Below are 72,089 nucleotides of genomic sequence, written 5' to 3'. Positions count from 1 at the left end.
CCCCGTTTGCCACTGCGCTTAAACATTTCTAATTTGGCCGTGAAGTGTGGAGGCCCCAGTCAGCCATCCAAAGTATAGGAGTAGGGAGAGCTAGGTGTGATCCGGGAGTGGAGGAAGTGAAGGATAACCTATTGATTAGATGTGAAAGTTGTTTGGGGGTCGCCACAATGAATTCCGCGAGGGATATCCTCCGTGAGGGAGGAGACCTCTCAGAAAGTGGATGCGGGCTGAGGCGGGGAGGGTGTTTGTTTATATTTGGGGGGATCATGGCGCCTTTGTGTATGTGCAGGATGGGAAACTTGTAGCGTCATTATCCATATGAGTCGAGGAACCATAGGGCTCGTGTGGGTAGATCTGGGGATGTCGGGCGCCCGAAGTAGCGCTACTCGGGGAATCAGGTTTGCCCTTTCATTATCCGGCATGTCCTCGGGTCCTGTGATCCAGACAATTTCAATAAGTACGTGTAGCTGGCGGGTAACTAGCCGACCATCATATTCACAATCGGTTAACACGCGGGAGTGTTTGATGGGCAAAAAGCACGCCGCACGCGCGTTGGCATGCGCTGACAGCGTCGTGTATCGCCGGTGTTCTTTCTTTCTTTGTGTGTGATTTGTGCGCGTCCGTGCCGCCAATCCGGATTGTCATGCTGGCACGCGGTTTGATGCTTAAGTCACACGAAAAAAAGGCCGTAGAATCGAGCTTTTTTCCCGTTTCCCAAGAGACTAGAAAGCGCCAACAAACGTGGGTGCTGGGAAATGCACCGCGACAAATGGCAGCCGTCAGACGCCGACAGAACCCTCAGACATCACTTGCGCTTTTCTCGAAAACTCGAACTAAGCGGCTGCTGCCTTAGGCAATGCCCTGCTGCTTTCATGGTGTATGATGTTAATTTAGAGCGCGAACACAGGAGGCAACCATCGGGAAAATTGCGGTCACGTTCGCGTTTACATGGCAGCTGTCTACTTGACATGTTGTATTAGATTAGTGTGAACTACGTGAACAGTGGTTTGCTATACTGTAGCTAAGAAGCATTTAAATATCTTGCCTCATTGATTGTTGTCACATGGGCTCTTTAGATCGCGGCCGAGCCAAATCCGGATAGAATGCTGCTATTAAACGGGCATTTACAATCGTGATCTTGCTCGATCAGGATCTACTCAATCATGATCGAGCAATCTTGATTGCGATCGTAGGTGTCAATCGTCTGCACCCTTAATGTTCAGTGAGCTCAACTAAATGTAAGCGCGTGACCCTCTGTATAGAAACGCCGTACTCCTAATGCGAGCGGTACGATTTCATGTGAATGGTGCATTCGTGTTCACGAGGTAAATATACTCGTATATGTCGCCAAATTGCACGTACGGCCAGCGTCTCGGATCGTTTTTCCAGCTGTTTACCAGGAAAGGATCAGGGTACTACTCACCGCAGGCGAAGAGCTTATCAACGTACCGCTGACGGGCATCTTCTGGCGGCGGACTCACGTACTCGGACAAATCCATGCCGTGACGCAAGGGAAATGCTTTGCCCACCAGCTCTTTGCACACGTCTCGCACTTCGTTTTGCGCACGTCCCGTGACGTCACGCTATTTACGAAAGGGTGAGGTCCATGACGGTGCCCAAATCCAGCGCCCAGCGACCGCTTCCGTAGAGCAACAGAAACATATTTCGAAGGCCCGATGCTTTTTCTCTTAATTTTTATTTATTCATTTACAAAATACTGCTGGCCAACGTGCGGTCCAGGCAGGAATGGATTGTTGTTTATACAGTCGTGATGCCTGATACAATGTAATTCCAAAGAGGATAAGAAAAAAATGTCACAGTTTCGCCCTAAGGGCGAAGCGATGCATTTTTTTCTTATCCTCTTTGGAATTTGGAGTAAGGTGAGCGGCTTTGGTAGCAATACGAATTGTAGCAAACATGAGCTGATTAAGTAAGCAGGTGTGCTGCGGCGTAAGTAGACCGACATGAAGAGAGACTCGATGACCACGAGAAGGCGCGTGTGAAACGGTGGTGTTGATGAGATGCGCTTCCCGTGGGCAGCGCGTGCGAAGGGACACACCTGTAGCGCTGCACTGCCGATCCGGGCAGCATTGCATGTGTAGCGTGCGTTGGAAAATGTGGCCCGACAATTACTAACTGAATGAACAAGCGTGGTGTGAGCGCGCACAAACAAACATGAATAGATCACACTGAATGACTGCAGACAACGACTGTCAAAACGCTGGCAGCAAGCGCATACGCCGCAGCGGGCGAAGGTACGTGCGGTCTATCGCTTCAACGGAAACTGAGCGGCGAATTCACAGCGCATACACAGGTCAGAGCCGTGTGGAGATAAGAGACGGTGCGGGCGAGCGACGAGCGCGGTTGTTGGCAGAGTAAAAGTGCGCCTCCGCTCCCTCCGGCGCTGGCTTCCCGCTTCCTTGCTTGCGCGTGGGAGATTGAGTGCCTTCGCTCTCCGTGATAGCGCGCGTCCCCGCACGCTTCCGGTCGGGCATACGGCGCGCGGCGAAGATTTTATCGATAGGGAACCTCACGGTGACGGCGACGGCAACGGCGACGCCGACGGCAGAAATCCGGTTGAAGTGTCCATATAATTGCTATCGCAATAAAAGAACACGCGGATTGGATCCGATGGAACCAATTTTAGAGCCGGAAGCGCGTTATAGCCACCATGTTTTGGACACCACCTACCCCATGTGGCACCTAGCTGTGTCTTCGTCGGCTGCTTTCTCCTAACCTTGGCACCCATCATATTCCTCTAATGATCAACCATGGTGGCTGAGTGGCTCGTTATGCTGCTAAGCGCGAGGTCGCAGGTTCAGCTTTCGGACGTGGCGGCCGCATTCCAATGGAGGCGGAATACATTAACGCTTTCGTATGAGCTTTGGAAGCGCCTTAAGGAATCCCTTGCGGTCAAAATTAATCCGGAGTCTTCCGTTACGGTTCACAGGCACTGCGTTACTTTAGAACGTTAAGCCCCATCCTTCAACCAATCATGCACTTTTATTGAGTAACGGCTATCTGCATTACGTGTCCTGCACTAGCTTGCTCCTTCCTCTTAATTTCAACTGGAATACCGCGAAATAGTCATGCACATACATTAAACGGGCAGTCGCGCGGATAGTTTGATTTGATCTTTCTTGATCTCCCCCGAACGGCGATCCATGGTTTCTCACTTCCGAAAGGTCCTGCTGCAACTCGATACGAGGATTGCAACGCTCTGCTCGAATTCTCAACCACGGGACTAGAGTGTTATCTGTGGTGCTCGTACTCTCGGTGTGATGTGATGGTGTCGTGCCTTCCTCTTCTTTTTACCTGCTTTTGCCTCCCTCCTCTTCTATTTCCCGCTTTTATTCCCCTCTTCTCAAGCGGGTGGGCATAGTGTCCCTTTTAGGAGACAAAAACTCCTTTTCTTCTTTTTTTTTCTTTTTCGAGGTAGTTTGTCCTAATAACGGCGGCGTAGTCATTTTTTGGAGCAGCGTGTATAAGCACAGTTTGCATGTAGTGTGACATGGAAAATGTAGACGTAGCTTTCGTGGTGAAATCATATGCGCAAACGACAAGCCTCGAGTTGCTGTTTTTGTTGCCTCAAAACATGGGATGTGCCGGTAGCACTTCGTCTTCATTTGAACGATGACCGGTGCCACCATTAGTCAGGCAAATGAGCAGTGCACAGAAGCGCATGCGAATTATGAAACGAGTCTAGCAGTCTTTTCTTTCTCTCTGGGCAGTGTTTATATTGGTTACGTCAATAATAATAATTATTCTCGTAATCGTGCGCGGAATTGGTGCATTTGTTTCACGACACGCTGCGCAATGTCTATGTCAAGTCAATGTTTCACGGCACGCGCACAATGTAAAGATTACTGCTACAAAACTGAAGCGTTTAGAAATTAATCTTTTCTCTGAACCATTAGGGAATAGAATGTACTTCCTGCTGCGGTGGTTGCCTGCGGCACCTTTGATTCATTATTAAAACTGCTTAAAGAAATTGCAGAATTGCGCGGGGTACAATGACTGACCTCCCCCCTTTTCTTTTTTTTTTTTTTTTTTTCAGCCTGCCCTTCCACGTAATTGCAGGCATGTGTTTTCTGATGCGTCTGCCACTGCTAAGCATTTTTACTCACCCCATTTCATTGCGTTTTTCTGATAGGATGTGTGTTGTGGAACCGTTTGCCACGCGTTGTATACATATATTCTTCTGGTTTTCTGTTTTTCTGTCTCTGAATGTTGGTCAACTTAATGCTAGGAGCAGTTTGCATTTTCTTTTTTTCTTTTTTTACGGTTTCACATTGTTAGCGCTAAATGATACGTTTTCGCAAATGACACGCTGTTCATATTTTCTTCAATTGAGTGCTATTTCATTTTGCTCAAGCTTCGCACCTTATACTCAATGTATTGTTCCTCATGTACTCTTGAAATAATAATAATAATAATAATAATAATAATAATAATAATAATAATAATAATAATAATAATAATAATAATAATAATAATAATAATAATAATAATAATAATAATAATAATGTCTACGCTGTGAGCACGATTAAATTTAAGTCCGTGATGGTGGTTGCTTGTTGACATGTTTATTTCTAACTTGGATACGATCATCCATTGAATTTGGCCACATGGATAAAAGGGAAATGGGGTGGGTTGTAAGGGTTCTATAACATTACAGTTCACAAGGAAGCATGCATGCAGCAAGAGGCATGCTAACTTCCCTTTGATGATCCGGGATAGGTGGAGGGTGCAGCCGCGAGCGAAGCTCCGTGAGTCGAACTGTATCAAATGCACTCACTGTACACGAAACATCTGCACCGACTTTATTGTCCTGGTCTTCAACAGAACTAACGCAACGTACTGAGTATGCTGCTAGCGACACTGAGTGCGTGATGTTGTCACTTTAAGCGCCGACCGTACAGAAGTGGTGATCACTTTGTTAGAATCGGGCTCCGCGATATGGCCTACGTTAAAAGCAGGGACACGGTAAACGTTTCTGCCTCTAAAAAGCCGAAGCACGCGCAGCATTTCTTTACACGCCGCCAACCGGATGCCACGTTTCTCGGTGTCACTGTACATTGATCAGCCAGACCTCCTGTAGTCAATCTTTCCACGTTGTTTTATTTCACTAAACAGTAGCAACAATCACTTGTTTTTGAATCGTTTTACTATAGAGTTTAAAAATATACGCAGACTACAACCTCCCGCATATTTAGCTATATCGCGCGAGTGTCCATCACGCGTCATTTTAGCGCCTTTAAGCGGCGATGATCAGTGAGACCGGCAGAAGTACTCTCGAGTGCACTAAGCACTCTCCTGTGCAAGAGTCGTCTAATGCGATGTTCCCTTCAGGACGACTTATGGCCATGTTATAGTGTTCTCGCGCGATATAGCTAAAAATGCGGGAGGCTCTAGATTGACTCCATTTACGAGTATTGACAGTCGAATGAACGGACCATGCTTGCAAGTCATTGTCGACAACGTGCATATGGCAAGCCGCGTTGTCCGCACCGACTCTTGCAATAGAAAACGAGTAAGCTGGATGCCAAACTGTACTTTCCAAGCTGTATTTGATTGAACTGGATATCGAGACGCTTATTTCCGCCCTGCATAACACTGATTGTGAGCTATACTTGCCACGTACATATTACCAAAGAAATCTCGCCTGATAAAACTGTTTTAGCTGAGCCATAACACCACCGCTATGAATTTCGTTATTTCAAGTGAGCGTGGTATTTTGTTAAAATGATATACAAAATCTACTTGACGGGGCGCCTGAATAAAGCTTAGGTGGTCACGGAACCCTTGTCGGCGAGATTTCCAGCATCACTGTTCTTGACAATAAGCCAGGGTCAGCATTCCCCAAAACTCCTCTCATACACAAGGACAGTTCACGACTGGCCTTCGGTACACCCTTCTCGTTATGACGCCGATCGTTATCTAGGGTGGCGCGTGTCCGAACGCCAGCTAATGAGCAAACCTTCCTACGGAAGAGAGGTTTTGCGAACCGAAGTACCGTTGCCCTAATTTAACGACGGCTGGCGATGGCGCGTCGACTCGACGCCCCACGCGACCTCGTCTTACTCTGTCTACGTTACGAACTTTGCCAGATCAGAGATCAACTCGTAGCTATGAGCTCAGCGGAGCTGCAGAAAACTATAAACTCTTTAAATGAGTAGACTAATTGAAAAAAAAAATCATTAGTCTCTGAAGGCACAAGAGCAACGTTCTTTCTTTTTCGTTTTTTTTAATTGTTATTATTATTGGAAAGGCGGCAATATTTGCATTCCCATTCCATCAGAGTTCAGCAGTCACATCGGAGCAGCGGTGCTTCACTGGGAGTCGATCGTTTTCGGGGATCGATCACAACGCGCGCTGTGACCCGTTGTCCGCCCCGCTCTGCCTCCCACTATAATGACGAGACGCTGTGCCGATATTCTTAAAGAATTCACTCGGAAGCTTAGCAGCAGGAAAGCGCGTCTCACGGCTCTCCTAGCGCGTCGACTGCCCTGCATATAAGAAAGAAGCATTTATGCAAACATCGCAAACACACTGAGAATAAACACCGACATGGGAATAATTCTACAGCGCTGGAATTTATAGTTTGCTAAGGAGCAGCATATATTTATATGGCAGCACACAACCATTCCGAGATGTCTCAATTACCCTGAACGAATCAATAAGACAATGATTCGTTTGTGCAACGGCAATTCGATCCAATGCCGCGCCGGTACAATTATCTTCTTCCAATCAGACAAAATAGGCCTATAAGATTTCTGGTCTTCGTTTATCGTACGCTCGTTTCAAGAAATTCTTTTGCGGAACACATTCTAACGCTTATTGTTGAACTTCGGTTGGTTTGACTCTTCAAAAATAACTCCATGACATCAGCCTGAACTATAAATCAGAAGCAAAAACCTCGTCAATTAACGATTAGTTGTCTCTGCAGTGTACTACTCTGTTCTGTCCCGTTTTATCTTTCCTGCTGTGAAGAAGTTGAAGTCTTGCATGCATCGGGCGTTTAGCGAACGCCATCTTTATTGGTTTCGTAACGAGTGAGAGGAGCAGGAAGGAGAAAAAATATATAGGACTACTTAATTGATTTGTGAACCAAAGTAGGTGTGACGCCTGCTGTGTGTTACTGGGCTCCAAGAGCCCCAAAAGTGAGCAGAAAGTGCAAAGGTCAACAAGGCTCGCCTCGGAAATACCCTCTGTACCTTACGTGGTTTTATGCCCTTTACGTGCCCCGCATGCATGGACAGACTTAGCATGATGATGATGATGATGATTGTGATGTTGATGATGATTATGTTTATTGGCACACATTTTGAAATGGGGCGGCAAGAAATAGTCACCTAGCCTGTGTGATCTCATCAGGTTTTACTCATCTATCGCAGTCTAGCTTTTTTGCCTATGACAGTGACAGTGACAAGAACTTTTATTGGTCCTGAGAAACTGGCCAGGGGGAGCCGTAGGCTCCCTCAGGTCAAGTCGGTGGCTCCGCCCACGATGGCATCGGGAGGCGAAATCCCGTTGCGATGTCGTGGGCCCTCTGGACTGCCTGGAGTTGGATGTGGTGGTGGTCGCTTCTTAGGAACTCCCTCCACTGTTCCTTTGTGGCAAGCATAGAGTTTTCTATGGCTGGGCACAGCCCGAGCATGTGATCGAAAGAGCATGAGTCGGCTCCGCATTTGGGGCACGACTGCGGGAAGTGCGGGTCTATCCTGCTAAGGGACCACGGAGTGGAGTACGTGCGGGTTTGTAACATTCTGAGCGTGCTAGCTTGTGGTTTATTTAGTTTTGGGTGAGGAGGAGAGAACCACCTTTTTTCCAAGCGGTAGTGTGAGACGATCTCGTGAAAGGTGCACAATGGGTCTTTCTGGATGCTAGCCTCGTTACGAGGAGGGCCGTTGACGGCTGCGCGGGTCGTGAAATCGCGCGCCAGCCGGTGAGCCCTTTCGTTGGGGTTGCAGCCGTGTGGTTGGATTGAGTCTCCCAGGTGGGCCGGGAACCATGAAATGTGGAAATATGCTTCTGTGCCAATTTGACTGAAATTAGTGAGCTTGTTGGTCGCAATTTTATTCGCCCGTTTCGATTCGCGCGCCGCCAAAAAGGACCTAACGGCTGTACGGGAGGCTTTTTTGCCTCTGTATAATTTTTTTTCTTTCTTCAATAAAACTGATATCTATATTGTGCAGAAAGAGGGGGAGAGAAAAGTTTAATGCTACGAAATGCAGAGAAGTCGGCCTGAGGTGCATTCCTCTAGCCAGCTGCACTGCGCTTAGGGATGGGAAAGAAAGAAGAGTGTGATGGGTGACGATGAGGACAGGAAAAAAAGATGCAAAACATATATAACATGTAAGTCTGCTCACACTCTGGAGTCCAATTCCGTACTTCCGTGCTGAAGTCAAGTAAGGCCTGGATGGCTTGAAAACTAGATTTACAGTCACGCCCAATGTGACGTCCTCTGACAACGGTTGGCCTGTCGAGATGCGCAAGATCATCAGTCAACTTCTGTCGCTCTTCCACGTACTGAGGGCAGTCACGTAGCACATGTCATATAGTCTCGTCAAGAAACAATCCCAAGAAGACCGCCGATTAACGCCCGAACGTTGCAGTTGAGGTGAGATAAAGCGCAGCCAAAGTCTACAACACGATTGACTTCCCTCGAAAGGAGCGAACGGGTTAGAAATGGTTTAGAAATAGAAATGACCATCCTACGTTTCTATTCGCATCCTGTCTTTGTCGTGCAGTTCAAAATTTTGCTGAGTCCATGAACCGACTAGCCTAACAACATGGCTTACTTTAGAAATGGCTACCCGTTGGTCAGCGGGCAGGCTTAGGCAGGCCACGTGCCGCTATGTCAGGCGATGTCGTAATATTTTTCGTTGTACCCGTGCAACGGAAGTCTGCGGAAGACCTATACAGAACCGCTTCTACGGTAGGAGAAAATAATAAGGAAAAAAAAACGTCACTCATCAATGTAATACTCATTATCTCGTTCTCTCTCTTGCTACTCGCGTATGCTCACGAAACTGCTATCTTCAGGGTTGTCCTTCGCATTCGCATTCGCACTCGCTTCGACTTTCTTCGTAAGTTCCTATTGTTCTGATCGAAATTTCATGCATGCCCAATACCAAATGAAAGAAAAAATAGTTGACAGTCACTTTAGCATACGCTGAAGAGGATGAAGGTGAAAAGCTGCACGCTCACGAGACATTCATTAAATTACTTGACATTTTCATTCGAATGCGTTGTTACTTCCTGTTTTCTCCCACCAAAGTACGTGGGTTCGAGTGCCTTAATTAACTGCGCCTTAATTAACACCAAATGACGTGAGTTCGACTCCCACCAAAAGTCGTTGGTTCGAGTGCCTTAATTAACTCTATCTTGATTAACTGTGCCTTAATTACCTGTGCCACACACCAAAAGTCGTGTAACACCAAAGGTCGTGGGTTTGACTCCCACCAGTGGTCGAGGGTTCAAGTGCCTCAAATAACTGTATTTTAATTAAGGTAGAGTTAATTAAGGCACTCAGGCCCACGACCTTTTTTAGTGGCACCATGTGGCACCATGAATTTAGGTGCCATAACGTTGGACATCGGATTTTTCGACCTACTGAGCCATCTAAGGCTTTCTCCTTAAAAAAATACTCAGCGGCGCTCAGTAACATTCAGATTAACGTCCACTTATTTTCACCGTTATTTACTCTCAAGCGTGATCCGACTCTCGATAATGCGCTAGAGTCTGAGCAAACGACGTGGAGGCACACGCGGCACAGAAACGCATGATCGCATTGCTGTCAGACTGACTCCAGCTATGATATTTGCATTCCAGTACACCACTACTCAGAAATAGTGCACGTCGAGACAAACCCAGACACGAGCGTGTTTCGGTTGCACTGATGCATAATCAACACAGTATGATTCAAGACGTTCAACAGTAGACGCAGACAAAAGTCAGAAGAGAGGACACAACGACAGACAGAGACGAGCACTGTCTTGTCTACAGTTGTGCACTCTCTTCTTCATTTTGTGTGCGTCGGGTACCTTTGTCGAACATCGACCAACAAGTCGGCTCGTCGTCTTGCTGGTAGGGTAAGGCGGAGTAAAATGAGACAGAACTTACGAATTCATGTATGCTAATGTTTTGTATTTAATGATAAATCTGAAAAAAAGCAATAACAACGTTCCCTGGGCACTTGCCTTCTTGGTCTCAGAAAATAATTGCACCGAAATTATTACAAGTGATAAAGAACAGTTAGTTTTAAAAAGTATGAAATGTCTCATTTTGTTCTGACCCCGGGGAAAAAAATAGGGGCAGCTTCACACTAGTGCTGCGAAGACTGGGCACACAGCGAAGCTGGCGACTCCACCTAGCTTTATCTCGGTTCGGGCAAGTTTTTGCGAAATTATACTTCGAGACTCAGCCACGTTTTGCGCAAGATCACCCCGGAATCATCGACTTCCCAAGCAGCAACGAACACTCGGTCATTAAAGTATCGGGACGCTTCTGGACGCTCAGATACTTTTGCTCGGTTTCGCGGGCTCGTAACTCCGGATCTTCTGCGAATCGCCGACGTTTCGTCGCCGCTTCGGCGGCGCGATACTCGGGATACTCCGCACGGCGTGGTGACGTAATGGCTTGGCAAAGCTAAGGCGAAGCGATGCGGTGCGCGTGATGACGTCACGGCTCACGCAGCTGTGGCGAGGCTCGGCGCGGTCGGCGCAGCTGGTGCGAAGCGTTGCTAGGCGACGCATGATGACATCATCGCCAGGCGGAGGTTTTGTGGCGTACACTCGACGGACCATCCTCGAGCTTAAACACCTTCACTAGTTCACAGGGGTATGTGCCATTGCGCTTGGACCCTTTCTGCACTACCGCCAGGATCGGCCCACATTTTCTGTCGGCACGAAACGGACTTCGAAAAGCTTAACAGCTCCGTTAAAAACAAAAACAGCAACTTTTGTTGATAGGGGACAGTACCAGAACTGCGGTGTACACGCCCGATAAAACAGGTGAGCTGATTTCCGCCTCTATTTGTCGGGCCGCCATCTGGGCCACTCAGCCCACACTTCTTTTTTTTTAAACTGTACTTCGCTCTATCATGACAATTTTTTTTAGTCAAGGAAAGTTGGCAAGTAGTCTCATATATCGGCAAAATATCACGCCACTCAGATTGCGAAGTTTGAAAATTGGGAGCAGTAAGCTCAAAATGACCCGTTTTGTCCCGTGTCTCCATTTTGCCCCATCTTACCCTAGTTTCAACATTAGGATGACCTATAGGTTCAATCATGGCACATGTGCATTTGTTTATTCATTCGTAACTGTCCTTCCCGTTGTCATGATAAGGTTATCAAAATAATGTTGCGTAGGGGCTAGTTGATTTTAGCATGCAAAGCGCTCTATAGTTCTACCATGACTCGCAGCTTTGTAAGACGATCGCAGGCACAAGAGGAGCAAACTAAAAACTGCTTGATCACTTTTAAGACAAGGAATACGTAGGTTACAGGTCAACTAATAGTGCAGCTGTATTACTGGGTTAGCTTTTTTTTTCTTCCAGTGTTTGTTAGCTTTTCTTAGCTTTACTGCACCTGTTGCTTACATGTCCACTCTCTTCAATGTGAATACAAAAAATTCCGACATAACCCATCTCACAATGACGGTTGACGTTGATGCGATTAGCATACAAGCAATCTGGCGACACACCGTATTGCTGAAAACATCTTTATTTGCAATATGTAGTGGTCATTCTAAAATTTATGTTGCTTCGGGTCCGTTCTTCTAACTCGGCAGCTGGTAGCATCCTCTTATATTTGGCACGTCCTAACTGCAAGGGAGACTCTGTAATTACCGGTTTTCTAAAGAACTGTAATTGACGTCATAGCGGGGGCAATGTGCAGCTCTTGTGTTATTGTATTGGGTGACCTTGCGCACATTCGGACACAACAAAAAAAGCTTACCTGACTTTGAATGAAGTACACGATCCAGAGGGTTCTTTTTCAGGCGTAAAACTTTAATTTTCGCTGTCAGCTGGAAGAGCGCGCGTTATCCCTTTTTGTCATTAATGTCATGCGACGTGACTCGCGTGTAAAGCGTCTCAAAGCGCTGGCTTGCAGAATTGAAGCGGGGAGGGGCGTTATGTGGTTTTAGACGTGACGTCCGTAGTTTAATGGACCGAGCATCGGGCTGCTGAGGGAACCGTGCTTAGAACCAGTCGTTATATATTCGATTTCCTTCTTTGTTTCTCGAACAAATGCGGTATAGCGCGCGGTTCTGCAATAGCACACCAGAGTGGTATTAATAGGCTAAAAATGATTATCGCATTAATATTCGTTGGTTGGTGCACCATTTTGTGTGTGTGCACCAACTGTGCGCCACAACTTGTCTTCTACGGCATTGTTTCTCGGGTAAAACAATTACTTATAAGGGTTCCAGAAATGTGAAAAACCACGTGAAACAGTAAAGCGGTCTTCTCCCTAAAAGCTCGCACGTAGTGGTGAAACCAACTTTTAGGGATGCTGTTTAGGAGGCGATCATCCTAAAACGCTAGTTGACGTTGGTACAAGAGAAGTATACGTGCGATAATAGCATGACTTTTTATTATGTTATTAATACCTTAAAGTGGCGACAGAGGAAAGTTACGGTGTGTGTAATGATATAGACTCATAACGCTGACGAATGTAGACTACAGTAATATGTATGCACAAGTCTTGTTTAATCGACTCCAGTATGCAATGATACTACTCATTGGACCTCGCCAAATGTGCGAATTAAAAGGCCGTTCCATACAAACCAACTTACACCTAGTCTGGACCGCTTTTCAGTATTTCTCATTCCACTGTGACCACTTTGCACTGCTTCAGATCGATTTAGCAAAATCATTTGATCGAGTGAGCCACGCCTTTCTTTTCAAACGTTTCGAATACGTTAATGTTGGCTCCATTGTTTACAAAGGAGTTCATACGTGCTACGCAAATTGTTCTACCTGTGTCATTGTTAATGGTAACCTGTACGAGCCGGTGCATAGTCTTTCCTTTGTAAAACAGGGGTGCCCGTTATCGCCACGTCTATTTGCCCTCTATTTAGAGCCATTGTGTATAAGCATGCGAAAGTGCTGTGACATTCGGGGTTTCAACATTTTGGGCAACGAACTCAAACTATTGGCGTACGCAGATGATCTTGCCTTTTTATACTCAGACAAACCGAGCATTGACAAAGTTCTATCATTGACTGTCACATTTGGTATGGCTTCTGGTGTCCAGATAAATTGATGAAACAGCTTAGGTCTTTGGTTTGGTTTATGTGAATTTACACCGGACTCACTGTGCTGGTATAGAATGCACAAGAAGTACCATCTAAGTACATTGGTGTTCTTTTTGATGCATATAACCTTATTACACATTTCTGGCGAGAACGTGTACCGGCACTCCAACGCCGTGCGGATACTTTTCCTCCACACCGCCTTTCAATATTTGGTAGGGCGGCGGCTTGTAACTTGTTCCTGGCTACAAAATATTTTATGAACTGCAGATACTTCAATCGATAAAGAATATTCGCTACTTTTGTGTGGTATCCTACCTATGAGCCTATCAGGCGAGATAATATCTTTAGACCCGCAAGTGCGGGCGGACTTGGGCTGGTGCATCTATTTGTGTGACAGATTGTTTCTTTTTTTTTTTCGTGATATTTCACACCCAATACTACGATCATTCATGCAAGTTAATTTAGTCAATGCTTTACCTAGCCTGGTAGTTTCATTCCAATAATCTGAGCTTCCTTTTTTTTTTGGTGTGTTATGTATGAAATATATTTAGCTGTGCAATTCCTCTTGGTTTGGTTTTGTACTAAATATCTCTACACAGTTTCGAGAAAACAACTGTATAAATATTTAATATCAAGGATTTTCTCATATTCATTTTATCGTTCTACATTCTCTCATCTGCCAGGGCGTGACGTACTTCGGTAAGCCCGGAAGATGCATTTATCTCCATGTACAAAAAACATTTTTATTTAACATGCACAGCTAGTGAAACGCTACCTGTGAAAACTTGGTTGCATAAAAAAAGGCATTTTTGTATCTACTGTGAATTGTCGCCTTTGTGAGGTGCCCAAAACTATAGAGCATTGATTCATAAGTTGTAAGGATGCAATAGTGTTTTGGGATGCGCTTCAAAGGACTTTTAAGAAAGACTTCATTTTGAATCAGCATACCAGTAACCATCGGATACTTGATTGCACCCCACAAAGAAGACGTGCCATATGATACGTTTTTTCCTAATTAGATACTACATAACTTATGGGCAGCACGCATGCTGGACCAAAACGCGGAACCAACTGTTTCGTCGAAATTTCAGTATGCTCAAATGATTAGTCACATGAAGGGCATGTATGACCTAACCGACTTTTAACCGGACTGGTGCCACCTCTTGCCACAACGACAGTTGCCTGTCGTCGCCACTTTCCGGAGCAGCAAGATGGAAGAAAGAGAGGGCCGGGGGGACTTCCGGTGATACCTGACTGAACGCCGCCGCATCACATAGCAACAAAGCATCAAGGTGAGCAAGAGCAAAAAGCCAGACAAAGGATGTTGGGCTACGAAAGGAACCACTACAGTGGTCATCACTTGGAACACACTCCTATCGGGCACCAAGTTTTCAGCTCTATATAATAAAGACGCTGCCACTGTTTGCCTCTAGACTCAAAATAAGAACTGAAGATGCCGTTGATCAAATCCAAACGTTACCGCTTCGCCATCATCGACCGCCTAGAAGGCCGAGCCGACAAAAGGGGCGCTGAAAGAAGCTGCATAGCGAGACCGGAAACCGGCCGATGCCCGCAATCGTTCCGACGTCTTCGGTGCTATCATTTCTGGGCGCTCCGAGTTAGATTGTAGCAATGTGAAAAAGATCGACCAAATGTAGTCGGAGCGCCCTTTTCGACCATCCAAACAAGATGACTGCCTCTGGAGTGCTCCGAAACGACCACCCGAAGAAGCCATCGGAACCTGAAGAGGCACTTAAGGAACCGAAAAACACTGCAGCCCAAAAATAAACAAATAAATAAAAGAAGGAGCGTGCAAAATCATTTCTCGCTCGAAACACAATGAAGTGAAACATTGAAAAGAGAGCTAGAGAAGGCGATGAAAAATGAAAGCAGTAAATAAGTGCTGAAAGACAATGAACCGCATACAAAACAAGCGATATGACGAATGAAGGTAACCGAGGGCCACTAAAAGTTGAGCTGCGTTAGTAAATCACCCTTCCACAATACTAAACAGCTACTGTTGCCGCGAGAAGACGCTTGGTAAGTCAGGATCCTGACTTATCAAGTATCTTACCGGCGACTTACCAAGCGATAAGACAGTTGGTGACAGTTAAATTTTTATCAGTAAAAATGAACTACGTAGTATTCTAAAGGAGCCAAGGGCTGAAATTAGAAAGCTTCAAAATCTTTTAAATATTAAAATTAAACTGCGGGATTTGACGAGCCAAATTAAGTTCTTTTACTGAACGACAACGGCCACAATGCGAAAAAGTACTTTGCAAGCCGTGACGTCGCGCTGAAGTACCGGCCCTCAGGTCATCATCATCATCAGCCTATATTATGTCCACTGCAGGACGATCGCCTTCAGGTATCGGTGCGAAATTCAAGAACGAGATTTTGACTATAATTTTCTCTTCTAATAATCAACCTATTAGCGGGAAATAAACCAGAGTACAGTTTTCGGAGAATATTTTATCAGTCAAATCTGATTGACTGTTTTGTGTCCGTTTAATGTTTAGTCGAGCAACAGCCACATGAAGCCACCAGACAATGAAGCCAAGTTTCGCACGGGGGAAATGAAGTACACTACATTAGACGTACTGTCGCAATATTTAATTGTACTTTTTAATAATAGCACTGTCACATTTATTTGTGCTGTGGACAGTACAATTAAGATGTGTATTTCATTTCTCATGTCTGTGGTGTTGCGCTGCTAAGCACAAGGTCGCGGGATCAAATCATGGCCACGGCGGCCGCATTTAAAACTCTTAAAGGCGAAGCTTAAGCGTCCTCCAACTTTTTCTTTTAACGCGATAGCGTTAAGGGCCCCGTGTCGCAGAAAATCTGGCTTCGGCATTGGCGTTAAAGGGGCACTAAAGGCAAATACTAAGTCAAGCTAAAGTGATGGATTAGAGCTCGAGTATCGCTAAAGCGTCAGTATTATCGCGAACAGAGCCTTAGTAATCGAGAAATTGAGGTAAATGCAGGACACCATTAGAGACTCCCCCGGGACATTCAAGTACTTGGCCGATGACGAGGGCACTCCTCATTTAAATTCTGTCACTAGTATTCAAACAGTCCTTATAAAAACATAACTGTATTGTATTATATGACGAAAGAAAATGCTACTTGACCAGTTCTATTTCATTTTTACAAAAAATAAAAAAAATAAAACATTGATGTTACACCGTTGACGATGCGGGTGGTCGAAAGGTTTCGTTCTCACTCGACACTGCGCCGCCCGCGCTTTTGCGTTTCAGTAGTTCCGTTGTCGCGCAGTGCTGCACTGATTTTGCGGGCTCGCCAAACTCGCACAAGCTGCAAGTAGCACAGAATTCCACTTCCATGTGATGTCGCGGGATGCCCGAACGGGCCACGCCACTTGACCAAACGCACCTGTCGCCGTCTGTCGGGCGCCGTTTCTACCGACGGCAGCAAAGGGCGGTGATGGCGTATGCAACGTCACCACTCGCCGGTTGGCGTGGCGGAAGATTTGAATTGCCATAAACGTATTCGGACCCTTCAGATGCAATTTTCTCGTAAACGAAGTATTTTCCTTGCACGAAACAAGCGTTGCGAGGTTTCTGGAATGATATTTAAACAGTGTCTCTTTAAGCATCGGCTTCTGGAGGAAATAATCATGCCAAACCACATCATTCCGAAGCACCCCGACCACACAGGCCCTCCGCGTGGCGCAAGGCGTTAGTGAACAAAAATTTAATTTCTCAAAGTAAAATGCGTCAGAAAAATCGTAAAGTACGACTTAACCACAACCTACAAGCGTGATAGCGTCGGACTGTAATTTGAATATACGAGAAAAAAGCCTGATAAGCAGCCAGGGATCCTTGAATGCTATCGCGTTCCACTCTTAAAGGCGAAGCTTAAGCGTCCTCCATTTCTGATGGTGTTTCGCTGTACTTTGGTTCTAGGCAGCATTGAGGGGAATGTTGAAAACCGAGCATTTCTTAATTTTGGAAACGCGCGCGCCTCGGGGCAACAGCAAACAATTAATAAAATAATAAAAAAGTCCTAGGGCCTTCACATTTTGATATAAGACGGCTTAAATTGCTCCTGTAAAAATGTCTTCCCAGCAATGCATTTGTGTTTAAAAGTGAACGCGACTTTAAGGGGATCAGTGCAAGTAAGCTTGGTCTTTGTAAACTGGCTTTCCCACGTTGTGTGTTGCAGTGAAGCCTATTTATAAAGAAAAATGTGATGCGAACGGAGCCCGATAACGCTATCGCGTTCCACTCTTAAAGGCGAAGCTTAAGCGCCCTACAATTTTTTTTTTTTTTTCCAGTTGCGATATAAGCCGGGCACACGACCATAGAATGCAACAGCTATGGTATTCGTATTCTCGTCAAAAGTGACGGACAATATCATCAGCCACCGGCGAAGTACAATTTGGCATCCCGGCCAGGTACCTACACGAGCTTCAATATTCTCCACGTGCATAATCCATGAAGACCCACCGCGGTGATTCTATAGTGGATATATGGCGTTGTGCTGTTGAGCTTGGGGTCGCGGGTTCTATTCCGGCCATAGCGGCTGCATTTCGCTGGAGGCGTGAAACGAAAAAGCGCCCGTGTACTTTGATTTAGGTTCGCGTTAAAGAACCCCAGCTGATCAAAATTAATCCGGAGTCACCCAGTACGGTGTGCACTACAATCAGATTTTATTTCGCCACGTTCTAGAATCTCAGAGTTCTTTCTTTTTTATACAATTGGAGCTATTTGCACTCGCCAGAAGAGCCGAGCTCACTTTTTCTCAATCGATGTCACTAGCATTCTGAAACTGAAATTATGGCGTTAGCGTTCCGAGGCGACACACGGATCGCGAGAGACGCCGAAGTATGCACGCTCTGTTTCAGTTACGACAACCTTGTTCCTTAACACTGTGCACCCAAAGTACCCAAAGCACGGTGCACGAGCGTTTTTGCATTCCGCCCCCATCCAAGTATGGTCTGGAGTCGAATCCGCTGCTTCGTATTCACCAACACGACGCCACAGTCGTTCATTTGCGGAAAGTCACAATGTTATATTCATTAAATTCAGTGTGCCACTTCAATCTAAGATAAATTTACCCACCTATGTGAGAACAAAGGTCACCAAGTGCAAGTTGACATCCTCACACAGTGAAATAAAATTGGGTGACGATGATATAAAAAATGCGGCCAGCTTGACACTAGCGGTGGTCGACGTCCCTTAGCAACTAGTTGATGTAGGCTTAACGTGGCTTAACTTGGCTTTTTTTAGGCAAGGCTAGGCTATCATTGCAAGGCTGGGCGTTAAAGCTTGGCTTGATTCTCGCGTTCTCGGTATTCCGGATCGGCGATGTCGCATATCGGCGGCTTTGTTGGCGAGGTAGGCTGGATCGGCACGAAGACGGCGATTCCTTTCCCGCGTGGCTTGAAGGCGCTTCTCTCGTCAGGCAGCCTCTTCTTTCGGCGTCAAAGTGCGCTTAGGTCGAGCCATATCTCGGTAAAGCGGAGAAATGCCCGGGCGCCGCGAGGTTGAGCGAGGCGCGCGCTCCTCATCGCTCAACCAGTTTTAGCGTTGCACAACGGAATTTTGCCAAGCTTAAATAGCTTGTAATTCTGCATGGTCTTTCTGTTTCAATTCTTTGCATCCAATTCACTGTCTCCATTTCTCTCATTTTCTTTCTGATGACACCTGGTACTCTATTTTACTTGGTTGCCAACTTTCTTGACCTCTTCCTCCATTCAGTGTCCACGATTTTCAGTTACGGATAAGCTTGTGCACCTTATCCGCCCATTTATTTTCATCCATGTTCCTGAGTCTTTCTTCAAAACTAATTTTGCTCTGCGCTTCCCCGACTTCAAAAAAAGGCCCAACGGCCCCAACCCATGTCACCCTGCATTGTCTCATTTGTGGTTTTATCGTGGGCTCCCAAAGCCAACCGGCCTACTGATCTTTGGTTAACTTCCAACCCCGTCAAGATATCCGATTTTAAGCATAGAATGACATTTGCGAACGTTAGCGCTGCTGCCATTACTCCTTTCCAGATTCCACGCATCACCTCATACTTATTGTGGCCCCACAGTGCTCTGTGTTTCATTATTGCTGCATTCCGCTTCCCCTTTATTTACAGATTATCTTAGTGGTTGCTTGAGTAATTCTTTCCTTCACTTATGTGTACGCCGAGGTACTTATATTGCTTGACTATGGGTATGACTTGCTGTTGAATTGACACCACATAATTACTCGTCTCTTCATTAAAGATCATAATTCGCGATTTCTCTGTGCTAAACTTAAGGCCTAGATTTGTCGCTGCGTTGCCACAGATATTCACAAGTATCTGTAAATCTTTTTTTATTGTCCGCTAGTAGTACAATGTCATCTGCGTACATCAGTCCAGGGACCTTCTGTTGCACCATTTGCCCATTGCACATGTAGGATAAATCAAACCCTAATTCGCTGTTTTCCAGTTGTCTTTCTATACCTTTATGATGATGATGATTTATTGGCATCCCCTTTGAAAGAGGGCGGAGACAAATAGTCACCTAGCCTGCTTGATTTAATCAGGTGTACTATACTATATGTTCTTTATCTAGCATTTTTGTATACCTCTCATTATTCTTTTTCAAAAATTTACCTTGTACTACTACCTATGATTTTAAGAGATCAGGTCGTATCCATCTTTTCCCTGCTTTTTTCCCACCAGTACTCTAATCGTCTCTTGCTTATCTCTACGGCTGATCTGTTGATGTTTCCTTTCACTTTAAACCCAAGAGCTTCTGGGAGTTGCACGTTCAACTGCACGTGTTACCTACGGTTATCGCTGGGTGAATCCCGTCGCATTGCATTAGGATGTGCTGATAGGTCTCTGGATCTTTACTGCAGCATACACATGCCTCATCTAGTTCCGAATATTTGCTCCGGTATGTTTTGGTCCTTAGGCAACCGGCTTGAGCCTCAAATAGCAAGGCACTGCCCAGTGGCGCACCGACAGGGGGGGGTTTCGGGGGTTGTAACTCCCCCCCCCTGAGGCCGAGTTAACCCGCCCCCTTTTGTTTAACCCCTTTTCTTTCCTTGCGCCTTTGAGTACTGCAACTAAGTTGTAAGACGCGCAATCGTCTGCACACTCACAAACTTGCGCACAAAGCGCATTTTCTGACAATTTCCTGTGAAGAAATGGAAATTGGTGCTGTTTAGATGGTATTGGCAAACTGTCACCCCCCCTGGCAGAGATCCTGGGTGCGCTACTGGCACTGCCCTTTGTGTTATCATACAGATTTTCCCTTCTAATTTCTTTCTTCTCATTCTTGTAAATCTCCATTGTCCTTTTTGTTTCCATTCTTTGCATCCAATTCATTGTCTGGATTTCTCTCACTTTCTTTCTGATGACTCCTGGTTGTCTATTTACAGTTTCGATTATCCTGTACTTGGTTGCCAACTTCCTTGACCTCTTCCTCCATTCTGTGTCCACGCTTTTCATCTAGAGATACTTGTGCACTTTAGCCGCCCATTTATTTTCATCCATGTTCCTGAGCCTTTCTTCAAAACTAATCTTGCTCTGTACTTCTCTGACTTCAAAAGAGGCCCAACCCATGTCACCCTGCACTGCCTCATTTGTGGTATTACCGTGGGCTCCCACAGTTAACTCGCATTGGCGAGCGCCATCTTGTGGTGGTGCAAGGCATCCAGCGGCGCACGCCTTCCGCTGTGACTGGTTGGCCTATTCGGCTAGAGAACAGCCATGCCGCAGCACCCACCGTCACGAAATCCGGCGAGGTTAGCAAAGCATCGCTTTTAAAAATTGCCCTATAACCTCCTTGTTGCAATCCTACGGAAAAACATTCCGCCATTGTGTGGTGACAATGGCGGTGACGCTGGCTCTGACGGTAGGTCTTTGGTAACGCCGTAAAGTGGTTTTGATTATAATGCTCAGCAATTGAATGACCAGTTTTAATGGAAAAAAAGGCATGAATTAGAACTGCATAAATATGTCATTGTTCATTGTGAACTGTCGTTTTCACTTCGAAATGAGCAGCTGGTAGGTCGAAAATTGGCGTTTTCAGAGGGATATAACATATTTTCAACGCATTCACTGTCCTCTAAACAAACGCTGCATCCTTTGGGGTCACGATAAGGGTCATTTTTGGGGCCAGACGCGTGCTTGCTGACCAGTCTTAATTATCCGGCGAAGTTAAATTTCAGGATCGGAATAACAGAAGTTCTGGCTCAGAAGTGCACGGCTGCAGCCGTGCAGCTTTGAAATTTACCAAAACAGCAACTACGTCCGAAGTGACATAAAAGAACAATCTTTGTCATTTATCACTTCCAGGAATATAAAAAAAAAAAAATGTTTGTTTTAGATGTTTATTTGCCCTTTCTTCTGTGTGACATTTTCCGTATATACAATACTTTGAAGTCGTAGTTTATTATTTTTCTTGGAGAATAATAAACTTACATTTCTAAGAGTGAACATTTACTTTTCGTGAGTGCAGTACATGGTAGGGGAGATGCTGATATCACATCTATTAAAATGTAGTAAATGTTATAAGCAATATTACCGTTTAGTGACATTTGCTTTGTTGCTGCTGGCTGTCCTCTTTATTATGACAGTGGGAGACAGGTCAGGCACACCTTTAGCTCCACAACGACAATTAGACTATGCCATGTGTAATATAACAGCTAATAAAAATCTTGCTGCAACTTTTAATTATGTTTTTATTTTCTTCTGTACAATTTTAAGAATGTAATGGAGCAAACACAGCAGTGGTGGAGATCACACTGCTATTGCTGATGCAATCTGAAGTCCCTGTAAAGGAAGAAGAGGAGCAATTGGTTTGAAAAAATATCATGCTTGAATTGGCAACAACTCGATGAAATCAGTTTAAACAAGGTACACTATGTTCAGTCCAAGGCTTCACTTTAATTTGGTTTCATTTCTTTACAGCAAACTTCGTAAATTCAGACAAATCTGCATTACTCTCACAGGCCATCTACATAAAGTAGTGTGTGATATCCTCAACGAAATACCCTGCATCACAAAAATCTGGACACAGGGACACGAAGTCGTCAGTGGAAACCATTGTGCATACACGATAGCACAAGGTCACTGCAACCAGGCACTGAAAGAGATGCCAGAAGACCTCAGTCCACAAGCACTACACACTTACTATGAAATACTTCAGCACTACTGCCTTTCGAGAAGAACGGTGCCGCCACCGCAACCATTCCTCATCAGATCTGACGCCACAGCCTGGAGGCAACTCCAGACCAACACCTATCCTTACCTCACGCTGCTCCACGCGATGTACCCCACTTTTTATCAACACCTTTATCCTTTCTGTACAGAGTGAGCTACCCTATACGATACCACATGGGCCTGCCGAAAAATCACTAATAAGTCCCCCAACCGAAATGCAACGCAAGAGCAGTGGGAGATGGTGCTGACGAGCTCTGCATTGGAGGATCCAATGTCACCAGAGCTGGAAGTGCTGCTATCGCAGCTAGGGCCCTGGACTGAAGGCTCCACCCACGACGGGGTTCCACCCCTCTGCGTGCCCCTTCAAAATAAAGTTTTTTTTCTCTCTCTCTCTCTCTCCATTGCAGCTCTGTGGTTCCACGGTTTGTCAGGCACAACTGTGCTATGAAATTGAAAAAGATGCCACTTGGCAAAAACCCATTACAGTAGACTGGTGCAAGAGGACATGTGCACACCATCACTTCGCCTTTTCAAATGGCTTCTCTCTTTTGTACAGTTGAGGCACTATTCAATAGCAGACTACAAAATTCTTCTCTCACACATTACCTAGTCACAAGAATTTAGACTGGTTAAGCACCAACCGACTATATTTACGGCCAACAGAAACCAGTTGAGTGCTTCATGTGCACCCCCATCATAATGTGGATAATCCACTTTACAATTACTATACTGGTCCTACACTTGGCCTTCTTTATGTGTCTTTGGCTTGACGCCAAACCTAACAAAATAAAAGAAAAATCAATACTGCATTACACCAGTATGCAAGTTCCATACATAATGTAGAGCACATTGCTAGGTTCAAAGCCATGCGACGTTACTCGACAAGGAATCATGACAATTGCATCATATCTGTGGAGGTGTAGTGCTTTAAATTTAAACATGCGCATACTTCAGCAATGAAAGCCACTCACCAGAGCTTGTCTGCTCAGAAATGGGGCATGCAGACCTTGCCAGCAAAGAGCTCGGAGATGACTGTGATCCAGAGTGCGAGCACAAAGAATATGTAGGAGAGGCCCACTTGGTGGCTGCTTGGCAGCTGGTATGGTTCGCCCCCGATTTCATCCATGCTGAAGCCCACCGGGAAGATTACAGCGGCCAGGCAGAACAGAAGCACTGCACCAGCGATGTTTGGTCACTAAAGGGCAATGCTGCAGCTTACTGCCAGTACTACTACAAAGCAGCAGGCACGAACGTGCCTGCATCTTTGAAGATATCTCTTCAAAAGTAAAGTTACAGCTGATTGAGAGCTTTATGATGCTTCCAGAGCGAATCACTTGAATGTTAAAAGCTACATTATCTATATTATTGATGAATAAATTTTAGTAATACTTTCACTTGAGCTCAATCATGTGTAGGACTATGTCTCATGTCTCAAAATGGCAACAGGGATATGACACTTCTGCATCCCATCCCTTCAACTGACTTGAACAAGTATCCCCACCTTGCCTCAATGCGAGACTGATAAGAACTGTCATTATCATCAATTCCATTCACATTGCACAGTGAAGGTCTCTCCTATGATTTCCAATTACCCCTATCCTCTACCAACCGAATTCATTCTAGATTTGCAAATTTTTTGTATCATTACTCAATCTAATCATGTGCCAACCCAAAATGTGTTTTACTACTTTTGGTACCCATTCTATTAATCTAATAGGTCAATAGTTATATGAATTGTGCATTGCATAAACTGCCCAATCTCCATTCGTTCTAAACCTTAACTACAATATCAGCTATTCGCATTTGACCCTATAATCCATACTTCTATTTCTCAATCTCTTAGTGTGTGTTGCATAATGGCAGCATTCACTGCAGCTTCAAGGCTCGCATATGACATTAAAAGCAGTTCAAGCAGTGCAGACAATCCTGAAGTGACTTTTCGTGCTATGGTAGCTGTAAAAAAAAGTACTCTATGAGAGATGTTACAGCTTACAACTCAACAGCTTACAAGTCAGACACTGTTTCTTGGAATTAAATGTCAGTGACAACTTCAACTAAGATCAGACCCAAGGAATGTTTTTGTTGGCTGGCAGATTTGGCTTTCAAAAGTCAAAGGCACATGTCGAGAACTAAGACAGCCTCTCTAGGCTCACCAAAGGAATTCACTATTGAATGACGAGAGAGGACGCTTACTAGCAGAGAAACCCATCCATCGTGCATATGGAACAACACGGCCATTCCAGCGTGACAATCCAAGTAGCACTGTGGTGGCTGTGATGCACACACAGCCCAGCACAATGCAAACAAGAGCCAGCAGCCACTCCGGCTGCAGACGTGGAGGAAAGCAGGTGGTTGGCCGACCCTGCAGTGTGGTGCATGTCTGTAGTAGTCCAAGCCGTGTGTCACCTGCACAGAGAAGACTTTCACTGAAGCACACACTAGAAAGCCACAAGACATAACAGTTGTCCACCTTTTTTTTTTTTTCTATTTCTGAAGGTAAGTGGTATCCGTGCACAACATCACCACAGCCTCCTACATACACTTTATGCTTGCCAGATCATAAAGCTGCCGCTGACTATGGAGGCACCATTTACAAAGGGTGATAGTCATGATATTTTGGGTAGGGTAATGAGAAACCTTGACAGCATTCAGTCACGTACCACTGGTACTCTCAAGGGGCAGAGGACAAATGTTGTGCGTGCTCTAGAAACAACGGTGATTATGCGCAGATATTTCTGACAGATATAGTCGATTCATATTCTACTGAAAAGCCACCAAAATCAAAACATTTATATTTCACACGTTGCTACCATTTCTTTATTGATGACCATACTATTTTTTGGCAAAAAAAGCATCTAAAATGTGAGAAGTGTGCCAGTAACACCCTATGTAAGTGACGCCACAACCATAGCTCCAACAATGGCCGCTGCCCCTTGCTTTTCAGATGGTCCAACAGGCACAAAATACAAGGAGGCTATGACATCACTAAATGTAACAAATGTTTTTCACACTCGACTGCACATATGGTAGCTTTGGTGTGAAAATGCAGCAGAGCACAATGTTGGGCTAAAATTGGTGTTGCATGACTTCTGAAATGCAAGACGGCACAGCAAGGTGAAGACAGATAGGAAGGAAGTCTGCTTCCTATCTTTGTCTTGCTGTGCTGTCTTGCACTTCGAAAGCAACGTTAAAATACCACTGGGTGTTTAGGGGTTCAGTTGCCTCCAGCCAATACTTTGATGCTGCCTAACAACCTCTCCTTTTTTGATGTGTTTCAGTTGGTGAACAAGATGGTTTGCTTCTCTGAGGGCAAGCAGTGCTGACTGTAGTTCAACAAAACCATGATTCCCGAAATTATGTGCCATCATGCATTGTGTAAACACTGCAGACAAAAGCATTTCCTTATCACTGAGGCAATGCAGTGCTGCTGCACTTGCAGTACTACACTGGAGTGTTACAAAGTTGGAAATGGTAAAAACGGAATACATGTGTATCGTTTCCAAGCCATTATTTATTGCTTGGACGCTACCTATGTGAGCGGTCTCAGAGGGAGAATCCACAATACAGTGCAAGCCATATTAATGTCAGTAAGAGACAATAGGATCCAATGGGAATCCAGTGCATGATGGCTACTCAACACACGTCAAAGTGAAACAAAATTAGGTCAGCTGGCAAGAGTGGGAGCTAAGCTTGGACAGTGGGGCTCAGGAGTAGCTGGTCTCTTGCGAAAACATTACAGTAGCCTTCCTATGACCCCTGCAGGGATGTTGGAAATGCTTGGGAATGGGACTAAGGGTGGCATCTACTCGATGGCGACTTCACAGGATAGGCTGCAGAGATAACCATGTCAGGCATGCAAGATTCCAGAAACAGTCGACTGCCCTAATCAGGGCTCAACTCTAAACACTTAATTCCATATTGTCTTGTTTGGAGAACAGACCTCTCTTTCCAAAAATTATCTTAACTTTATTGGATTCATTTCTCTCCATTGTGCTTTAAACAGATAGTTCAAATTAACAAAACGTTTATGCTCCTTGCATCACAAGTGATTTTTATTGCATACAAGCTTGCTGTCATTGTGGTAAAAGGAACCTGTACACTTCCTAGTTAAGCAGTGCAGCAAGAGCATACATAGCACATTTCAGGTGAGACTGATGTTTGTGGATGTAAAAGCACATCTGTTAAACGTGTTTCTCAAGTGACACTAGGAACCTTATTCCAAAAGTATAGACAAGTTAGCTTTCTCAGTAAGTACGACACAATTACTTTCATTCATTTCATTTTCTCTTTTACCTTTATTGCTAAATCTGCAATAAAGGTGATTATCTAATTGAAGGTCCTCATCTCCATGTCCTTAAATGTTGTTTGGCTTGAGGCTACCTGCGAAAGGAGGCCAGCACCATGCCTTGAATGAAGTCTCTACATTTCATTAATGGTCATCTGCAATTCCTTTCCCTTTGTACGCAAAGGTGTGACAGTGGAGAAGTGTTCCTTAAAGAATTCCTCATTGTAGGGTGATGTCATCAGTGACGTCACACTTAAACCAGGGGTACTTGCTCATTACTAATTAAAATAAAAACAAGCTAATTAGAGCTACACACCCCCTGACACAGAGTGAACGCCTGCCTAACACAGTGGAGGGTTATGTCACTCCCTCCTCTCTCACTTTTTCCTCCCCCGGCACGCACCAGCTCCGTCATTCGCTCGCGCGCGCCCGGAAGGTGCACTTCGTAGCCCCCTAGCGGAGGTGCACTTCGTGCACCGTCCCCTAGGGGGCTACGTGGTGCGCCCTCCTTAGCTCCCTCGCCCACACATCTGTGCATGGCTGTTGCTCGCCATACCCGTTCGCTTGCTTCTCCGAGTTCGGCTTCCAGCCCTACACCAGGGTACACCAACACTGAGCTGCGAGTGCCACTAGCAGACACGTAAGTCAAGGATGAGGGTTGTTTTTAGTTTTTTTTTCATGTTTGGTTCGTTGTAGCTCATAAAAAGCTTTTGGCACTTGCTAAGGTCAGTCTTTGACTCACTTAGTATACAATATGGCACAACTTTACCAATAAAAAATTAACTGGGCTCAAACAGATGCTATCAAAATTCACAAAGTTATAGGTGAGCTGATTTGGAAAGTTCAAGGCTGCGGTGCAACCCGTCTTTCGTTATAGTGTCTCTTATGGCTTATCTTCTCATGGTAAGAGTGGCTTTTTCAGCATTGTAAAAGATTGATTTACTAATAAAGCTCAAATCATTTTTCTGTTTAGTGCCCCTTTGATACTGATTCCTGACATAGAATGAGCACTTACTGACAAATCACTGGCCTAAGGGGTGCTTCCCTGATAAATATAACAAGTAATGAGAGTTGGCTTTGTGTTGCTTTGTTCATTTTTTTTCTCATTATGTTTGTTACATGCATCTGAATTAGCTTCCAGTAAATTTGAGTTATGAGTATGAGTTATGAGGAAGGAAGTGCTTGCGTTTTAACATCTCAACCTGAGTCTCTCACCCTTCACCCTTTTAGTTTAGCAGTTCATTTTCAGCCTACATTGCAACCATGTGCCCCACAAGATTTTCTCTTGGTGTGTATTGCCTCTATTAAAGTATAGCCACCAAGGTAATGCAACTACATGTAGTGCCCTTGCCCTTCACTCTTTTTGTCCCTACAAAGTGGCATGCCATTAAGTTCAGAAGCTTATGTCTCTGTAGTAAAATTCTTACTGTTAGGTTCGTAGTGCCCAGCTAAAGGGTTTTCAAGGAAAATGTTCAGCTTCTATTAAACATATGGGCAATTGCTACAGCACTCTCGTGCAACGTTTTATTTTTAATGGTCATGACACTGCTAACACGACACATGCGATTCTAGGTTCGCGTTTTCTGATAAGTTCAAACAGAGAAAACAAATAACTGTTCCAGAGACTACGCTTTTTGGTTTTGCTGTACAGCTTGTGATCGTCCAGTCCCTGTAACCTCTGATCTGATTCATATGTAGATTGCCACTCGTTCTTTTTTTCTACCAACGAACTTTTGGTTGATATGTCATGACCGCAGGAGTCGCTTTTCAGCCTGCAGTGCACCCAGGCTAATCCCGATACCCACCACCAACGTCGGAGACGATCCAGTCGGGAAGCACAAGACTCAGGATGGCAAATATGTTGGCAAGGAAAAACAATGTGCCAGAGATCACTGTCAATTTGTCCATAGTCACGTACTGTGGCACAACAGTGACACTTCGAATATGTCACTCGTGCTTTCCGCACCTACCACTTCGCCATCGACTGTCACAGCGTTCCGTATTTTGGATGCTCATGGGCGAAAGCATACCCCGAATTCGGCAGCAAGGCGGTGTACCGTAACACAAGGTATTCGCCCTGTCTTCATTGGGTGTGTACAGCGGGCTGATCTTATCCATGCCAGCAGCGACTGTACGGAAGTAGATGCCGGAGCCGTGACGTTATGTAGCAGGCTGAAGCGACACAGCACTGGGAGCACCGCACGACATGACACAACTGTCTTAAAAACCACCGGCTACCTATGAGCTAGAACACCACAACTACATGAACACATATTCACTATACCAACAGTACAATGGATAAACCAAAATAAACACAACGGACACAACATGCTTTTAGCGATGTCAGCGCCGTCTTCAGTGGTGTTTGTAAACAACCTGTCATCAGGTCGTGCATTAGACTAACGTTTCAGTAATTTTAAATTATAAAATAACATTGACATATTTTAAAAGTAAATATGTAATGCAAATGAAGTAAAAATATTAATAATTACTTTTTAAAAGTATTTTTACTTGTGTCTCTGCAGCGGCCATTTGAAAACATTTCAGCAACCCTGTTACACGTGCTTTTTTTTTTTGTTATTATTGTGTGTGTGCGCGCTGAGCGCGTTTGTGCGTATGCAGCATTGGACATGGCGTAAAGCGGGTTGTGGTGCGCTGTTCGGTAGGATTGTCTTGTTTCAAACTCGTTGTGGTCGTCGGTGCGTCAAGATAATCATCTCGGATGCGCATCGGCCTTCTCCTACAGTAACACTCCAGAACGCTTCTTGAAACATCATGAGCATGAGTGTCGACGCGTACGGACCCAGCTCGCAGACGCTTACATTCCTCGACACGGAGGAAGCCAGCGACTTGCTGGGAGCCGACACGCAGGGATCAGAGTTCGATTTCACCGACTTTACGTTGCCTTCTCAAACTCAAGCATCTCAGGCAGATGGCGGACAGACACAGGGAAGCCGTGGTGGCCAGGTAGGTTGTGTTGTCGCGTGTGTTGGTGCCACTTGCGTTGTCGTACCACTTGCGTTGCCGCGATTCCAAATGCGCTAGGCCTACTTCGCAGGCGAGTGTGATAAGCCTCTTGCTTATTTCATTCGTCACCGGAGCTTGCAATTTTGCACGTGCAACCATTCTGTCGTCCGTGCGTTTGATGCTGTTTTCGCACAGTTGACACCAGTCTATGCCATCGCGCCTAGACCACTGAGTAGCGTTTACTGTAACGCCGTTTGAGTGAACCCGGCGATTTGTTCGCCTGTGCGAAACCTTGACCGAAGCTTCGACCATACATACGTTTGGCGCTTTGCTTAAACAAACATCTCGTTTTGCTAAAATATGCTTGAAAGCTTTGCAGTAACATTTCCCAGGAGGTTGAGTTCATTTCTTAATCTGAATGTGCCAACGTGCCGCGCATGCGTTCCGTAATGAGTCCATGAATGAGCCGCTGTCGCGCCAAAGCAGATCCATGTCTTCGTGTACTGGAAAAATATGTCTACCAAGTGATTGCGTCACGCCTTGAGAAAATGTGTGTGGCTGCTTAGCTCTTGAACATATTCCTACTGTAGAGGAATACGATCCGGCAGATTAGGGTCCTGTAGAGATCCGCTCCTGCCCGAGCAAGAGCGGGAACGGCGCAGTAATCTTGTGCTGGCATGTCCACAGACTTGATAGAAGCGTTCTTTCGCGCCTTTAGGACCGGTGTCGTTCCCTGCAGCGTAACGGTCTAGAGCAGTTGTCGGGTTGGATATTTTATCCGCTGTTTATGGCCCAACTGAACGACAGCTACTACATTGTCCGAACGAGGTCGGCGTAAACACGTGTTCAAGTGTTGAACTAATCGATGCAGAGCTTTGTTCGATGTCAGCCGTGTTCCCTTTAGAGCATTTCTTTTGTTAACTGAGTTGTGTCAGAGCACAAATGTATGGCGAAACACGTCATTCTGTCGACCAACTGGCGACAGGGGCTAGTAAAGATTTTACCGCCTTCTAAGGTTTCGGTATCGTCACGCAGCAGGATCACTTACCCGTTCTTTAGTGGCTGTGGAGTGAAAAAGATGATGTCGAAATTGTGTATTGTTATCATTCGGTTTCATTTTCGTTTATCGAGGAAACTGCGTTGTGTTCACCGTGAAGCGATAGTTTCTGCTTGGTTTGCATGGGGCCAGTTCGAACTTCGCTGCTTATGCCCTTTCTCACCACATTGCCGTTCTTGTCAACTAGCAGTATATCTTGACTCCAGAAATGCCAATGCATAAGCTGGCTCCGACCTTTCTTGATGTCTGTTGGCTTCAAATGACAGTTGAGCTGCGCTCAAGTGTTGGGGCATTGACTGTGAACATGGCCTGCTGAAACTTAAAAGGAACATTGTTGTGCTATCATGTTAAATCCTCGGTTTCAATGCTACTTTGTGAATGACCCGATTTAACATTATTTCCTTGTCAGTAGTTCTCATGTTCCTATTAGACTGATCTTTTCCCTCGTTTTAGTGTTTAGCCGAGCTTGATGCTGGAGTGATAGCAATCATAATGTCCTAGATGTACTAATGAGTTCCTCAAATGTTGTCTTGCCTTGAAGGACATCATGGTGCCATTACAGGCATATTTTACTATAAAAGTTAATGCAATGAAATCACGTTGAATGTGTGCTGCTAATGCTTGCATTTCAAAGTACTATTGCTGATTTTATGTTCGGATACATCCAGGTGCATATATATATATATATATATATATATATATATATATATTGAAGATAAAAGTGCACTTGGCTGCGCTCGCACAGCGAGCGCTAGGAGAGACGATGAAGGTAGAGTGAGGACTCGGGGACAGCCTCTTGTCATGCGTCTCTCCTTTACAATATATATGTATGTATGTATGCAAAATTAGCAATAAACAAAAGAACAAACAAGAAAGATGACTGGATATGTACTCGTATCAAAAACTGGAACTGAGGCAATTCAAGATTGATGGCTCAGTTTTGTCGCTTCGTTTAATAAAGCAGTAATTTGATTATGATGGCGATGGCTGGCAAAAAATTTGTGTTCTTTTTCTGAAAAATATTCGACACCCTCGTGGCCATAACAAAGAAGGCTTTGATTGCATTGGTGTGGTTGAAATGGGGTCGGCAAAGACGTCGTATAGTCTTAAATCCTGTTACACTTTTCAGCAGTCCATTCTGTTTGCTTAAACCTGCAATGGGGTTTCTGCCGTTAGTGCTGCTTCAGCAGCACATGTATGCTTTGGTATGTGCTGTAGGCTGGTTGTTTATGTGGTGAACGGACGCTGTGCCGAGAGGTATAAATAAAGTATCTAGTCAATAAAATGAACACCAGACTTTCCTCTGAGCCCATTAGTCGTGGTCTTCTCAGCGAGTTATCTCGAGAGAAAGTATGACCTCTTTTGCCAAGTGTCTTTCTCCGTTGGCTTCGAACGTGTACTGGCTGTTGCTCTTTTTGGCTGTGTTCCTTGCTGCCTAAACAAGGTACTAATGAGCATTGCCTATCTTTGAGTCCTTGGATTTTTCTTTTTTTCTTTGCATTGCTTCTATAACCTGTGCAGAAAGCTTCCTTAAGAAATAAGATCGACTATTTCTTGGCTTACCTTCATGGTACAAATAAAATCCAGATTATGTCCATGTGAGATCGAAGATCTTGATTACAGTTCAAACCTTGCAATGAGGGAGTCGTTGGCACTGATAAGCCAACTTGCACACTTGCATGCAAAGGTTCTTTTATTTCAAGACACTTTATGTGATGTCAAAATTTTGATGTCAAATTTTTAAAGTCTTTCCAACTCGATGGGGCCCTCCACTTCTCTGTCTATCTTATTTAATTGTTGGATTTGAGCAGCAAGCCTTTTTGGAATGCAGTGAGCTTAGCGAGCGACAGCACCTCCTGTGACATATGTCGCTTAGTTTTCGGTATGAGTGCATGACTTCATTCCAAAGAAGGCTCAGCCTTTCAATGAGGGCCGGCATGACTTGGCCTGGTGTCCTCGAAGCCTTTAAAAAATGGCGCCGAGTTGCTCACTGGTAGCTAAAAGGGGTTCATAGCCTGTAGTGAAAGGTAGCTTCTTCATAATCAAGGTTCGCAGTCTAAATGGTCCCACTCTGTGAGAGCTTTATATCTACACAATGTTCAAGTCAGCAAGATCCCTTCCTCTCTGTTAACTGTGTCCTCTAGTTCCTGGACCACGAGGTGAACAAATGCGGTCGAGACACTGGAAACAAACAGGATTCAGACATGGGATCGACGACACGTGCCTGTGATACTGTGGCAGCATGGCGGTGGTGCCATTGGCTTGAATGCACTTCATGTTTCCATATAACTGCTGTCACAATAAAAACAAGCAGGATGCTGTTGTGGAAAATGTGACAGCAGAAAGAAATGGGCATTTATCACAAATATCTTCTGCATAGGGCAAGGTTGCTGGTTAATTCCTCGCTCCAGTGGCCACATTTCGATGGCAGCAAAATCCGAAAGCACTGGCGTCCTTAGATTTAGGTGCAATTTAAAGAACACCAGTTGGTCAGAATTGATCTGAAGTCCTCCACTATGGTGTCCCTCATAACCCACTCTGAAATTCTAGATATTAAACACCACAATACAATCTTTGATTTGCTACAAGGAAGCTTTACCTAATGCCCAACTTGCAGTTTCTTTAGTCAAGTACAGATCTGTTTGTCAAAGTCTGTGCTGCCAGACTGCATTTCACATCTTTAGTTAAAACATTCTTTTTGTCTTCCGTGGCATGATCTTGGGGGCAATTTAAACAAACAGAGGGGACCAGGTTACCTTTACTTAATTCTATAGCTTCTTTAATGATCACAAGCTAGGAGCTGTGATGATATAAGTTAGTGTAAATAATTGCAAGTGCAGAATTGGTGTCGGTCTCAAAGGGTGTTTTCTAGCCGTGGATCCAGCGATGATGGTAACTTCTATAGTGCTATGGTAGCTTAGAATATCCACCACCTGTTTGCTGACTTATTTTTTCCAAAGACTATTGCAGAATGTAACAAGCTGCCTGAAGTGCAAGTGTGTTCTGAAAATGTAGACTTGTTTATCTCCATGAAGTTATCCCCCTACTGCAATGCCTACAGGCAATGCAGGGTAATTATTGAATAAAAATATATATCCTCCTTTACTGGGGTGTCACTGGCATGTTCGGCATCTGTATGCTGTGCCATGAAGACGGGCATTCAACATCCATAACAAAGCACTGGCAATTGAACTAATGTTTCGTGTTCAGCAAGTTGATAGAATTGCAATGCTGGAACATGTAAAGATGAGAAAAAAATCGGGCTGCATTGATGGGGGAAAAAAGTCGGACATTGCAACATATTGCAAACATGTATTGCAACATATGTGAAACTCCATGTATGTGGTAAATAAATGAACTTGAACTTGAAGTGCCATGGAGGTGCAGCTTCAGAATTGCACTCCGATAGATAGTTGATAAAGTTATATAGTGTATTTGTTTTTTTCAATGGAGCAAGAAAAATCTTCTGGATCTTTTGTTCCTTGTTTGTGTCCGAAGGCTATGTTCTCGTAAGTTTCGGGGTACCTGTCTTGTGCCGTTGGTGCATGTTGCTGGTTACATTATTTTGTGCTTGCTTTTTGATGCTACATATTGCTTCTTATAGGGTGACGTGGTTTCTAAAACGTTCATTGACCCTGTCTGTTTTATCTTTGCAAATATATCAATTTCGATATCTCGTTCATAATATCATAATCTACCGATTCTATGCCAGTTATATTTCGTCTCACACTTCGTGTAATGTTATATTGTAGTCTTATTTTCTAATGGATTCATTTCACTTTCCATTATCACCCTTCATCATTAACTTGGATCCCATTGCACCACCGTTATAGCCACGTTTAGCCACTCATTGGAATAGATGAGGTGTATTTCCCTTCGTATTTGCTACTTGCTTACAGAGTCTTGCTTGTAAAAGGACTGTAATCATTGCACCCTTTCTCTTGCTGGTGCAGCTTCCTGGGGAGGTGCGCAGCAATGGCCTGGAGGTGGCCGCAGCTGGACAGGCTCTGGGCGAGCTTACCTTTGAGGAAGATGAAGAAGACCAGTACTACGCCAAGGATCTACCTGAGCATGCCTGCAAGTAAGTTGCATTTCAGTGCCTGGTAGGCGCTGTGCTTAAGTCATACTGGCAGGCTTTTACGATTTTATCGTAAAATGACAGATTTCTTGTTTATGATTGTCATATTTGCACGCATAATTTTACAATTTTTTCTCTGCATACAGTTTAGTACAAGGTGATTTTAAAAAGTACAAAACACAGCTGCTGACCAATTGGCGTGATTTTTTGTACCTACTGGACTTTTAGCACCTACCCACAAGAGCACCATCCACTCATTGAACCAGTGCATAGAGAAAATCTAATTTCTAGCTGCCGTTCGAGAATGTTTCAGGAATAAAATTGATGAACATTTTTGTTTGTGGTGCAGATCAGTGGCGCACCGACGGGGGGGGGGGGGGGGGGGTTGTGACCCCCCCCTGAGGCCGACTTAACCCCCCCTTTTGTTTAACCCATTTTCTTTCCTTACGCATTTGAGTGCTGCAACTAAGATGTAAGACGCGCAATCATCTGCACACTCGCAAAAAGCACATTTTTTTGACAATTTCCCGTGAAGAAATCGAAATTAGGGCTGTTTAGATGGTATTGGCAAACTGTCAACCCCCCCCCTGGCAGAGATCCTGGGTGCGCTACTGGTGCAGATCATTCTTACTGCGATTATAAGAGTAGAGCACCTTATTACAGCATCCTGAGAGAACACTCTTTCTAGATCTTTTAATAAACAGGGAACATCTTAAATAATAAAATAACATTTTTTTTTTACCAGATCTTAGTATATTTCTGGCTTTGGCCATAATATTTTCAATAAATCTGTAATGTGATGCTTAGAAGGAAAACCAAAGGATAAAATAACGTCAAACTGGCTTGGTTACCTATCTGTAGTAGCAAAAGAGCACAAGTTTACAATTCAGGCAGTAACACTATTGTTCTTATTCTTCTTTCTGGCGTTTTACGTGCCAAAACCAAGTCTGATTATGAGGCATGCCGTAGTGGAGGGCTCTGGATTAATTTTGACCACGTGGGGTTCTTTAAGTGCACTACAACGCAAGTACACAGGCGTTTTTGCATTTCGCCTCCATCGAAATGCGGCCGCCGTGGCCGAGATTCGATCCCGCGATCTCGTGCTCAGCAGCGCAACGCTTTAGCTGACTGAGCCACTGCGGCGGGTAGTAACACTATTGAAAGGGTGAGGACAATGTCACCTAATTATTGCAACATCTCTCTTGGATGTCGCAACTTTGGCAACAACAGGCTGAGGCTTAGAGAGCATTTACTAAAAGAAAAAACTGATATTTCATTCATATAGGATGTAAGTTCAGTCCAGCAATTCTGCAAGTCACCCTGTTTAGAGAATAATGCAATGTTTGTTTGCCTTATTTGAGTTCCTTAGAGCTTTCTTTGTATGTCTGAGGCATTACCTTGAGGAAGTTCCAGCCTTAATAGAAGCTGCTCCTTGCAAATCATCTAGATGGAGTGATCATGGAAGTCACTGTAGCAATGTGCACATTGCAAACAGGCAAAATGATCATAACTTTACTGAAAGGGGGTTGCAATATTGAATACAGCCTACAAGCTTTGCACGCCTTGTGTCTGATCCTGCTTTGCACTGATGCAGGTACTGTGGCATTCATGATCCCGGGTGCGTTGTTCAGTGCAACGTGTGCAAGCGCTGGTTCTGCAATGGTCGAGGCAACACATCAGGCAGCCACATGGTGAACCACTTGGTGCGTGCCAAGCACAAGGAGGTGACCCTGCACCGAGATGGCCCTCTTGGCGAGACAGTGCTTGAGTGCTATTCGTGCGCCTGCCGCAACGTTTTCGTCCTCGGCTTCATTCCGGCCAAGGCCGACTCGGTGGTGGTGCTGCTTTGCCGACACCCATGCGCCGCCCAGTCCTCCCTCAAGGACATGAACTGGGACCCGGACCAGTGGAAGCCGCTCATCCACGATCGCTGCTTCTTGCCATGGCTAGTGCGTGCACCTCTCGAGAGAGACCAGCTACGTGCCCGCCAGGTGACTGCACAGCAGATCTCGAGGCTTGAAGAGCTGTGGAAGGACAACGTGGACGCCAGCTTTCAGGATCTGGAGAAACCTGGGGTGGACGAGGAACCCCAGCAGGTTCTGCTGAGGTGAGCATTCGTCGGGAAATGAAAGGGGCACATATATATGAAGCCGGTGCCCAAATTAGGTTCTTTCTCCCCCAAAAATGCTTCAAAGTTTCTTAATCACAATGCTAACTGTTCTGATTGTAAGGCTTTTCACTTCAGTGTGCCAAAGCACCACATCGCAAATGGTTTGTTATCTTATATGTGCCCATGAAATGTTCGATGGCTCATAGCACTGAGCAGAGAAGGTGCATGAAATTGGGGTTCTTTTTTTTTTTTTTTGGCTTGTTCCTCACTTTGTTTCTGGATTTATCTTTTTGCAAAAGCCTCAACAATAACGATTTTCAGCTTTTATGTGCCGACAAATAACTCTGCACCATTTTCTGACCTGTTAGTGCCTGTGAAAAACATAGTTTTGTGAAATAGTGAATTCTGGAGTTTTATGCGCCAAAACCAAGATTTGATTATGAGGCACGCCGTGGTGGGGGTCTCCGGGTGAATTTTGACTACCAGGGGATCTTAACGTTCTCTGAATGCACAGGACACGGGCAGTTTTGCATTTTGATGGGTTCGAAATGCGGCCGTTTTGTGAACTAATCCACAGGTATTAACTCACTTGACCTCCATTAAAACATCAGATCTTTTCACATTCTGTACATAGGTTTTCAACAAAGGTTTATTTTGAGTCGACATTTCGCTTTCGTTCATCTATCCAAAGGTGTTCATAGCATGTTAAACGGAATGCAGAATTCTTCTCTAGCTTTGCCTATGCATATCAACTACCTCAACTTAGGCTTAGTGTTGATAGCAAAACATTGTTTCAAAACATTGACCATGATGTCCGAGACCTTTGCAGAATGGCGGCGTGCTGCAGTAGTTTCCGAAATTTATGTTTTCGGCTTACTAATAATGCTTCGCTCTCTTCTGCAGAATACCATCATGTCCCGCCGATAGTAAAATATATCACAAGTTCTCGAATAAAAAATGGCGGCGGCTCTTGCAGTTTCGAGATGACAGGTGATTGTAACCGTGCGCTGTTTTGAAAGAGCTATACGGGGCCGCATTTCGTTCTTTAGATAGTTTCTAATGGACGTTTGCAGCTAGGTGCGTCAGAGCTAGGTGCGTTCCCTGACGCACCGAGAACAAAAATTGACACTGAGAATCTGGTTTTCTGACCTGCATTTAGTTTTCTGAATTGTAACTGCTGATGTGGCTTTAATGCAGTTAATTTTTTAGCGCTTTTAAGAGCGAGTCCATATATAACGAACTACTAATATAATGTCGTCTTGTCGGAGAACTATCAAGTTCATTATAGAAGGGTTCGACTGTAGATTTCCATAAGTTGCAAATGTGCACAATATTTCGGTTTACAATTTCGTTATTTTAAAATAATGAGTGTTTTGAAACTCACAGTACTGAAAATTTTTTACATTACAGCAATAGGTATCGGCTGATGATGTTTAAAATGTTTGTTAATCTGAAAAAAATCTTTCATCTGAGGTTCATACACTGATAATGAAGGTTTGTCTCATCAGTTGAGCATGGTTAAAGGTGTTACATCATACAGTCAATCTAGGAAATAGCTTCTGGATAGCCAGCCACTCAGCAACCCTTGTGCATTTGTTACACTGGTTACAGGTATGAGGATGGCTACCAGTACCAGAACATCTTTGGCCCTTTGGTCAAAATGGAAGCAGACTATGACAAGAAGCTCAAGGAGTCGCAGACACAGGACAACATAGAGGTCCGCTGGGACATTGGGCTCAACAAAAAGATGATTGCCTATTTCACAGTGGCCAAGTCTGATACAGGTAAGCAAAAGATATCTTTCAGAGAATTTGTGTCTTTTGCACCTTGTCATCATTGCAATGAAGCTGCTACTGTTTGACTGTTTGCGTAAATTATGCACTAGGAGTAAAAATATGTTTGAGTGGAAGTTGGGATAGGCTAAGTTGTGGCTGCTCTTGGAACCCTAAAAACACTGTTCACAGAAACCCCTGGTTTACAAGAAGAGAAACCCTGAAGTGCAGACATCAGTTCAGCATCCCGTGTTCAGAGCCACTCAGCAAAGAAATAGAGTATTATCCACACGCTCTTGTAGAATGCATATCGGAATGGGGTGCCTTTTGCATTATTGAAGCGGTGCGGTGATCAGCTCTTGTTGATAATAAACAGCCGCTGTTTGCATTAGCCATTCATATTTGCAGTGAGTAAAACTGAGACATGCAACTTGCTCATTTTTCCTCCATGGTATGTACTGCCGTTCAGGTGCAATGCTTGTCAGGTGCAATGCCATCTGCCAAAATAGTGCTGTTTCGTTGGCATTGAATATTTGACTGCATGAGAAGTGATCGTGGCCCCTTTAGAAGTGCACTTGCAGGGGCTGGGTGTCTGACATAATGAATGTGGCAGTGAATGGCGATGGTCAAGTTCGAATTATCTGGCGAAGTCCAATTTTAGGATCTAAATAATGAAAGTTTGGGTCCATAGAAACGCATGGGCGCTGGCTGGGGCCTTCAGTGGGGATCAAATTAACCAGAGTCAAATTAATGGAAGTTTACTGTAAATATTTGTTCTTTTCCTGTGTGCACCCGCCCATAGAGTCCACGCAAAATTGCTAGATTGAGCTCTGGCCCTGCGATCATTCAGCTACCATTGGAATGATGGTTATTATTTGGAAATGCTTCTGGCATCAAAATTATGTGACATAATTTATTAAGCTTTCTTCTTTTTAAAAATTTCCAAGCACGCAGTTTTGTAAACATTGCAAGTCTCTGAGCACATGCAGAATCATTGCAAATTGTGGCACGTCACAATATTCTGTTGAAGATGATAAATTCGAAGTTGCAGAGCCTGTTTCAAGCCAGAAGGGTTTATGTTTAGGCAAATTCAAATAATGCCTGTCATTCCTAAGCTGGATAAACAAGGCATTTTTACAGCTCCCGTAGACATTAGCATCAGGCTTTCCTCAGGTAATCTTTCTAGGAAACACTGTGCACCTGCCCTCGTTGCACAGTCATCACAATGACAGTACAGTGGACGTTACAATACAGCACACATAGCTGTCTGTGAATAGTTTTGGTGCACTAATGCTCTTCTGGTTACTTCTGCTGCTCCCAACACTCGCCAGTTGAATATGACAAATCAGTTACCGTATAAACTGGAATATAAGTCGAGATTTTTTTCATGAAACAAGCAAGCTCAAGTCACCCCTCGTCTTGTATAGCGGTTTTAGCCGAATGCGAGTCACCATCTGGCAACCTGTGGCAACCTTGCCGAAGCAAACAAGTGGCAACTCGTTTCGGAAAAAAGCATGCTGATTGGAGAGCGTAGAAAGGAAAGGAAATGACCTGCAAAACGTCATCTCGTGGGCCTAGTGCAGTTCATCCGCACTCGCGGTCTTTGTGCGGGAACTTCGGACGCGCTCGGTGCCGGTGACCGTGCGTACAATTCACTAGAAAGCTGTGGAGCTTGTGCGAGAGGCTGTACTCGAACCGGTCACCAACAAACAAACGGTCGTCTTCTGAGGACAGTGCTGCTACTAGGGACGAATGAGACTACATCTCCAATAGTGGGTGAGCGGTGCCGTTTCGAAAATACATACGTTTTGACGGTTTTTGGTTGTTTTCTTTTTTTTTTTTTTCCTCTTTTTTTTTCTACACCTAAACCTAGGGGTCGACCTATATTCCCACTCGACCTATAATCCGGTCTTTACGGTACGTGGAAGCCCACTAGGTGGACTTCCACATACCGACACATTCATAAAGGGAAAGTTGCCATCCGCCTGACAATAGGACGAAGCTACAAAGGAAACTCCTGTGGGTTCTTATGAAAAATAGAAGCCCGTACGGTCTCTCAGAACATCTTTTGTCTGATGAATGCTCTCGTTACTGTGCTCTAATCTGTGCAGATATGCGGCTGATGCATGGTGATGAGCTACGGCTGCGCTATCTTGGAGAACTGCACAAGCCGTGGTCTGGCGTGGGCCACGTCATCAAGATCCCTGACAGTATCCTTTAAAACTGCAAATAGTGTTGACCTTTTTGACAGCTTTGACTCAGAGTACAGGGGGAGGGGGTGTCTTTTCTTTTATGTGGTAGAATTACAGTCAAACCCAGATCTATCGAACCCACATATAACGAATTATTGTGTATAATGAACAGCAGCAAAATCCCCTTGAAAATTTTATTATCAAATTTTTCTTCTATATATCGAATTACTTATATATCGAACATTTTTGTGATCCCCTTCGATATATCCGGGTTCCACTGTATATGCCCCATTACGCGAAAAGATGGTACCAAAAATGGCCGACGCAACAAAAAAGTAAAACCACGTAACAAAATGCTTGGATTGAGGTCACATTTCTCGAGGAGGTTTCTGTTATAAAATTTGTGGCTTTGAAAAAAGAAAAAAAAATTGCTACTTTGCGCTCTGGGTGGGAAGCAAACCCGGGCCTCCGGGGTGCGAGACGATCACGCTTCCCCGACGCCACGGTGGCTTTACGGTTCTGGTTTACTAAAGTTGGTCCTAGTGCGTGCGTGATTGCACATGTCACGTTGCAGCCATATGGCTGATTAAAGGTGTAGCCTAGTGCGTGCGTCATTGGGCACATGGCGGCGCAGGCAGTGGAGAGGAAGTGGCACCACTTTACGAGTGTATAAAATGAGCGCATTCATGATGTTCCGAGGTCTGCAATGGTATACAGTAGCCGACCGATTTTTCGGACTTCGCGGGGACTGAAAAATATTTTTAAAAATCGAGCAGTCCGAAAAACCGAACAGTCCGAAAAACTCCCCCCCCCCCCCCCCCCCCCAAAGAAAAAAATTCAGGCAAAATGTCGCAGTTTCGCTCAAAAGGCGGAGCATCGATTGCGATACCAAATTAATAGACAGCGATATGAAGTAAGGATGTTAGTTTTATTGGCCGTATAAAGTTGTAAATATGCGCTTACTAACTAAATAAGCACGGTGTCACGTGCGCACAGGTTACATGAGCACATCTCGCTCGATGACCCCGGGTAAATTGACCTTCGCGAACGTCGAAAAAAAAAAAAAACATCGCATACGAAGCTACTGGCACTCGGCGCACGCTCTTTCTACCCATCGCAGATCGCTTTCAAGATAGCGGTGCCTGCGCGGCAGCTCCGTCGGCAGCTGCCGCAAGAGCTGAACACAACTCCCCACTGTCTCTGTCGCCTTCTCCCCGTGCCCCGCGAGCGAAGTCCGCGCGCCTCCGGACGCCTTCCTCTCTCGCGTGCGCGAGGTTGTCGGCTGACCCTCGCAAGCTTTCACCCGCACACAGCGTACGGCGCAACTAGAGTGTACTAGAATTGTCTAGTACACTCTAGGCGCAACCTAAACTTAAAAAAAAAAAGAAAAAAACCCGAATTCCGCTTAAGTGATCATGATGATGGTGCTGAGCTAACCGAAAAAAAAAAAAAGCAAGTGCCGCTTTTTGGAATCTTTTGACGGCCAAGGAAGAGCGGGCATGGCCTCGGAGACGAGAGGATAGCGTGCATGTACTAATCTTGAAGGCTATACAGGGGGGCACTGAAAGCCAAGGCCCTGCCAAGCCAGCGGAAAATCCAACATGGCGGCCCCCAAGATCGGGTAGCGGGGCTCGGAGCGAGCGATTAAGTCCGGAAAATCGAACATTGGCACCTAGATTCGTCCGAAAAATCGGTCGCGAAAATGCATTAGCTCTATGGGAATCCTGATGGTGCATCTATGAAGTCCGGAATATCCAACAAGTCCGAATTTTTGGAGTCCGAAAAATCCGTCGGCTACTATAATGCTTTCGCATTCCCACACATAAACAGTCTTAAGTGTCTCTGTCGAATTTTCCTTGTCACTTGCTGCGGTGGCTCAATGACTGTGGCAAGGTGCTGCTGAGCAGGAGGTTGCGGGTTCAATGGCCGATTTTAGAAAAATCAGCGCCGCCTGTGGAGGCAAGGGCAGTATGGGAACCTTGAAGGTCAGTTTTGGTTTTGGAGACCATGCCCTGCCTGGCTAGATACCGCGGCTGCCGTAGGGTGCCATGACGAGCCCACTTGCCATAGTGTGCTCGACATGGCACACTATGGCCAAGCTCACTATCGAAACACTAAAAAAACTGCGTGCTCTGATTGGTCTCTGTGGGTGGACGTGGCGACACAAGCCAGCCCAGGCTTGCACCGCTCGCACATTATAGCACATGAAATGTCTCGCACTGTATGTGCTCTTCGCGTAACGCACGTAAATATGTGGGATCAGCAGCTCATGCTTTTTCTCGTGGGTTCTCCGGCTACACTTGTTAACGCAACCTCCGTTCATTGAGAAATGTGTAAGAAGTGATCTGCCCGCAAAACGTGCGAAAGGCTGGCAAAATGTTGTCGGATGGCTGCTGTAATCAATGAGGGTTGTGCAGCGTTTTGCGAAACAGTGTGCTCTCGCATAAAAACACTCACGGGAATCTCATAGATGTTTCCAGTATACACCAAGGCGTATTTTTCAGCATGTCATGTATGACTATTTTGTGGCCACTTGGGTTGCGCTTATCGTTGTTTTGCTATGTAATTTGTTGTGCTATAGTTAGCTAAGACGGCAGAAGAAATCTTATTCTGGTGGCTGCAAGTGAAGCAGAAAACGGAGCGCCTTCCCTCAAGATTCCCATAATGCCCTACTGGTGGCCACTTGAGGGCGCGCACCATTTTCTAAAGTCGTCCATGCTTGGCTGCCATGGCAGCATTCCGATGAGGCAGGATTGCAAAAAAACATTTGCGTACTTTAATTTCGGTGCTTGTTAGAGAACTTGAGGTGGTCAAAATTAACGTGGAGCCCTTATAACCAACAGTGTAGTATTTGGGGCTTGAAACCCCAAATTTCGTTAACTTTAAAAAATTTTTGCTGTTTTGGCATACTCATGTTTATAACTTCTAGAGATAGACTTTGCTATTGGTGTTTGCTGTCTGCCTGTTGGCTTGTTTTTCTTGACTGCTTTACACAGACTACAGTGAGGAAGTAGGCATTGAAATGAAGACAAACTTGGGTGTCCCATCAGAGTGCACCTCCAACTTTGTGGTTGACTTTGTGTGGAAGTCCACCTCCTTTGACAGGTGTGTGTGTGTGTTGCCTTGTAGGGTCTCATAATTAGCTTGTCATGTTATAAGGATGACTTCAGCTTTCTTTGTTCGCATGATTCTTAATTTCAATTGGGATCACACGCTTCAGTTGTAGGCACATGTCTGAATGTCATGCTCATCCTAACTTTTAGAAGAAGCCCTTTAACTGCACATATTTGGAGAGCTTTAGTGCAATGAAATGCAGGGTGCTGTGTCCAGTCAGTTGAAGGCAGGGCTGATAATGCAGGAAGCTGACCCTAATAATCATAGTATGGAGTAAGATGACTGCAAAAAGATGCCTTGTGTGTGCACTACAGTCTTTTCCAAGTATAGCTGTTACAAAAAGAGGCCTCGTTGGCACTAGACATTGTTGCTGAGAGTGTGAGGAGGGTGCATTATTTGCTTGCCAAAGAGATTCAGACCCTGTGAGAAAAAATGGGAGCTACCTGTCTTGTCTGTGCTGTGATTTGTGCTTGGGGGTCACCATTGCAGGATGCAGGCCGCACTCCGCAAGTTTGCCGTCGATGAGTGCTCGGTATCGGCGTACATCTACCATCGGCTGCTAGGCCATGAGGTGGAAGAAGTGGTGATGCGCTGCCCATTGCCCAAGCACTTTTCAGCGCCCCAGTTGCCAGAGCTGAACCGCTCACAGGTGTATGCAGTGAAGCACGCACTGCAGCGACCACTGTCGCTCATCCAAGGCCCGCCAGGCACGGGCAAGACGGTGACGTCGGCGACAGTTGTGTACCACTTGGCCAAACAGAGCACAGGGCCTGTCCTTGTGTGTGCACCCAGCAACATTGCTGTGGACCAGCTAACGGAAAAAGTGCACCAGACGGGCCTGCGGGTGGTGCGGTTGTGTGCCAAGAGTAGAGAGGCCCTGAACTCGCCTGTCTCCTTCTTGGCTCTGCACAACCAGATCCGCAGCATGGACGGACACTCTGAGCTGCACAAGCTGCAACAGCTCAAGGACGAGACTGGCGAGCTGTCATCAGCTGATGAGAAGCGCTACCGCATGCTCAAAAAAGCCTGCGAGCGTGAGCTCTTAGAGGTGGGTGCAAGTGTCACTGTGCTGCTCGAGTGTGTCATGGTGTAACGTGAAGAAGTTCACAAGCTGGGCTTGTGGATTTTGCTAAAAGCAAATGCCTTGGCTGGTGGTCAGGTGTGACCTCATTTTAGGGCGACTAGGAGTACACAATGCTGTAACGTCTTATTATTTTTTGTCGTTAGTATTGTCTCTCTTTTGCATGTATTAATAGTCCAGTATTATGGCTGCTTATTAAGAGTAAATTTTACTGATACTGGCCGTCCTTACAGTTTTATGATCACAAAAAAAAATGCAAATTACAAGGAATCTATGGAGGAAACGTTTATTGAGTGGAAGCATTATCCCAAAGTGTCAAGATGTGCCAATGAAATGTCAAAATGCTCAGATTTGACCACTGCTGTACTGATCTAAGCAAAATTTGTTGCATATAAAAAGAAGTAATAAATTCTAATTCCTGCTTAAAGCAGACTTCCTAGCTTTTCGCTTAATGCTTATGCAAAAATTTTCAAAGGCAACAATGTTTAATATGAAGCTTTATGCTCACAACTATGTAGTCTCTAATGACATGTTTATCATCACTCGGTAAATGAAACTGTTAATTCATATGAAGTTGACATAATTGGTACATTATATTGCTTTGGAATATGCAAATTTTTTAATGCGACACGCACATTGACAAAAATGTGGTTTAACACAAACTGTAAATGAATATGCAAGATTTATGCTGTAGCCCATTTTGGTGCATGGTTGCACAATTTTAATCTTGGTGCTTCATTCTTTATCAAAAAATTGTTGGTTGCTTGCAACTTTACCTATCTATTAGCTGGTCTCTTGAACATTTGGTCCATAGAGCCACTGGAATTTAACTATGTCTTTTAATTTCAACAAGGTTCATTCAACCTAGTTCAGCAATTGCGTCACAAGAACATATCTTCATTTCACAAGTGGTACATGTATTTGTGTTTGGTATCTTGTAAGCCCTGAGCTAAAGCTAAGTGTGTTCATGCTTAAAGGTGACCTAAAACACTTTTAAAACTAATCATAGAATGACATCACTATTGAATTACATTGCCTGACGAATCTTCTGCTGCAAAAATCTTTCGAATCTTTCAATCACAATTGAAGTTAGACGTAGTTATCAGACTGATCAGCAGCTTTCTGTCGCCTTTCATTTCCACTAGTGTGCTGGAAGCTACACAGGGGAGACGGCAAGGGGCTGCAAGGGAGCAATGCCCTTCAGGCCTCGCCCAAAGGTTGAACACGAAACGGCTTGTGGCGGCCACTATCTACGCCACGCTTTTCATCTCAGAGGCCAAGTGCAGCAGACGCAGCTATGGGAAACTTGTGTTTAGACCAGCAGTGAAAAGATTAAATGGTCTTTCTGTCTTTTTGAGATTGCAGACATATATATTTTTCATTTATTTAACTCAAATGAGCAATAATTGTATTATTGAGAATGTTCTGACGATCACAAAATCAACCAGTAGCTGTTGTGGGTCCAGCTGCTTGCGATGACGCTTCATGATGACATTGCGGAAGCGGGAGCAAACAGTGTTTCACTGCTTTTGACATGAGATGGTAAATTCTCTGTTGCATGCAGTGCAATAATATTTGGCTAACATGTTCACAGGAGCCCAATTAACAGATCATCTACGTTTTCTTACTATGGGCCAAAAGTGTTTCAGGGCCCCTTTAAGAGTACACCTGCCTTGTAATAAAGCCACTGTATAACTGTTACAGCTCTTTTTTATTGAGAGAAAAAAAAAAAGATGGCTTCTAGGCTGTGTTAGGCTTATGTCTATGCATAAAACAATAATCAGCATACAATAATTCCATAATTATGCTGTAATTTGTAGCTTACTAGTACTAATAGGGCATTCTCTATAAAGTGTCCTTCACCAGGTTTGGGCACAGTGAGCAAGCTTGCTGCATAGTTCATGTGCTGTCAACTGTCTGCAATGTATTGACATATGCCACAAAAGCAGCTGAAAATTCCAACAGCAACCTGAGTGCTTTTACTTTTGAGTGGGCCTTGCTTCCCAGCAGAGCAACCATCTCATACCAAAGGCATGTCCACGTATACCTGCAATGTTGTCGATCATGGCACGTGACTTTGATAAATCATTTAACGCAGAATGTGCTAAACCTACAACAGATGTGCGCCATGCAGTAGTAGAGTAAGAGAAAAAAGAAGGATACGGGGACCACGTGATGTATACATGACGTGGCCCTTTATCTCCGATATGGTAGAGGACAGGCAATGATTGTCACCTGTGGACATTAGTTCAGGCAAAGAAATAGTGTGTATGTTGAACTTTCAAGCTTGCCTGTAAATCTTACCTTCTGACTGCATATTTTTGGGACATTTCAATTTCTTCCATCTCTTCTATTAATGAAACAATTTGAGATTATTGTGGTAGAACGCTCCTTAGATGGTGCTCTGCAGCTTCCAGTGTATACATACAACCAAACTTTCCAATGTGGCCTGGTGAGGTAACTGTGGACCCCGCTGTGCATTCTTGTATCAGTGCAGGATTACTGCTACAAAAATTATACTGGTGTTTTCGTGCAGAGTAGTCAACTGAAGGGCTACCAGTGTTTTAATCATTAAGCCCAAGAATGGTGACTTTGCAGGCTGCCGATGTCATCTGCTGCACGTGTGTTGGGGCAGGAGACCCTCGGCTAGCGCGCTTCAAGTTCCACTCTATCCTCATCGACGAGAGCATGCAGGCCACTGAGCCAGAGTGCATGGTGCCCGTTGTGCTTGGGGCCAAGCAGGTGAGAATGTTTCGCAGTGCCATACAATGAGAGCACTTGTGCATGCTGTACAGAATGTATTGGAGGGCATTAAAGAAGAAATCACCTTCCTACATTAGTACCATAAAGGCCATCGCGATGAGAGGCTTTGTAAGCCCGAAAAAATGCAAAAGTGAAAGACTGGTGGTGGCCCTGCCTTGAAGCTCCCGCACCAGCTCGCTTTGACGTCATGGGCTTTGACAGCACCTGCTCAGGCTTTATTTTTTTTTAATTTTTTTGTAGTTAAGATCCACTGCATTGTATTATAAATGTGCCACCTAACTTGCAAGTTTCAAGCACTTTTACTTCGTCACAGTGGCTCAAATACAAATGAAGTACAGCGCGGTAAAACCTTGTTAATTCAACCCCCCGTTAATTTGGAAAGTCGGATAATTCATTCTCGTCTTTTGGTTCTGGCAGTCATACTGGCAGGCCCGTCAGTGGTTATACTCTTTGCTGATGCTGCCATTTCCAGTGCTTATCCATATAGTAATTTAAGCGTTGCAGGATTCGCGCATAAGTGTGAATCATTGGTCGACCGGTGTCTCTACTTTCTGAAAGAGCAGAAGATCTTTTGCGGCACAGTGTGGCGTTGGCCAGACTTTGAGTTGAGACGGTGGGGTTAACCTTTGTGACAAAAAAGTAATCGCGGTACTCACTAACGGTAGTCGTTAGAGACACTATGGTTTAAGCGGTCGGTCAGTGCATTAGGCTCTATGGAAACTTAGTTGGGGATTTGTCACATTTACATTTTAAGTGGGTGCATATTAACGAGCTTTTATTATTCTTTCGCTCATGCAAAGTTGGGTGTTAGTGCACTATCACGATGGGTACATCTGAACATTGAGGATGACAAAAATGGTGAGGGTTCAATTGCTAGTTTTTAAATGCGGAGCATTTCTTGGTGAACATCTGCCACCTTGACATTATCTATCTAGCGGCCTACGTCTTTGTACTCTCATGATCGTTTCGTTCACTTGGTACGTACCAAAATTTGCATAGTATGACAAGAGTGTATGACGAATGTAAATGATAGGTCATGAGATGAATGTCATGACATGCATGTCATGTAGGTCATGAAACAGCCGCCTACGTCTTGGGGCTCTCATGGTCATTTCATTAACTTGGTAGGCTCGCACAGTGCTTTGCATAACGATTCTCACAGGGCGTGGGATCTGCCGGCTGTTTCTGTTCCTTTTTTTTTTTTGTTAAAAAGCATATGAAGAAACTGCAATCTTAATTCTTTTTTTTAGTACTTCAAGTAGCTGCATTTCATTGCACTGCATTTCACTGAGAGAGTTTGATACAAAAAAAAATTTTTAAAGGCAATGAACTTCACACATTTTTTTGGGGGAGGATTCATTCCAATTTTTTTATATTTTAGTGTATGGGTCACAAATGATCCATGCATACCGCAGTTTAGGGCTGATTAGTGACTACCTTAATGCAGCTGATCCTGGTGGGTGACCACTGCCAACTGGGCCCCGTGGTGATGTGCAAGAAGGCAGCACGGGCTGGGCTGTCGCAGTCGCTATTTGAGCGGCTCGTGGTACTGGGCATTCGGCCCTTGCGCCTGGAGGTGCAGTACCGCATGCACCCTCAGCTGGCCCAGTTCCCATCCAACTTCTTCTACGAGGGCTCCCTGCAGAACGGCGTAGTTTGCCGACGAGCGCCGCATGCGTGGCCTGGACTTCCCGTGGCCGCAGCCAGAGCGACCAATGCTCTTCTATGCCTGTCAGGGCCAGGAGGAGATGGCGGGCAGCGGCACCTCGTACCTGAACCGCACCGAGGCCGCACTCGTGGAAAAGATCTGCACGCGCTTCCTGCGCAGCGGTGTCAAGCCCCAGCAGGTGGGCGTCATCACGCCTTACGAGGGTCAGCGTGCCTACCTGGTGCAGCACATGCAGTTTCAGGGGGCTCTGCATGCCAAGCTGTACCAGGAAATTGAGGTGGCCAGCGTGGACGCCTTCCAGGTTGGTTGTCACATGAGTGGAGGAACATCCTTGCCCATTTACTGACTTGCATTGTCGTACATACACGTGGGTCAGTAAAATGAGAACTATAAACTATTATTCGAACTTCGTTATTATTTGTACTAGCGGTTTGAAAATTCGCCAATTATAGAGTTTTCTATGCAGTTTTTAAATACGTTGTTAGATTTTGTGTAGCTGTTATAGTTTGTGAGTTATGCGATGCACAATGGCAAAATATAGTAATCTTTGCGGGCACTTTTTTATGTACTAAAATTTCACAGAGTATCGTGCTGGAGCTTATTTAGTTCTTTGTAGATCGCAAAGTGCCGATATCTAGCCAAACAGCATGTACAATTACTGGAACTATGCAAAAAAAAAAAATATATATATTAGGACATTTCAACTAACCTTTTTTCTCAATTCCCTGAAATCTAACCTTGTACTTTTGCAACAACTGCTGAAAGATATTGCAATTTGAAGTATATATCAGCATTGTATATATCTTCAAAGTATGTATGTCAAAGCTTGTTAGTGTGGGACAATTATAAGTTAGTGTGGGACAATTATGTCTACCAGGTTACTATCATGGGATTGTGAAAAAAATTTGCTGAAGTGGTGACTTTTTTTTTCTTTCTTTCTTTCATAGTTCCAGTGAATACTGTTTAGATAGATATTGGCACCTTGCAGTCTACAAATAGGTAAATAAGCCACACCTGAATGCTTCTTGTGAAAATTTAATGCACAATAAAGTGCCTGCAAAATCACTATATTTTGCCATTGCGTAGAACGTAACTTAAAAACTGTAGCAGCTACACAATAACTTATGACATATTAGAAATCTGCTTGAGAAAATCTAACTGGGTGAATTTTTAAATCTCTCGTACAAATATGAGAAGAAGTGTTTCAAAGAGTGTCTCCCCTAAAAAATAATTTTAAACTAATCAGAAATGTTTCTGCATAGCAAAAGAAAAAAGGCAGGAATATGAACTCAACGTTGAGGGGATGTTTAAAGCCAACAAAAGAGCAGGGGTTCATCTAAAACTTTGAAGGCCTGCTAGTAAACTTACTGGGTGTCTTGGTGCTTGTACTGAGACCAGGGACAGTGCATGTGCGTTTGTAAATTAAGGAACACGTGCATTGGCATTGAAGACATTGGCGTCTACAGGAAACTGGATGCTTGGCACAGAGTCATCACGCTTGATTCTAATTAATACTATTTGAAGCCAGTCATCAGAGCATACCCTCTTTTAGACATTCCAAAGCTGATGCTGCAACTTACTGCATCGTAATGAATTCCAGACAATTTCACTTCGGAGACTGAAACTTAATGGTGCAAGGAGCGCAATTTTTGCACCTTTGGCAGACATCCACGAGTGACATGGCATTTACGGCTCACGGTCGCACAAGCATGATGCAAGTGTCCTTATCAAGCTGCGATCTCGCTAAAACACTGTGGGCTCACATGCTGGCTTTTATCCGCAAAACATGGGTTGATCATTCCTGCTCAAAAGTGCCAATCATCTTGCTCAAGGTCACGATTAATACGCCTTGACCACCTTGATGCGTCACTGACAGCCTCCTAAATGAGAGGAGGAAAAAAAAGTACTTCGACTCCCAGACCAACCGCAACAAAGTGGCAGCGAGCGGCCAAGCTAGTGCACACGAGCGATAATAGACAGAACAGGGAAAGATGAGCAGGGAGCGTGGCCTGCTGCGGCATCTGTATTGGCTAGCGAACTTTTGCAGAATGAAAAGCGAGTGCAAGTGACACTGCCAATGCTGCCCTGTTGCCTTCTCCCTGGTGTTTTCGAAGTCAACATTTCGAGATATCCGGAGTTAGGCATGAACACTTTCTGATAAGGGGTGCAAACACCTGGGTTGACACCAAGGTGGAAAAAAAAAATTACTTGATCGATATTTCGAGATAAAGTAGAACCCCGCTGATACGGTTTTCATGGGACCTTAAAAAAAATGCAAGAGCCGAGAAACGGGAAAAATTGAGAAATGGAGAGTAGTGGTGAACTGCACACAATTTTATTTTAGTTGTTACGTTTGAAAAAAAGTTGTAGTTTCGCCTGAAAGGCGAAGTATCGATTGCGATAGCAAATTAGTAGACAGCTATAGAAAGTAAGAATAGTAGTTTTATCGTCCGTATAAACTTGTAAACATTCACTTGTTAACTAAGTTAACAAGCGTGGTGCCAGCGTGTACCGGCAAACATAAACACATGCCACTCGATGAGCGTGGGCACTCGCTGTCATGAAGAAGCGCGGCATCAGCAGCGAGCGATGTGACCTGTGTGCTATCGCTTCAACGCAAATGGAGCGCCGAGAACACAGCACGCACAAAGCTACGAGCCGCCGATGCACCTACACTGCCTAGACTCTGCCCCCAATGCAGATCGCTTTCAAGATACGGCCCGTGCGACTGCGCACGCCCGTATAGTACGCAGTTGATGCCAGAGTACAATGCCACCGTAAATACCGTAACAGCCAGGAAAATGCAGCACCAATGTATCCGAGTTTGAGTTAACAAGGGTTTACTGTTGTAGATATTCTATTTGCAAATTGAATTTATTTGAACATTCACTATTCGATTTGTATTTATATATTCAATTACTTGCACACCCCTAGTTTTGAGAGATTAAGAGTGAAGAGCCATTCCATCCTTCCTATCTCTGTTTCAAGAGTGTTCTAGTGGACCCATGTTTTACTCTCAGTGATGAGTCTGTTGAGGATCATCACCTTCTTATTCAATAGTTAAAAGGAAGGGATCGAGACACCGACCAAAAATGGTTTAAATATATTTAAAAATACATTAACGTTTCGGCTCTCCCACGGGAGCTTTGTTCACAATCTGCAGGGAGTACTTGTAAGTTTCAGATTGTAACAAACTTGTAAGTTTCAGATTGTGAACAAGGCTCCCGTGGGGGAGCCGAAACGTTAATGTGTTTTTAAATATATTTCAACCATTTTTGGTCGGTGTCTCGATCCCTTCCTTTTAACTATGCATCATCCCGACCAGACGGGCTTCCGTCATACTCTCGACTTCTTATTCAATGTGCTTCACAAGTTGTTTACAGATGTTTATCATGAGCAGTGTGATTGCTGAGCCATCACATTCTGCTGAGCCATCACATGTTGAGCCACCACAGTCGGTCCGCTATTGTTCCTTCTATTGCTTTCACAGCTGCAACACTCTGGCGTCACTTGATGTGCTTATACTGTGCGAGGAGCATCTTTTACAAATGTGGCTCCATTTGTAAATTTACTACTGCCTTCGTACACCTCCTGGTGTGACAAGCACACATTAAGATACTTGGCTTTCATTATGTGATCAACTTCAATAGGTTTTACTTTCACTTGTCAGTAGGGATGGGCGAATACATAGTGAATTTGAGGTCGAATCGAATAGTGATTTGGTCGAATAATTTTTAATCAAATAGTTCGAATATTATATATCATATATTACAGTAAAACTTAGTTAATTCGAATTTCATGGGGCCAGAAAAAAATGTCCAAATAACCGAATTATCACGGTATCCAGAAAACAATAAGCAAATGCTTACTACGTCAACAAGCTTTTATTAGTAGAATGGATGACCAAATCTTTTTGCTATTTTGCACAAAAGCAGTGCGGAAGCTGCAATACCCGTCATCTCATGACTGAGTGGATCTCGCAGCGGCGATCGACGCCTTGCGACTTCCTTCGCAGCATGGCCGTGGCGCGCGCCATCGTTTGCACCACACTTTGCACTACCACGTGCGCATCTCGGTTATTTTTGCGCCAGTAAGCTGATCGCCAAAAAATCGCACGTCCTAGCCAGCGCTCTTCATCCTCACCAGCTTTGCACCGAGTCAAACTGAAACGACCGATTGTTGCAACCGCTGCAGAGGAAACCGCAGCCGCTATCGACGTGATTATGAACGGTAACTTTGCGGTGCTTAAACGCGGCCGACACATGCATCGAGTCAGAACGAAACTACTGTTCGCTGCAACAACTGCAGACGAAATCATGATCGCTATCTATGCGATCATGGATGGTGACTACGCAGCTCTTTAGGTTCACGGCCAACGTGCCTATTCAGTCGGAACGAAACTACTTTTTGCCGCAATCGCTGCGGAAGAAACTGCGGCCGCTGTCGACGTGGTCATGAATGGCAACTATGAAATCCCGTGGCCAACGCGTTGTTATGCACACCGGTAAACACAATAAAGGCACAAATAGGCACGAAGCGTTCCGTCGGTGCTGTCATTCACGTACGATTTCCGCTGATGACTCTGGCGATGCAGACTCCGCAGCTTCGTTTCGGCTGAACGCTAGTGCCGTTTCTGCTTTCTTGCGTTGCACATTTCCGGCTCTTTAATGCAAAAGCGTATAGCCTTCGAGATTGTTGGTTGATGTATGGCAGCCATGACGTAAAGCATAGCCTCCGAGATGTGTTTTTGTACCGGCCGTCCCTGGCTTCTGGCTGCCTATTCGGGAGCGCCGAATAATTCGAAAATATCGAATGCCTGAATTCGAATTGAAGCGAATAACGAATAGAGAATAATTCGAACGAATATTTGACTATACCGAATATTCGCCCATCCCTACTTGTCAGAAATGTTATAACAGAATGTTATTGTTCTTTGGGGGTGCTTGTCTCAAGTGGGGCAGCCATTTTTACACTGAGACAATGACTATGGTTGTTCAACCGTACTCATCTGCCACCTACTGAAACTTACAGCAAAACAGTTGTCTAAACTTGTAAGTTTCATGAAAGGGAAAGATTGGCATACTTTTGAAAGGAGCACAAAGCTACAAAGAAAGCCCATACGGGTATCTCTAAAAGAAAACTTCACAATCCTCAGATTGCAATCTGCTAGCCTCCTGATTAGCTGAGATGGTAGAGCGACTTTCCTGGAGATGCGTTGATCTCAGCTTTGATTTTCGTACCAGAAAAGAAAAATTATTTGACTGCGAAGCTGCCTTTGAAAGACCCATATGTGTTTCCTTCATAGCCTCCTCATCCCAATCTTTCCCTTTTTACTTAAACTGTTTACCCTACTAGCAATAATGTTGCCAACTTACAGGTCAATCATGGTGAATTTCAATATTTTATTAACAAATTTATGGTTTTCATTTCACTGCACCTCATACTTGGAGTTTCTTAAGCTGCACACAGTTTCATGTGTTCATTGACAAGGCAAAAAACAGTTAATCTTCTGCTTCTATTTTAAAAGGGCATTGTGCCACTGTAGTGTTGATAGAAATAGTTGAGCAGATGAGCACTGCTGCCACATTTTCTTCAGGGCCTCGAACTGCAGCATGTGTGCTCTTTCCTGAGTCCCTTGAGTCTTCTTTTGTGACTCTGACAAAGCTGCTTTTGCAACATGGACCTTCCTTATAGATCTGACTATGCTTTCAGGCTTGCTTTGGTTGTTATCAGCATTGGACATTAGTAGCAAGTTTAGGTTTAAGCTTTTCAGCTGCTTTCCAATGCTCATTTTGTCTTTACACCTGCAGGGCCGAGAGAAGGACCTGATCGTGATGTCCTGTGTGCGGTCCAATGAGCACCAAGGCATTGGATTTCTCAACGACCCCCGACGGCTGAATGTGGCACTGACACGTGCTCGCTATGGGCTTATTATTGTGGGCAACCCCAAGGTGCTGTCAAAGCAGCCCCTGTGGAACCACTTGCTGAGCTTTTACAAGGAGAACCGAGTGCTGGTCGAGGGTCCCCTAAACAACCTCAAGGAAAGTCTAATCCAGTTCAGCAAGCCACGCAAGCTGGTCAACACAGTGAACCCAGGTGGTCACTTCATGAGCACCACTGTGTTTGACGCCCGGGAGGCCATGGTGCCCGGTAGTGTGTATGACCGCTCATCTCAGCTGAATGGTGGACCAGACTGGCGGAACACTAACCGTGGAGCCTGGGCACCCCTCAAGGAGAACTTCCCTGAGACAGCTTTTGGCCGGCACCACGACCCACTGGCATACATCGGTCCTGCGGAGCGGGCTGCAGCCAATCCAGGCCTTCCTGTGCCTGTGGGGCTATTTATGAACATGGCACATGTTCCACCGCGGTTCTATAATCAGCACCAGCAAGCACTGCAGGCACGACGAGGGGCTGCTGGCCCAGCAAAGGGTCCCCCACCCCGTCGCACAGCCCGCCAGCAGCAGCAGCCTCCACCAGGGCGACGTGCCCCTCCAGGCTCGCAGTTCAACAGTCAAGCTAGCCAGGTACGGGTGCTTCATTGTTGCGATCCCCCCCCCCCTTCTCCAGCCTTCTGGTGTTGTGTCCACGGGATCAAGCGAGTAACTTTCTTTGAATCTTTTGCCCATTTTCGTGAAGTTTGTGGCTGGATTTTCTCCATAATTGCAAAGGGCATGTGCTGTTGCGAAACCAAGCTGCAGCAAACATTTGTCGATGAGCGCCAACATTTCATATTCTCATGTAAGGGCTACACAATTTCTCATAAATTTGTGACCATATTTCATGAGTGCATCAGCAAGAAGTAAAATTTGTATCTGCTTTGAAAAACTAACATGCTTACTGCTTTGTGTGATGACCTTTATTTTATGCTTGTTACCTCTTCGTGGTTGCTGGCACATAACTGTGAAGCTGGAGCAACTGAAATCTGGTTCATCACAGCGTGCGTTACAAGATGAAGCTGCCCTCGGACACGGGCTCAGGCATCATGTTACATCTATGGTTGCGCGATGAAAAAACTATGGGAGTTCTCACATAAAGCAATATTGCCGGTGTATGTTTCGGCTGGTGCAGGAGCAACGAAAGCTCACTGCACAAACGTGTAGTACAATGTAACCTTGTTAATAAGTTCCTGTTACATTTTCGCAGCTCTTATGCTCTGAAATGTCAGTCCCGGTTATGTATCTCACCTGCAAAATTGTTATCAGGTGTTAAGTTTTCTTGGATCATGCATTCTTTTTGCGTGGTTCCCTAAGAAATGTAACAATGGGGTTCTACTGTACTTCCGTCTGTGAACACCATGCGCGATGTGTGGCGTACATACATATGCTGAATGAACGCGTATGCCCAGCGCTACAGGACAAGCCACAGGGCACCTGGATAAGTATTTCACCGGTGCTTAGTCTTCGATTACGGACACAAGCAAAGAGGAGACTGATACGCCTCTGTGGATACAATATGCTTCATCATATTCGTCGTCATTCCATTGTCATCACAGTGTCAATGCACAACTGCCATCATCATTGTCACGCTGTCACACCATCTACTGAAACATGTCTACAATAATTTGTGCCACCATCATGAAAAACAGCTATCAAAGTCAGCAGTACACTTCAGAAGTATTGCTTATGTGTCCGTGTGATTACTGCAGTCCACATCAGTTATTAGCTTGCTTTGACAATCTTTGACAGTTGCTGCAAAAATTCTTACTAAATTTAAATTCACAAGTTGGCAGGTATGCTAGTGAATGGCCCCTTCCTTCTTTGTTCTGCAACTGCACTTGTAAATCTCTTGGTGTGTCCCATTTGAGCTCACGGATATGCTTCCAAATGCTTAGCAGCCAGTCAATACAGGTAAACACAAACTGGAAGTGAGCCTTGGCGATGATGAAAGGAATTCTCATTGTCGTGTCATTGAGCTGTGTCGTCATGGTGAATACAGTAGACTTGCGTTAATGAACTCTTTCGTTACCACGCCTATTCAGATCGATCACCGATGATTGATGCTTTAAATCGCTTATTTTGACATGTTGGAGCTATTTCTCATGCACTTAAGGTCACCCAGTACAGCGGAGTCTCGTTGATACGATTCTGCGTAATACGTTTTTCGGGATAATACTTTTTTTTTTTTCTTGTATATGATTATCTTCGGATAATACCATATTTATTCGAATCTAGGCCTGTAGTCTTTTTCAAATAATCATATACGAAACTCTAGGGTCAGCTTAGATTCGAGGATTTTTAAAAACGCGCCAGTTTTTAACTGAAACTGATAAATATTGTGCACAGTTAGCGCCATCTAGAAAAGTCGGTATCGCAGCTGCTACTAGCCGTGCCAGCCGTGCCAGTAGCCAACTTACTAACTAAAGTCCACACCTGTTACAACAGATCTTTATTCAGCATACTTTCATATATAAAGACTTCGTATATAAATACGACAACAAAGAATACTCACACGCAGGACCAGTGCTGGTACTGTAAGTCTGTTGTCGTCTTTTCACGCTGTTTAAACTTGCCATGTCTGTCGTGCTTTGAAGGTAAACCATTGATTCATCTTGATTTGATTTCGTCATGTATAGCCTCTCTAGTAGTTTATTCCATCTTCGTGTGCCTCGGCTGTCCATGAAAGGCCATATTTGATGAGACTCTGTGCACATCGTGTGTGCAGGGAGTGCTGTCCCAGCCGGGTGGCAGTGGGCCACTGTCGCAGCCAGGAGTGGGTGCCCTGTCGCAGCTGTCGCAGGAGAGCTGCTTCCTGGGGGAGGAGCTTCGCTCGCAGGCCGAGGGCATGCTCTCCCAGGACTCATCCTACCAGGGGGACAGGCACTGTTTTGGGCAGCCACCCTCCTCCTCCACAGCCCACTTCGCAGCACAGCAGCCCTACTGAGGAGCCAGGCAGCGGCAGCAGCAGCATCAGGCAGGTGAGGAGGCTTCCACCTGCTCCAAAGCTTCATGTGCACATCAGAATAGCTTATCTGGTTTGCTAATTGTGCAATGCCATTAGTAGTGACCATCATTGTGTAAACAGAAATGATAGATGCTGCTGCAGTTTCCATGATTTTGATACTGATTATGTGCATTCCTGCACAATTGAGGGAACCCTCATAGAGACTGGCACTGGGGTCACGATAACATGAAGCTATTTTACTGTCTTTATTGCAAATCTGCCATTCGACCTCGGTGATTGGTCAAAATTTTGACCAATCATGGAGGACTAATGGCAAATTTGGAATAAAAACAGTGTGTAATTGTTTACGTTACCGTGACCTATATTTACTGTATCTTTTTTGGTAACTGTTCATGACATCATCAGTGTAGCCAGAGCTGTGGTTAGGACCTGCACATGTTGAACCATGTGCAGTGTACCTATAGCTAGAGCCCCTAACTTTATGTGGTGGAAAATTTGAAATTCTGCAAATGAAGATAGAGGAATCTGCAAAATTCTACGGCAACATTGAACAGACATAAGGTACATGTACAGTAGCCGACGGATTATTCGGACTCCAAAAATTCGGACTTGTTGGATATTCCGGACTTCATAGATGTACCGTCAGGATTCCTATAGAGCTAATGCATTTTCGCGACCGATTTTTCGGACGAATCTAGGTGCCACTGTTCGATTTTCCGGACTAAATCGTTCGCTCCGAGCCACGCTACCCGATAATGGAGGCCGCCATGTTGGATTTTCCGCTGGCTTGGCCGGGCTTGGCTTCCAGTGCCTTCTGTATAGCCTTCAAGATTAGTAGACGCACGCTATCCTCTTGTCTCCGAGGCCATGCCCGTTATTCCTTGGCCGACAAAACATTCCAAAAAGCGGCACTTGCCCTTTTTTTTTTTTAGGTAAGCTTGGCACTATCGTTACATCACTTAAGCGGAATCCGTGTTTTTTTTTTTTTCTTTCTTTTTTTCTTTTTTTTTAAGTTTTGGTTGCGCCGTACGCTGTGTGCGGGGTGAAAGCTGGCGAGGGTTAGCCGGCAACCGCAATTTAATCTCACGCACGCAAGAGAGGAAGGCGGCCGGAGGTCGTGGGGCATGGGGAGAAGGCGACGGAGACGGTGGGGAGTTGCGTTCTGCTCTGTCGGCAGCAGCCGTGCAGGCACCATATCTTGAAAGCGATCTGCTATGTGGCTGAAGTGTGCACCTGCGATCTGCGATGGGTACAAAGGGCGTGCGCCGAGTGCCAGTAGCTTCGTATGCGCTGTTTTAAATGCAGAGCATTTCTTTAACTCACATGTAGCGTGCGCCGTCCGTCCGCAACAGCTCGAGCACAGGTGCGCCCTCTCCCCCACTCCTCCTCTCCCGCATCACGCTTGCAGCACATGTGCAGCGCGTGAAGCGTCGTAGTTGAGTCGCGCTCCGGCGCTGCAAGCACCGTAGCAACAGCAGGTGCTGGCGTGATAGCGCGCCCTCTCTCCACCCCCTCTCCCTCTAACGCGCGTGCTAGGAATATAAAGCGGGTTGGCGCGGGCTCCACTCGTCAACTCCTGCGCTCTCTTGCGTTCATCGGCGGTCGCAGTTGATAAGCGATGGAAGCAAGACCTTCAACTAGTACCTCGACACAATCTAACATCAGCGCCGAAGCACCAGTTCAAGACCTCGTACCATCGTCTTCGTCGACGGCGGCAGAAGACAAGGCGGCGAGGCGGCACGCTGCCGACGCCGAATGCAAGCGTCGTAAGCGTGCTGCCGACGCCGAACTTCGTGCACGAGAAGCCGCGGACAGGCGTCAGCGTCGGGCTGCGGACCCTTCGAGTCGAGAACGACACGCGGCTGCGACACGTCAGCGTCGGGCCGCGGACCCCGGCGTACGGGAACGAGAGGCGGCGGCTAAAATAATAACCCCACTATGCTCTGCATTTACACGTGTCCCTCGCGCGGGGGCATGCGACGAGCTTTTTTTTGTTTTTTCGACGTTCGCATTGAAGCGAGAGAAATAGACAGCGCGAAGGTCAATTTGCCCGCGGTCATCGGGCGAGATGTGTTCATTTCGCGCGCGTGCCACTGTGCTTATTTAGTTAGTAAGCGCGTATTCACAGCTTTATACGGCCGATAAAACTAACATCCGTACTTCGTATCGCTGTCTATTAATTTGCTATCGCAATCGATGCTCCGGAGTCCTTTTGGGCGAAACTGCGACATTTTTCTTAAGCCACTCTAAGCCTCATAATATTTTTTCTCTTGAGGGGGGGGGGGGCGAGTTTTTCGGACTGTTCGGTTTTTCGGACTGCTCGATTTTTCAGTCCCCGCGAAGTCCGGAAAATCGGTCGGCTACTGTAACAGTTTATTAAGAACTTTCAGACTCCAAACATGCTTGTATATTTAGAACTGAAGGAAACTCGGCAAAAAAGGACTCCTGCATCTTCGTAAAAGCTGGCGTTCTTGTATTCTCGAGCACGTTCTTTGGCCGTCTTCTTGCTCAAATGAGATCCTGTGGGAGCCATCTTGATTACCAACTCGAAACACAAAGCAAACGGTAAAATGGCGCACTTTCTGTTGAAGCAAACGTTGGATGGATTGATGACTACGGCTACAGCTGAGCCCTTTGATTCGAGTGGCGACTGCGCCACTTAGCCAATTTTTTATACGGTGAGAATATTTGAATATGAAATTAAATTTCTTCATCAGTAAAAGGTGCCGAGGCAATAAAAACCCTCTTACTATTAATTACTAAGAAAATACTACTTTTCCGTCACCTTTGGCAGCTTTCACTTGATCTGTCATTTTTGGGACTGCTTGATTTTTCGGACTATTTTTCAGTCCCCGCGAAGTCCGGAAAATCGGTCGGCTACTGTAGGCGCCATCTTGTGAAAGCTGCGAGAAACAGCGTTTCGCTGCTGCTTCAAAAAGCAACTTAAAAAAAAAATGCATTTCCGCAAAACAACATCAATTCCGTGATTTTTTGCGGAATCGCGGAAAGCTAGGGCCTCTACCTATAGCTTTTAACAGCAGGCTCGGAAGGTGATGCATGGATTGCCAGAGTTGATGGTGGTGGTACGTGTAATGCTACAGGCGGACTGAGGCAACAAGTCCATGGGGGCCCCCTGGACAGGGGGACCGTGGGGCAGGGGCCAGCCCCGGGCATCGCGCGCCGGCGCACCACCCAAAGTCCGGGACCTGAAGAAGGAGGCCGGGCCAAGCCCCCCCCTCTTCCTCCTCTCCATCACCGCCGGAGGCAGCACCACAACTGCGCAGGCTGCGAATAAACAAGGCACTGTGTGTGCGCGGCGCGGGCAGACATTTCCAGTCTCTTGTTTGACTGTTTGGGAAGCTGCTCAAGCAGTGTGACAAAATGTAGAGAGGCCATTCACTGTGCCTCTTTCTCTCTCTTTTTTGTGTGTATGTATGCCCTAGTTCCAGCAATGCAGCACCCACGGGAGTCTTACCATGAAGTCCACGCACGTGTATCACTTTGAGGTGCATGCTGGGAGAGAGAAATGTATAATGGGCACAGTAGTGCGCAGATTCACTGTCTGTGCTGAGCTGCAGTTATGCGTTTCACATTGTCAAGCCTATTTAGAGCTGCAGAGTGCTTTGCACCACACTGCTGCAATTCCAGAAGCAGGCAATGGGCTCCATCCTGCCCTGTACACCAGTAACAGCATGAGCCATTAAGACTAAGCTTTAGCTCAGGTGCTCCTATCTAAATGCATGGAAAAGGAGAAATTGCTTTTGCTTGGCAACCACTGCAGTGAGTTTGATGAGGTTTGTTATATTCAAAAAAAAAAAAAAGTTCATATGTACTGATCGTTGCAAGCACATTTTTTATTTAGGCCATCACTTCTTAAACTAAATATTGCTGAAAATTGCAAAATTTAGACATATGAAACTGTCAAGTTTACAACTCTAGCTCAGCAATGAAAAATGATCTCAATTCTAAAAACATATGTTACTAATTGAAAGCAATGTTAATCGCAAGTTACGACTCGTCTGATTTCACTATGTATAGAATTGCAATGGAAGCTAAAAACAGGACATCTTGGTTTTCTTCGAACATAAACATTTAATAATACATCTTAAGTGAACAAAATTGATAAATTATACATTCCTGTTAAATGTTACTAATTTGTGAATAAGACTTGCAAAACTCTTGTAAACATTTTAAAAATCCACGTAAGTTGTAATTTAAATCAAATTTGTCCGCTTTTGATGCTCAAATGGGTGCAGTTCTTAGAAGTGCTATATGTTTTTGGTACAGCAGTACAGGTTTGTAAATTTGCTTACCAATATTTGGCAATCTTTATAAAAACATACAGGTCCTAAATTGAAATTATGCTTCCTACAGTCATTAGAATTCAACTTTCCCTCTCAAGTGCAAGAAATTTCATTAAAATTGGTCTAGGGGTTATCTCATGAAAGCATTTCTGCATTTTGAATGTATTTCAAAGGCAGCATTGGAGTTTGGCAGCAGATGAAGCTTCCTCTTCCTCTCTAAAGCTTCCTCTCCTGAGGGGCTTCCAGTATGTTTGTGTGTTTGCATTGCCTTTGAAGTGCCTCTGATAATGCCTTTGGGAGTGCTTCTGGTGAATGCCACTGAGAACGAATCAAGGAGCACCTGTGAAAGCACTGTGGACGAACTGGAGCACACAAGACTCTTCTTTGCCCATAACCTTGCATTGATTAAAATGGAACTTTTCAAGCGCAGTCTCTTCTCAAGATGTTTCAGCGCAAGCCCCAGCTATTGCTGTCATGGTGGCTTTTTGTAACGCTTTTGGGGAAATCGCGGAGTACGTTGAACACGGTCTGTTGTACAGGTGAACAGCCCAGAATCTGACAAGGATGGAGAGGCAAAAAAGCAGATGCATACAGCCCCTCCTTGCCGCACCGGATTACGGACATTTATCGTTCCCCTGGAATGTCCGATCATGTCCCTCTCGGCAGTGCGAAGTTTCGATTACCCTATCGCGATGTTGAATACCGCAATTAAATCTGTACATGGGTTAGTGGGGGTTTGCGCCATCGAACCTTTGTGCTTCATGTTGGCATATAGAACCACTGAACCATTTCTTCCTCTATTGTTGAATATATAATTCTGAAACAAAGACCTACTTGGAGCAGCCCCTATTGCATATGGGCCGTCCTCTTTCGGCGATTAATATTTTATCTTTTGGTGCAAGCACCCTCGGTCCAGCCCATGAGGAAGTGTCAGATTTGCAGGAGTACATCATTGCTAATAGGGAGACTCTCATGTTATACCCTTGTTACACGGGCACTTTAACGGACGTTAAGGAAAATGGCAGTTGGCCTTAACGGCCGTGAGGCGGATTTACACGCCAGCGTGAGTGCTGTTGGAAACCCAACGGCGATCGACACCAACGGAGCTCACCAGTTGTGAAATAGGCAAGATGGCAGCCCCCAGTGTGTTCCTGCTGCAGGCGGGGACAACGCTTTGCCTGGATAGCGTTGCTAACTCTTGCCAATAGTTAAAAAAAAAACACTGTACAGCATGTAGCACAGAAAATAATTGGAGAAACAATGTTTTTGAGTTGACGTGGTAAAAATTTTAAGTCACGTTATAAATCGTCCAAACGGAAGTGAACCTACTGAACATGGAAAATGCCGTGTGAGCGCAGCCACCACCATTCCGTTCCCACGGCCGTTACGGTGTTCAACTGCCGTTTGCGTTAACGGCCGTTGCAAGTGCCCGTGTAACAGGGGTATTAAACACCTTTTCCGCATTATTAACATTAGATCGCATTTTTTTTTCATAATCTAGCATCTTCGTCAAAAAATTTGAGAGGCACTCGGTTATCCCTACGTGGGTGAATGTGAAAGCATTGTGTCCACGGCACAACGCCCATGCTCTTTCAGTTGAGTAACTACATGATCGAAACGTTTTGATGCATTGTGCAATTGCAACAACCAACGGTGTTCGTCGCAAGGTGTGCACAACGGAAGGTTGTGGGTTCGCTTCCCACCCAAGGTTAAGGGTTTGACTTCCATCAAAGGTCACGGGTTCAAGTGCCATAATGAACTCCATCTTATATAAACCTGTGCCTTAATTCGCCTCGGCACTAAAGGTCGAGGGTTAGACTCCCAAATGGAGGAATTCGCCTCAACACCAAAGGTCGTGGGTTCGACTCTCTCCTATGGTCATGGCTCACTTGACATTTTGGACCATGCGTTTGCGTAAAGGAAAAAATTATTATTATTTACATATAGGTAGTACTGAACAATAAGTTAACAGTAAGGAAGGACTTATTATGTTTCCATTGCGAACACCTCACTCAATGACATTCAGGCTGACAGAAAGCGGGGCGCGAGCAAACGGCCAGAGGTACCTCTCACTCAGTTTCACCTACCTGCGAGCGACGGGAGGCAACAGAACCAACCCAAGACGGCAGTTCCTAATCGTAGGATGACATGCGCTCTCGACTCCCTGCATATGGCAGTTGAACTGTCGTTCCTACTAACTACGGCATGCTACCTTACCAGAATTTGTCAAACAAGACCTCGTAGCACTGCAAGAAGCAAACACACAAAACGCACGGCAATCCTTACCAAGAAAAATCTCGCCGTACAGGAATTGGAACCAGTCAACGCACTGATCGAGCACACCAGAAGTCCTACCGGAGAGGAAATCGTGCAAGAACCTCTTCGTAGCGAGTGTGTACAGCCTTCCCAGAGACCACCTTTCAGACTTCGACCACCTTGTCAGAGAAATTAAACGCACTGATAGTCATCAACTCGTATTGTGGGGGACTTCAACGCCCCACACACGGCCTGGGGATACCAGGCCACCACCAACAAAGGATGCCCAAGTACACGACACTGCACATCAGCACAGACTCTCCATGTGGAACGACCCACTCCAAACCACGAGGATAGGCAACAGTGTCTCCAGAGACACAAACCCAGATCTTGCATTCATGCTAAACGTGCTCTCGGCAGAGTGGAGCAGACTCCCAGAAACCCTGGGCAGCGACCACCACATCCTTCAACTGACCGTGGCCCACACTTGCAAGCCCGTCAGGATTGGAACAACCCGGGTAATGGAGTGGAAGTCATTCAGAGACGGGGCTAAATGTCGAGACCACCAACGAGAACAGATGGCTGCCTGAAGAAAGTCCTCGACACAGTGCAACGCCTCACCAAAATAATACAGCTGAATGAAGTCGCACCAGCTGTCGACACAAACCTCCTCCACCTCTGGGAAGCCAGAAGAGCTCTCTTCAAGAAATAGAAGAGACAGAAGCTAAACAAGAATTTAAAGAAGCGAATCGCCCTCCTCACCGAGCAGCAACAAGCATATGCAGAGAGATTAGGAATGCAGAACTGGCACGCATTCTCCGACAAACTGCAGGGAACTCTGAGTACAAAGAGGACGTGGCACCTCCAGCGCGCTCTTCTCGCCGATGGCCCTAAAAGACGCAGTAGCAACAGCACCTCTGTAGGCTCGTGCACAACCACGCCGGATCAGAAGAGAACCTCCTTCGAGAAATTCAGAAGCTGTGCGGGCGACCCACCCGATAATACGATGGCACACGGCAAAGTTTATGGTGGGAAACCAAACCCCGAACTTTATGAACCCTTTACGCAGGCTGAACTCTCTGCAGCACTATTGATGCTCACCAGAAACACCAGCCTGGGCAAATATTGTATCATCAACAAACATTTCCGGAACCTTCCGCAGCAGTCCACCACTGCCCTACTTCAGTACTTCAATGCGTGTTGGGAGAAAGGAGAGCTACCGGCTGCCCGGAAGCACTGGGAGATTACCATGATCCCCTAAACAAACACCTCAGCATCGACAACTTACGCCCAATTTCCCTTACCTCGTACATGGGGAAACTTTTCGAGCACATCATACACAATCGGCTAACCCCATACCTTGAAGACAATGGATATTTTCCGAACACTATGCTCGGATTCAGGCAGAACCTGTCAATGCAAGTCTGTCTTCCTTCTACTCGAGGATGACCTCATTGAGCACCCGAAGCAAATCCTCAATCCTAGCCATCGACGTAAAGGGAGCTTTTGACAACGTCAGTCAGGAACCTTGAAGACCTGGGCTGCATGTCTCGGACATACAACTATGTTAGGAATTTCCTCACGGCCGCAGTGGGAATAGACGACCGCAGCGACAGCGTCCGACTAATTCCGCAAGGTTCGGTCATATCGCCATTGCTCTTCAACGTCGCCATATAATAAAACTACCCAGCCTCCTCGACGCCATACCAGACCTACGACACGCTTTTTATGCGGATATTACGTTGTCGACAAAGGCCTCGAACAGCAGAACGCTAGAAACAGGAAGCAGTAAATACTATCGAGAGCTACTTGCAAAAATGCGGCCTCCGTTGTGCTCCCGAGAAGTCTGAACACCTCGTCCTCAAGTCAAGAACGAGAGGCAGACCACCCGGCTACGATGAACCTGATCCCAGCGTTAACCTCAATGGAGCGCCAATCCCAAAAGTGGACACCCTATGAGTTCTAGGGCTGGCTACACATCCACAAAGTCGGATCCGGGGTGGCCACCCTCCCGCGACTACAGCGAACGATGTCACAGCTCACGCATCTCGCCAGGAGAGTTGCAAGCCATAGAAGCGTCCTTAAAGAACAAGACATGCTACGCGTGATGCAAGTACTCACCAGTCGAATAACATACGGCATGCCGTACCTCGCGCTGAGGAATGCAGAGCTAGAAAAACTCATCTAATACGCAAAGCCATCAAAATTGCCCTGGGGCTCCCATCCACGGCTTTGACCACGAGACTTCTCAAGATGGGCGTACACAACACCTGGCAAGAACTAGCTGAAGCTCAGAAAGCTAGTCAGAATGACTGAAGCTTACGCCCACCGGAAGATCAGTGCTACAACGGCTAAGCTACGGAGAAACTTTTATAGCCGCCACGGACCGAAAAGAAAGAATTCCCACGCACATCTGCGAATTCATGTGCATAGCACCAATCCCGCGCAACATGCACCCCTCGCACCACAAGGAAAAAAAGTCCGAGTGGATATCCTAAGGCGAAGACGCAGGCAAACTCCGGACGCCAGATACACCGACTCAGCCAAATACCTGCAAAGAAACGCTTAAGCCCTGAGCGTAGTAGATTCCCAGGGCAGAGAGCTAGCGTCTGCCACAGTCCGCGCACAAAACCCTGAGACTGCAGAAGAGGTACGGATCGCCTTAGCAACTACAACGTGCATGGACACAGCTGTCGTCTTTTCCGATTTTCAAGCAGCTGTCAGAAACTTCGCTAAGGGTCGCGTGTTGACAGAAGCCCTAAAGATGTTGAAGCGCCAAAGCACTCCGATCCCGTACAACTGCGTGACGGGTTTTTGGGCATGAGGGGCTGGAGGGGAACGAAACGGCACACGGGGGGCCGCGGCCCGCGATCACGCCTGCCAGGCCAACCCAATTCCTACTCTCGAGACGCCCGCCTTGAGTCAGCAGGGGCAGAGACCGTACCCATCACCTATTCGGCGATGCCTCAACATCAGGCAGGAACGCAGAGTGTAGACACCACCTCACCCAAAGCTCAACAAAGAAAGCACCAGACTCGGAAGACTACAGAGTAACACTTTCGCCCACGGAATAATCATGCATATGTAGAATCTACCCAACGCTACAAGGATATCTGCCCAATGTGCGGCGTACCGGACACCTTGGCGCACCTGATCCTTGAGTGCCCATGGCACCTTGAGACAGACGCATCGCCCTCACCGAAGGACTAACGCCAGACGAAAGCGAAGACCTCATCGAAACGTGGGAGGTCAAGCTCGCCTCCGAGGACCTGGAACAACAACGACGCCTCGTGGCCAGGGCCAAGGAGGCAGTGAAGGCCAGAGGGTTCCTGGAATGAGGAGATCTCCCACCTAGAGTATAACCGGGGCTTGCCCCGTGGTACTGTTTCGAAAGAAAAATTTATTCCTCCTCCATTGGGAACCATGGCCAATCCCCCCTCATGGGTATGTGCCATAAGTTGAAGGTGACAACAGCAAAGTACATCAATTACTTCGCCTCTCCTGCGCTGTTCCCCTGTAAGATGCACAACCAACAAGGCCAATTGGAAACCCTGCTCAAAGGTATAATGTCATCTTACCCGTTAGTATAGATGAAGCAAAGGAGCGGGAAATGGCATCAGCCGTGAGGTTTTGGATCGACTGTTCCAAGGAGAACAGTTGAACTATATGTTAGTAAATTGTGATTATGCAATACACACAAAAAAAAAGGGGGGGGGGGGGGGTTCTTACTGTGAGAAGAAGCTTATTTGCTAAACCAAACAGACCAATAATACGAGGCGTGTGGCGAAACTGCCTTAAAATTCCTGCACCAGGTAGTCGTGATGTCATCGATTTTGACAGTCTGCTCGGGCTCTAAACATTTGGAATACAGGGTATGTGCCGCATTGAATTCTAAAGGAACCGAACGCGGAACTTTTGGTACATTCGACTGTTCGCTTTCGATCACTCCAGCGGAGCGGTTTGCATTCGCCTGGTCGAAATCGATCGCTCGGAGGCGCTCTCACCTTCGAGCTGGGAGCGCGACCAAAATGTGACAGAATCTCCATTACCTGGCTACTCCGATTGCGCTGGGAACACCTAGCACGTTCGGGTAGGTAGCACTTTCGGGTAGGGGCAGGCTTTCTCTGGCTCCACTCTCGAGAGGGCTACGCATCGCAGCAAACCGAGTTGAAGCGCGGTAGGAACCGGTCGAATGTACCATTCTCAAGTTTTGAGAACTGGTAATGTGCCAAAACGACGCGATTTCAAGAAAATCGTACTTTGAAATCTGTAACGTCACATTACTGGCGTCGTGATTTTGCTGCAAAATTAAAAAAAAATTAACTCGCGGTTAATCAGCCTCTCACCCCTCAAAATTAACAAAAAACGCGTTTTGAGTGGTCCTTTAGTTATATGGGATGCGCTGCTCGCTATGCGCATGGTCATGGATAGAGCTTGGCAGTACGCATCGGGCTAAAGCAAACGACGTGGGTGTTCGTTGTCATTCAATGTGTCGTGCCATTTTCGTGGCTTCCCTACCGGATGGTGTTTGCGTATTTTAGCTGCAACCTCAAACTGTCATAGCGCCTACTAGCCAGCGCTAGTTCCACATCAGGCAATGCCCGTCGATAATACATTGGCGGCAACTGTTGCGCTGGTTGAAGCACAACTGGCAAGACAGCGCGTCATGCCGACCGCGTGCTTTTAAACGATGTCCCGCAAGAGGGCGGCAAGGTGGCTAACTACCAAATGATACTATTCTGATTGTTTTATAGGTATATAGTTGGAGTACAAACGCCACTCTGACAAGCTATACAGATACAAAAGAAGTCTTACGATGGGCACGCTCAACTTGTCGCCGGCCAGTGCGGCGTTGCACTGCAGAGTCTGCGTCACCTTCCGAACCTTGCTCTTGAAGCCGGCGTTCAGCTCGCACTTCGCAGACGCTGGGTATCACCTCCACGCCCACCAGTTGCAATGCGTGCCAGACGAGGACATTCGCAACGATGTGCCCGAGGGTGAACTCACTTGCGAAATGCAACCTGAATATAGCTCTTGTTCCTGCGCCGTTTACAGGCGTACTCACATGACATTTCCGACATGTTTTGTGTTTCGCCTTAAGGGGCCATGAAATGGTCATCTAACCCAGTGCTTAAAGTCAGGGCGTGCCCCCCCCCCCCCCCCCCCCCCCCCCTTTTCTCCATTTTTTAAGGAGGGGCTCGGCCCCGCCTTGGCAGGTCAACTGTAGCACTGAGGCACACGTTCGACAAGCGGCGGAGGTGATTATATTACCGAGGCTGGGGCTGCGCAAGGCAGCGGCCCCCGCAGCACTGCACATGATGGTCACCACCCTTGTTCGACTAAGATTCTTGGCCCAGCAAACTGTTTCATGAGCCACTTGAGCGTGAATTAGGTTTCTACGTCTTTCTATTGTTTGACCTGTTTCACTGCCGGATCCTGTGATTATGACTGAACGCCTCACTGATGTGTGTGTCACTGACGCACGCACGCACACACACACACGCACACACGCACGCACACACACACGCGCACACACACACACACACACACGCGCGCGCGAGAGAGAGAGAGAGAGCAGAAGGAAAACCAGACGCTTGATTTTTGTTTATATATGATTGTACGAGGGAGCACGCGATATACACGTATATATATATATATATATATATATATACACGTGTATATCGCGTGCTCCCTCATATACCCTCCACTGAAGGGAGACTTTAAGCCCCGATCCAACTATATGCGTTTATGAAATTGTAACTGAGAGTAAAAGGGCCAATATGGTTGTACACACAAAAAAGAAAGAATTGTGCAAAACCCATCGATGATGACTGTCACTGTAAGCGAAATTAAGCCGAACGCTTCAAGAAAGCGATTCGCTTTATTAAAGGAAAGATGCGCTTGAAGGCGCTTTTTGCTGCAGTGAGGACATTTAAGTGGCATTTTTTTCATATAGCGTAATTCTGTAGAGAACAGAGCCGTTAATAACAGCACATCGGTGGCGGTACCGCAGCTCTCTCCTGCAGCAGTCACAAGGGGAGATGGCGGTGGGAAAAGAGGAGGGCTGTCCTTCACCAGCGCTCCACCACGGCATCTAAGCCTTCAGAAGCCCCACAGTTCTTGTGCGACGTCATGTGCCGGCAGGTCCGGCTGTTCGCTGACATGCTCAACTCGGACGACGTTACGGACGCGCATGTATTATTGCGAAATCGGGGGTCATAGCGGCCACGGAAACCTGCAGGCGTGGTACCGTGCCAGATGCCAGGCGAAACGAGAAGTCCGGAGGGACGAAAAAATGAGCTTTGTATACGGTGACTTACCTGACGAGGATCAAAATACAAAAAGATCACCAGCCCTTTCCCTGTCGAGAAAATGGGGGTAAGCGAAGCTTGTCGTGTGTGTATCTGAGCTTCGTCAGGGTAACGGTACCCCCACCGCATAATGCTCTGACGCGAGAGGAAGGCGTAATATGGCGACAACTCCAACAAACACATATCCACATTTGAGTCTTTACCACGCCATACACCCTGCGCTGTATTCCTATAAATGTCCACGCTGTGATCAATGTGCAATGCTTTACCACATGGTATGGGCTTGCGCAAACACACCACAGCTCACACCCATAACACGCCTCACCACACGGCAATGGGAGGCAGCGCTGTCCGGCTACGACTCGACGGACCAGCTCAACCTGGTCAACCGAGCGAGAAGGGCAGCTAAGGCCGCTGGACTCCTGGACTGAGGGGACCACCCACTGCAGAGCGGAGGAGCTACCTACGCTCGCGTGCTCTTTTGATTAAAGTTTATTCTCTCTCTCTCTCTCTCTCTCTCTCTCTCTCTCTCAGGGTACCGTTCGGAAGCCGTCGCCTCGCGATTCTTTTGACGGCGGGCCTCGGCTTCGGAAGCCCTTGCCTCGGGATCGTCGGCTCTTCGCTGACGGCGAACCTCGGCTAGGGAAGCCCTCACGATAGAATTGGCACGTCGACGACGAGTCCTTTCCTGAGCGAGTTCGCGCCGGCGTTCATCAAACGCAGCTTGCTCCTTTGCAGAGCGCACCACGCGCGGCCTTCCCATCTGTTCGCCGAAACTGATCTGAG

The 72,089-nt window shown here is 45.7% G+C and overlaps 2 protein-coding genes across 2 annotated transcripts; one reads left to right on the top strand and one right to left on the bottom strand.

Moving 5' to 3' along the window:
• Positions 1-21,935: 21,935 nt before the first annotated feature.
• LOC119446760 (uncharacterized protein C16orf52 homolog B-like) lies at positions 21,936-29,053 on the bottom strand. The gene is made up of 4 exons (XM_037711298.2): positions 28,531-29,053; positions 24,634-24,846; positions 23,412-23,613; positions 21,936-22,050 (listed from the first exon to the last, which is right to left on the bottom strand). The coding sequence occupies exons 1-3, from the start codon at positions 28,631-28,633 to the stop codon at positions 23,426-23,428; spliced, it is 504 nt and encodes a 167-aa protein (XP_037567226.1). The 5' UTR covers positions 28,634-29,053; the 3' UTR covers positions 21,936-22,050; positions 23,412-23,425.
• Positions 29,054-29,318: 265 nt separating this feature from the next.
• Positions 29,319-61,761, top strand: LOC119446759 (regulator of nonsense transcripts 1-like). Its single transcript, XM_037711297.2, is given in 13 exon segments — positions 29,319-29,692; positions 34,703-34,830; positions 36,422-36,934; positions 38,549-38,721; positions 40,821-40,919; positions 43,898-44,006; positions 44,505-45,063; positions 47,695-47,838; positions 49,307-49,513; positions 49,515-49,829; positions 55,339-56,055; positions 58,193-58,445; positions 61,534-61,761. Coding segments are annotated over 12 exon segments (3,375 nt in total). The 5' UTR covers positions 29,319-29,500; the 3' UTR covers positions 58,412-58,445; positions 61,534-61,761.
• The last annotated feature ends 10,328 nt before the right edge of the window (positions 61,762-72,089 follow it).

The sequence above is a fragment of the Dermacentor silvarum genome, chromosome 3, assembly GCF_013339745.2.
Source record: "Dermacentor silvarum isolate Dsil-2018 chromosome 3, BIME_Dsil_1.4, whole genome shotgun sequence".
Lineage (NCBI taxonomy): Eukaryota > Metazoa > Arthropoda > Arachnida > Ixodida > Ixodidae > Dermacentor > Dermacentor silvarum.
Note: the sequence above shows the minus strand (reverse complement) of the source record. Positions and strands in the feature narration are given on the sequence as shown.

Excerpts from the sequence above, each read along its gene's own strand:
- LOC119446760 (XM_037711298.2), bottom strand. The coding sequence starts at position 28,633 with ATGGACAAATTGACAGTGATCTCTGGCACATTGTTTTTCCTTGCCAAC. Across the intron at positions 24,847-28,530 it reads GATCGTCTCCGACGTTGGTG|GTGACACACGGCTTGGACTA; the intron begins GTGGGTATCGGG and ends TTCTCTGTGCAG. Across the intron at positions 23,614-24,633 it reads ATGGATGGGTTTCTCTGCTA|TGCTTCTGTTCTGCCTGGCC; the intron begins GTAAGCGTCCTC and ends TCGCTGGTGCAG.